The sequence below is a fragment of the Aegilops tauschii genome, chromosome 5 (genome assembly GCF_002575655.3).
Source record: "Aegilops tauschii subsp. strangulata cultivar AL8/78 chromosome 5, Aet v6.0, whole genome shotgun sequence".
Classification (NCBI taxonomy): domain Eukaryota; kingdom Viridiplantae; phylum Streptophyta; class Magnoliopsida; order Poales; family Poaceae; genus Aegilops; species Aegilops tauschii.
In genome coordinates, this window is record NC_053039.3 from 51,175,940 (window position 1) to 51,246,307 (window position 70,368).

Below are 70,368 nucleotides of genomic sequence, written 5' to 3' on the forward strand. Positions count from 1 at the left end.
CATTACTTCTGGGTGGTCGGCTCTGCTCCAGCTGATGGGCTTCTCAGACCAATGCATGAATTCAGGTGTCTCTGATGCTACTGCATTTACTTCTTGTTGCTGCTGCCGTCTGCTGCGCCTGTCGTCGGCCACGCTGGTGAACACGACATAAGCCCCATGCTCTTCAGGGTACTCATCTTGTATCGCGCCGATTGGCCGAACCGCCGGCTGCTGAGGAGGAGGAGGCGGCGGGCCGGCAGGCGGAGGGAGCTGGAGTCCGTCACCCTTGGCGATCCTGGTGAGCCAGTGGCACTTCCGAGTGGTGTGGTTGGACGGCTTTGCGCCGCTGTGGAACTTGCAGGGTGCATCAAGGGTCTGCTCGTATGAGAAGGCGGGCAACCAGTTGGGCTTGCCGCCCTTCTGGCGCTTGGGGGAGGCTGCCCTTCCGGCTGCTGATCTTCGACTGTTCCCACCTGCCGGCTCGTGGAAGCCGGCTGCATGGCCTTGCGCTTGTTGTCGTTTGGTTGCTGTCGCCGACTGGTGTCACCAGCCGGGGTCCGAGGAGCTTGAGGGGCCACCTTGCCCGACGCGTTAACTTGGATCTCCGCCTTCATGGAGGAGTCGGCCGTGGCGTACTTGTCTGCTATGATCAGTAGTTCGTCGAGGGTTGCCGGCTCGTCGCAGAGGAGCTTGTGCTTGAGGAGGGTGCCCTCTCGGCACCCGGCAGTGAAGTACTCGATGGCCTGCACCTCGTGCACGCCCTCGCAAGAGTTGCGCAGCTCGGCCCAGCGCGTGAGGTAGTCGCGAGTCGACTCGTTGGGGCCTTGGGCGCACAAGGAGAGCTGGCGAGGTTTGGGCGGCTGCTTGTATGTGCTGGTGAAGTTGCAGATGAACGCTTCAGTGAAATCAACCCATCTGTTGATGCTGCGGGGCTTCAGGCTGTTCAGCCATGTCCGGGCCGTGCCCTGGAGCATGAGCGGAACGTACTTGACGGCGAAGCGCTTGTTGCCGTTCGCTATGTTGACTGCTGTGGAGTAGTCGACCAGCCAGTCCTCCGGCTTCACGGAGCCGGTGTACTTGGGTGTATCTCTCGGGAGCGTGAACCCTTTGGGGAAAGGTTCGTCTCGGATGCGGGGGCCGAAGCAAGGCGGACCCAGCTCATCTTCTTCTTCTAGCGCCAGGGATCGGTTGAGGCGATCGATCCGGTGGCGGGCGTCATTTTCTCCGATTCCTTATCGACGGCCAAGGCGGTCGCCGAGTGATGGGTGATCAACAGGCGGCGGGGAAATGCGCCTCTCCCTGCGGGGAGGAGGAGGCGGACGGTCGTCTCGTCGCTGCACTGCTCTTGGGCGGCCGTCTTGGTCGCGCTCGATGGTGATGCGAGTCCGGCTGCGGCTAGCAGCCAGCTCCTTGTCTCTTCTATCGCGGGCGCCACCAGTCGGTGTCCGGGATGTCGCGCCTTGGTCTCGGCGAGGAGGCGGGTCGTTGTTTCGCCGGTTGGGCGCTTCGGTGCGGCACCCGGCGTCTTGCTGCTCAGCAGCCGCGTTGAGGAGCTGCTGGACTCGCTCCGTCATGTGGCCACGCTCGTCGCCCTCGAGCTTTTCTAGCTCGTCGGCTGCCGCCTGGGCAGCACGGATCTTCTCTGCAGGCGTGGTGTAGACGGGACGATCTATCCAAACATGCTGGTGATGGTCACGCCACGCTGCCAGATCTGGCCAATGCGGCTAGGCCCACCAGGACCCGGCGTGCCTCCGACGGCACGGTCCATCTCCCGCTGGTAGGCCTCCGAAAGGCGTCTCATGCTAGCCAGCCGGTTGGCGCTTTCGACGAGCTGGACGCGGCGTGCTTCCAGCGTCTCGGTGTCGGCGTCTTCCGGGATGGGCACAATCAGGTCTTGCATTGCTGCCTGCAACGGATCCTGACCACCCCCGCCAGAGTGCTCGCCGTGGCTGATGACGAGCACTTCCGTGACGATGCTGCCGCCGCTGTCCGCGCGAGGAAGCGGCTCGTCATAGAACACCACGTTGGTGGAGAACGCATCAAGCGACGCGGTGTCGGAGTCAACCAACATCGGATCGGTGGAGCCAACCGACTCCAAGTCAATAGCAGGCTCGCTGGTGACATGGAGCTGATCGAGGAGGCTCACGAGGCGGCTCTCGGGGCCACCGGTGCCCGCATCAGACGCGGCCTCGTCGGAGAGGTGAATCTCTCCGACAAGATCAGCGAGGCAGCTCGCCGTGCAAGCGACCTCCGCGCCGTGCAGGCGACCTCCGCGCCGTGCAGCGCGTCGGCGCAGACGCTGTCTGGCGTGCCGGGCTGGCTGCGCTCGCCTGGAAGGAACAGGGTTCCCGTCCAGAACAGGTCTCCGGGAGACGGTGCACCTCGCCCCACGGTGGGCGCCAAATGTCAGGGGTTGGGTGCGACATATGCCAATGGATGGCTTATCATGGTGGGAGCGAGTAGAACGTCGACGTTGCCTGGAAGCGGGATGAGGCGTAGACACGAACGCCGGCGCACTTTACCTAGGTTCGGGGCTCTCCTAGGAGATAACACCCCTAGTCCTGCTCTGCGGGGTCTCCGCATGATCACTAAGGCACTAGTGAGTACAATGGTGCTCCTCGAGCTGTATGCTAGAGGTGGAAGAAGGCAAGGCTTGCTCTCCCCCTCCCCTAGGTGTGTGTCTAACTCTAACAGGTTTGAACCCTTTGCATGGGTGCCCTGGGGGCTTTATATAGGCCTACCCCCCAGGGGTACAATGGTAATCTGGCCGGGTGTAGGACCCGGCTGTCAGTCTGTCTGGTCGTCGGCTTCTCCGCCGACTGCCGGGGCCCGCCGCCTGGTGGGCCCCGCCTGCTGGTCTGGTACGGAGCTGACAGGCCGCCTCCGCCGCTCACGGGTCTTGCCGATTGCGGATTACTGTAGCTGTGATGCTAATGACGCTTGCTTGGTCGGGAGAGCGTGGCTACAGTCCCGCCGCCTGGCGGGAGATCACTGTAGCCACTCCGCGTCTTATCTGGTTAATGGTGCGTAGGGCCCAAGGAGGGAACGGCCGACTGCTGGGAGCCGGCCTCCCTCGGGTCCGACTGGTGAGGCCCCCGCCGTCTTCCGGGCTCTCGCTGACCGGCTGGGCCCGCCGTCTTCAGGCCGTACTGACAAGCGGTCATGGGAACAGGGCTTCGCCTGACAGGAGTGATGTCAGGGGCAGAGCGGCAACAGTGTCGCGTCGGGCGGAGATCTCCGCCCGTACGGAGCACTGTGGCCACGCCCGGCCCTGGATACGGGGGTGATGGGCTACACTGTAGCCTCACCCCGTCTTGTCTTCTTAATGGGGGCGCAGACTTTGAGGGCGCCATGGGCCGACTGCTGGGAGCCGACCTCTCTGGAGGCCGCCTGCCAGGAGTCGGCCCGTCTTGGGGCCGCCTTCCCGAGCATGGCCGTCTTCTGGCAGCCGGCCGTCCGGCCAGCCGGCGACTAGAAGGCGGCGTTCTATCTTGACATATTGAGGGGCGCAGCCGGCCCCGATGCCTTGAAAGGTTCTGGGGCTCTAGTTAGGCTACCTGTGGCCCATTACTCCGACACCTGGGGGTGCCCCGAGGGGGGCACAACCCACTAAGGCGCGCCAGGAGGCCCAGGCGCGCCCTGGTGGGTTGTGCCCACCTCGGGACTCCCCCGGACCACCTCTTTGCTCTATAAATACCCCAATATTCCAGAAACCCTAGGGGAGTCGACGAAATATTCATCCAGCCGCCGCAGAGTCCAGAACCACCAGATCCAATCTAAACACCATCACGGAGGGGTTCACCACTTCCATTGGTGCCTCTCGGATGATGCGTGAGTAGTTCTTTGTAGACCTACGGGTCCGTAGTTAGTAGCTAGATAGCTTCCTCTCTTTCTTTGGATTCCCAATACAATGGTCTCTTGAAGATCCATATGATGTAAGTCCTTTTTGCGGTGTGTTTGTTGGGCTCTGATGAACTTCGAGTTTATGATCAGTTATATCTTTTTATATCCATGAAAGTTATTTGAGTTTCTTTGATCTCTTATATACATGATCTCTTATAGCCTCGTATTTCTTCTCCGATATTTGGGTTTTGTTTGGGTGCCCGGTAGTGGGTTCGATCTTACGGTGCTTGATCCCAGTGACAGAAGGGGAACCGACATGTATGTATCGTTGCTACTAAGGATAAAAAGACGAGATCTATACCTACCCCCCTTATATATAAACGGATCTTATCTACATCATGTCGTCGTTCTTATTGCATTACTCTATTTTTCCATGAACTTAATACACTAGATGCATGCTGGATATCGGTCGATGTGTGGAGTAATAGTAGTAGATGCAGGCATGAGTCGGTCTACTAATCTTGGACGTGATGCCTATGTATTGATTATTACCTGGATATCATCAAGATTATTTGAAGTTCTATCAATTGCCCAGCAGTAATTTGTTTACCCACCGTTTGTTATTTTTCTCGAGAGAAGCCACTAGTGAAACCTACGGCCCCTGGGTCTTCTTCCTCATATATTTGCTTTGCGATCTACTTTTCCTTTGCGTTTTTATTCAGATCTATTAAACCAAAAAAATACAAAAATACCTTGCTGCAATTTATTTCTATTTATTTTGTTTAGCGTTCGATCTATCAATCTACTACAATTTCCTCACGTCCGTTTTCCTATCTTGAGGCGTCGTACCCCGAAAGGGATTGACAACCCCTTTAACACGTCGGGTTGCGAGGTGTTGTTATTTGTGTGCAGGTGCTGCTTACGTTGTGTTTGCTTGGTTCTCCTACTGGTTCGATACCTTGGTTTCATAACTGAGGGAAATACCTACCGTTGATGTGCTACATCATCCTCTCCTATTGGGGGAAATACCGACGTAGTCCTAGCGACACCATCGTGAGGAAGCGATGATGAGCCCAGATTCCGCGAAATGGCTTGAGGCCATGAAATCCGAGATGGGATCCATGTATGAGAACAAAGTGTGGACTTTGGTTGACTTGCCCGATGATCGGCAAGCCATAGAGAATAAATGGATCTTCAAGAAGAAGACTGACGCTGACGGTGATGTTACTATCTACAAAGCTTGACTTGTTGCGAAAGGTTTTCGACAAGTTTAAGGAGTTGACTACTATGAGACCTTCTCACCCGTAGCGATGCTTAAGTCTGTCCGAATCATGTTAGCAATTGCCGCATTTTATGATTGTGAAATTTGGCAAATGGATGTCAAAACTGCATTCCTGAATGGATTTCTGGAAGAAGAGTTGTATATGATGCAACCAGAAGGTTTTGTTGATCCAAAGAGTGCTAACAAAGTGTGCAAGCTCCAGCGATCCATTTATGGACTGGTGCAAGCCTCTCGGAGTTGGAATAAACGTTTTGATAGTGTGATCAAAGCATATGGTTTTATACAGACTTTTGGAGAAGCCTGCATTTACAAGAAAGTGAGTGGGAGCTCTGTAGCATTTCTAATATTATATGTGGATGACATATTGTTCATTGGAAATGATATAGAATTTCTGGATAGCATAAAAGGATACTTGAATAAAAGTTTTTCTATGAAAGACCTCGGTGAAACTGCTTACATATTGGGCATCAAGATCTATAGAGAGAGATCAAGACGCTTAATTGGACTTTCACAAAGCACATACCTTGATAAAGTTTTGAAGAAGTTCAAAATGGATCAAGCAAAGAAAGGGTTCTTGCATGTGTTACAAGGTGTGAAGTTGAGTCAGACTCAATGCCTGACCACTACAAAAGATAGAGAGAAAATGAAAGTCATTCCCTATGCTTCAGCCATAGGTTCTATCATGTATGCAATGATGTGTACCAGACCTGATGTGTGCCTTGCTATTAGTTTAGCAGGGTGGTACCAAAGTAATCCAGGAGTGGATCACTGGACAGCGGTCAAGAACATCCTGAAATACCTGAAGAGGACTAAGGATATGTTTCTCGTTTATGGAGGTGAGAAAGAGCTCGTCGTAAATGGTCACGTCGATGCAAGATTTGACACTGATCCGGATGACTCTAAGTCACAAACCGGATACGTATTTATATTGAACGGTGAGCTGTCAGTTGGTGCAGTTCTAAGCAAAGCGTCGTGGCGGGATCTACGTGTGAAGCGGAGTACATAGCTGCTTACAAAGCAGCAAATGAAGGAGTCTGGATGAAGGAGTTCATATCCGATCTAGGTGTCATACCTAGTGCATCGGGTCCAATGAAAATCTTTTGTGACAAAACTGGAGCAATAGCCTTGGTGAAGGAATCCAGATTTCACAAGAGAACCAAACACATCAAGAGACGCTTCAATTCCATCTGTGATCAAGTCAAGGAGGGAGACATAGAGATTTACAAAATACATACGGATATGTACATTGTAGACCCGTTGACTAAGCCTCTCTCACGAGCAAAACATGATCAGCACCAAGACTCCATGGGTGTTAGAATCATTACTATGTAATCTAGATTATTGACTCTAGTGCAAGTGGGAGACTGAAGGAAATATGCCCTAGAGGCAATAATAAAGTTGTTATTTATATTTCCTTATATCATGATAAATGTTTATTATTCATGCTAGAATTGTATTAACCGGAAACTTAGTACATGTGTGAATACATAGACAAAAACAGAGTGTCCCTAGTATGCCTCTACTTGACTAGCTCGTTAATCAAAGATGGTTAAGTTTCCTAGCCATGGACATGTGTTGTCATTTGATGAACGGGATCACATCATTAGAGAATGATGTGATGGACAAGACCCATCCGTTACCTTAGCACTATGATCATTTAGTTTGTTGCTATTGCTTTCTTCATGACTTATACATGTTCCTATGACTATGAGATTATGCAACTCCCGAATACCGGAGGAACACTTAGTGTGCTATCAAACGTCACAACGTAACTAGGTGATTATAAAGATGCTCTACAGGTGTCTCCGATGGTGTTTGTTGAGTTGGCATAGATCGAGACTAGGATTTGTCACTCCGTGTATCGGATAGGTATCTCTGGGCCCTCTCAGTAATGATCATCACTATAAGCCTTGCAAGCAATGTGACTAATGAGTTAGTTGTGGGATGATGCATTACGGAACAAGTAAAGAGACTTGCCGGTAACGAGATTGAACTAGGTATGAGGATACCGACGATCGAATCTCGGGCAAGTAACATACCGATGACAAAGGGAACAACGTATGTTGTTATGCGGTTTAACCGATAAAGATCTTCGTAGAATATGTAGCAGCCAATATGAGCACCCAGGTTCCGCTATTTGTTATTGACCGGAGATGTGTCTCGGTCATGTCTACATAGTTCTTGATCCCGTAGGATCCGCACGCTTAACGTTTGATGACGATTTGTATTATGAGTTATGTGATTTGATGACTGAAGTTTGTTCGGAGTCCCGGATGAGATCACGGACATGACGAGGAGTCTCGAAATGGTCGAGACATAAAGATTCATATATTGGAAGGTTACATTCGGACACCGAAATGGTTCGGGTCGTTTCAGATAAGTTTCGGAGTACCGGGGGTTACCAGAACCCCCCCCCCCCCGGGAAGTTAATGGGCCACCATGGGCCTTAGTGGACAAGAGAGAGGGCTGGCCAGGAGGTGGCGCACGCCCCCCTTGCCCCAATCCGAATTGGACAAGGGGAGGGGGCGGCGGCGCCCTCCTTCCTTCTCTCCTCCTCCTTCTCCCCCCCTTCTCCCACTTGGAATAGGAAAGGGGGGGACGAATCCTACTAGGTTTGGAGTCCTAGTAGGACCCCCCCCCCATGGCGCTCATCCCCCTTGGCCGGCCTCCTCCTCCCCCTCCTTTATTTACGTGGGGAGGAGGGCACCCAAAGACACAACAGACAATCTCTTAGCCGTGTGTGGTGCCCCCCTCCACAGTTACACACCTCGATCATATCGTCGTAGTGCTTAGGTGAAGCCCTGCGCCGGTAACTTCATCATCACCATCGACACGCCGTCGTGCTGACAAAACTCTCTGTCGTCCTCAACTGGATCAAGAGTAAGAGGGTCGTCATCGAGCTGAACGTGTGCTGAACACGTAGGTGCCGTACGTTCGGTGCTAGGATCGGTCGGATCGTGAAGACGTACGACTACATCAACTGCGTTGATAAAACGCTTCCGCTTTCGGTCTACGAGGGTACGTGGACACACTCTCCCCGCTCGTTGCTATGTATCTCCTAGATAGATCTTGCGTGATCGTAGGATTTTTTTTGAAATTACTGCGTTCCCCAATAATGTCTTGACCATATCACATCACAACATGCCGTGCAAAAACAAGTTAGACGTCCTCTACTTTGTTGTTGCAAGTTTTACGTGGCTGCTACGAGCTTCTAGCAAGAACCATTCTTACCTACGTATCAAAACCACAACGGTGATTTATCAAGTTTGTTGTTTTAACCTTCAACAAGGACCGGCCGCAGTCAAATTCGATTCAAATAAAGTTGGAGAAACAGACACCCGACAGCCACCTTTATGTAAAACTAGTTGCATGTCTGTCGGTGGAACCGGTCTCATGAACGTGGTCATGTAAGGTTGGTCCGGGCCGCTTCATCCAACAATACCGCCGAATCAAAATAAGACATTGGTGGTAAGCAGTATAATGATCACCGCCCACAACTCTTTGTGTTCTACTCGTGCATATCATCTACGCATAGACCTGGCTCGGATGCCACTGTTGGGAAACGTAGCATGCAATTTCAAAAAAATTCCTACGCTCACGCAAGATCTATCTAGGAGATGCATAGCAACAAGAGGGGGAGAGAGCATCCACGTACCCTCATAGACCAATGTAACATCCCCAGCATCACACTACAGTAATCTACCCCTAATAAAGGTCAAGTCATCATGATCATCATGCCAAAATGCCACTTGCCCAAAATCTGCTTCAAATTCAAATTCAAATTGCATGTCAAATATTTGCTTCTTCTTTCATGCAATCAAAATAGTTCACAATATGACAAATATTCACTAAGTATTTTTCATGTTAAAACCAAAATCTTTGGAGTTCCCAAATTGCCTCTGGAAATTAATTAGTGTTCCAGCAGCATTTAAATATGCCATTCCCAATTTCCAAAATTCCTAGACAATTCCTCTTGCCTCCAAACTATTTGTGGCAATGCCTAAAAATGTGGAGGAATTAATGGGCCAAGTCCCATATTTTCCCGAAATCCTTTGGATGCTCAAATAAATCATTTCCTCTCTCTATTTTAATTAAAAAAAGAAAAGACAAAAGAGAAAGAGGAAGAAGAGGACCTAATCTATTGGCGCTATGGCCCATCTAGCAAAAGGGAAGGCCCAGCCCACCTCCCTTGACTCATCTCCCTCCTGTGTACAGGAGGCAGGGGTCGTGGCAGGCATCCCCCGGCCATGGCCGTGCCTTGCCACGCGTCGGCCATCCGCCGGCTCCTCCCCCTACATCTACCCCGACACCCCCTCCCAGGAAACCCTAGTTCTCATCCCCTCATTGCGCCGTTCTCTCGCGGACACACACACACACACGCACGCACCGCCGACACCATGGTCGATCTCGTCCTCATGGCCACCATGCTCCCCGGCGCTTGGGAGGATGACCAGGAGCTTCACCGCCATCATCTGCTTCGTCTACGTGCGTCGTATCGAGCGGGCGTCCTCGTACGCTCGTCACAGCCATCTTCTTCCCCGCCACGGTCGACGACCGCCGTCGTCACTCCGGCCGCACCAGAGCCTCCCCGAGCCCGGTAAACCTCCCTACGGCTCGATGTGAGCACCCCTCGGCTTTCCCCTCTGTTTCCTCGTCGAATTCGTGCCATAGCACCGTTACCCGCGAGCTTCGACTCCGTAGTCCACCATGGCCGGAGCCTTGCTCCGCGTGCGCTCGCCTGCGTCCATGTCGCACCCCGTCCCGCCCGCTGTCGTTCCTCACTGCCCGCTGCGGCCGTCCACACACGCACTCCCCTGCAGCCACCCACGTCCCTGCGCCGCCGCTGCTCTATTCGTTGCTGCTGCTTGCGTCGTGCCCCGCGCCGAGTCGTGCTTGCATCGTGTACTGCCGCCCCTTGCGCTGTTGTCATCCCCTCCTTGCGCCGTTCTCTCACGGACACACACACACACGCACTGCCGACGCCATGGTCGATCTCGTCCTCATGGCCACCATGCTCCCTGGTGCTTGGGAGGATGACCAGGAGCTTCACCGCCGTCATCTGCTTCGTCTACGTGCGTCGTATCGAGCGGGGCATCCTCGTACACTTGTCACAGCCGTCTTCTTCCCCGCCATGGTCGACGACCGCCGTCATCACTCCGGCCGCACCAGAGCCTCCCCGAGCCCGCTAAACCTCCCTACGGCGTCGATCTGAGCATCCCTCGGCTTTCCCCTCTGTTTCCTCATTGAATTCGTGCCATAGCACCGTTACCCGCGAGCTTCGACTCCGTAGTCCGCCATGGCCGGAGCCTTGCTCCGTGTGCGCTCGCCTGCGTCCATGTCGCACCCCGTCCCGCCCGCTGTCGTTCCTCACTGCCCGCTGCGGCCGTCCACACACGCACTCCCCTGCAGCCACCCCCGTCCCTGCGCCGCCGCTGCTCTCTTCGTTGCTGCTGCTTGAGCCATGCCCTGCGCCGAGTCGCGCTTGCATCGTGTACTGCCGCCCCTTGCGCTGCCTGCTACCACTGTCGGCCACCGCGCCTGCCACTCCCGCTCTCACAGCCCCCTGCTGCTGCTCGTGACCTGCTGCCACCGGCGACCTCCTGCCGTTGTCGCTGCTGCCGTCGCTTCGCCGCATCTCGCCCCACCGAGCCTGCCTCCAGCCGCCCTACCTGCGTCGCTAGCCTGGCCGCGCCCGGCCGCGCCGAAGGCCGCGCCTGGCCGAGCTTGGGCCGCACCGGTGGCCGCTTCCCGTGCCTGCATCCACCTGCCGGCGCCCCCGCCGCCGCTCGTCGCCGGCCAGGCTGGGCTCCTCCACCCGCGCGCGTGCGTGCGTGGTTCCTCGCTGGCCGGCTGGCCATTGCCTACTCGGGTCGGCCCCGCTTAATTTGGGGGTGCTAACTCCCCCATTAGCATAACCCCTCCCACTAATTAGGGCAATTAACTTAATTTGTCAACATCAGTTAGACTACTAACTCAATAACAGATGGGCCCCGCTATTAATTAAACAAAATTACCTAACCTACTAGAGTGAGAGACAATGACATGCGGGTCCCACTAGACCCTCCTTTGACTAGTCAAACTGACCAGTCAACTACTAACTGGGCAGTTGACTAGCCCCGCTGTCAGCCACTAGCGCAACTCTGGGTGCACTGCACCGGGTGCACCCAGCCTATTCTGCCTTTTACTTAATTCGAGTTTAATTATTAAAATAATTTCAAAATTGTTTAAAACTTTGAAAAATCATATAAAATAAACCGTAAGTCAGATGAAAATGTTTTCTACATGAAAGTTGCTCAAAATAATCCAACGAATCGGAATGCGCGGTCCGTTCATCTGTCACATGCCCCTAGCATGTTGAACATGGAACTTTCCCCTCTCTTTCATCTGTCCGGAAAATGCTTAACACCAGGAAAACCCCTCCGGATGTTTTCCCTCTCCGTGTGCAACATGTAGTACCGCGTTAGATCACCCCTAACACCGTGTATTACCATGTTATGCTTTATGATGCTATGTTTGCTTTATATTTACTGTTTCTTCCCCCTCTTCTCTTCGGTAGACCCCGAGACCGATGCTGCCCCTATGATCGACTACGTCGACGACGACCCCTTCTTTCCAGAGCAACCAGGCAAGCCCCCTTTTGATCATCCCGATATCGCCCATTCCATTCTCTCATGCTTGCATTAGATTTTGCTACTGTTATTGTTTGATCTTATTCTGATGCATAGCCTGCTTTTGTAACCTGCTCATTGTACCTTCCCTGCTTATCCTAAACTAATTAGTATAGGTTGATTAGTGATCCATCAATGACCCCCACCTTGTCCTTGTTGCCCCTGCTTCATCATTGAAGACCCGATCAACGGGATCGAAGACCAGGCCCCGGCACTACACATCACTTTCCCCTTAGTAGCTCGACACTACTCGGTTACTATCGAGTGCCGAGGGTGAGACCTCTACAACACTTCTGATGTTAACCCTGTAGTGTAGCTATTCGGTCGTGGTCATCAAGGGTGATTCCGCCTTAACCACTTCCGATACGACTCTGTCGTGCAACCCCTCAAGTGTGAACCTTGGGGGTTGTTCCTCTTACGTTCACCTTGATGATTACATCGAGTGGAATTCACTGGGGGTGATTCCTCGGGTTTTCCCCTTGATGTTTGAACACACGGATCATTGGACTTTGCAACTGTTACTTGGAAGGGCGGGTCGACCCTGAGGGGTACCCGCGAGTGATGTGGAGACGGGTTGACCTGGAGGGTGCCCGCGAGATAATTACGAGGCGTGGTCGGGCATTCCTAGCCCTTGCCGCAAGTCCTCGAGACGGGGCGACGGGGTCACATCTTTCGTGAGTCTCTGCTTGTTACCGCGCATTCCTAATCCACTACGATTTGGATATTTGATCCGAGGGGCCTCTGGCCTGATAGCACTAACCATCACGTGGGCATAGTATGGGCGTTCTGCGTCGTATACATCAGCTGAAGCTTAATAGATGTCAGAGACTGAGCGGCGCGCGCCGGGTTGGACTGGTAAGCACCTGCCTTTTTTAAGGAGGTAGCTAGGTCTGCTCATCGGCCGCGTTCGCAACATGCAGGAGTTCCCGGGGCGATGGCCCATGACCCCTGGGGGCATAGGTTTAGTCCGGCGTGCTTGACCTCTCTATTAAGCCTAGGTCGGGTTGCGGCGTATTGTTTGGCCGAGGCCGGGCATGACCCAGGAAAGTGTGTCCGGCCGGAGTTAATCGAGCGTGGTGGGTAAGTTGGTGCACCCCTGCAGGGAAGAAAACATCTATCGATAGCCTGTCCTACGGTAACGGACACTTGGAGTTGTATCCCGATCGGTACAACTAGAACTGGATACTTGTGATGAGAAATGGATTGTGATGATAAATGGATAGTATGGCTCTGGGATTGCTTTCTCGCAGGGAGTCGAGAAAGGATCTGTGGCCAAGGTTGATAACACTTCTACTACTTTACTTTATGCTACTCTACTCCCTCCTGTTGCTGCAAGATGGTGGTTTCCAGAAGATGCTAGTCTTCGATAGGCTAGGCTTTCCCCTTCTCTTCTGGCATTCTGTAGTCCAGTCCACAGATACAACTCCTTTCATTGATACCGATGCATATGTAGTGTAGATTCTTGCTTGCGAGTACTTTGGATGAGTTCTCACGGTTGCTTTGCTCCCCCTTTTCCCCCTTTCTTCTTATTTTCGATTGATGCAACCAGATGGTGGAGCCCAGGATTCAGACGCCACCTTCGATGACGATTGCTACTACACTGAGGGTGCCTACTACTACGTGGAGGCCGCCGACGACCAGGAGTAGTTAGGAGGCTCCTAGGCAGGAGGCCTTGCCTTTTCGATCGATATTGCTTTTGCGCTAGCCTACTTAAGGCAAACTTGTCTAACTTATGTCTGTACTCAGATATTGTTGCTTCCACTAACTCTTGTGTTTTCGAGCTGATGTACTCGAGCCCTCGAGGCCCTTGGCTTGTAATATAAGGCTTGTATTATTTTAATTTGTGTCTAGAGTTGTGTTGTGATATCTTCCCATGAGTCCTTGATCTTGATCGTACACATTTGCGTGTATGATTAGTGTACGATTGAATCAGGGGCGTCATAACCGAAAGCGGAAGCGTTTGACAACGCGGTTGATGTAGTCGAACTTCTTCTCGTTCCGACCGATCAAGCACCGAACGTATAGCACCTCTGAGTTCTACACACGTTCGGCTCGATGACGTCCCTCGAACTCTTGATCCAGCAAAATGTCGAGGGAGAGTTCCGTCAGCACAACGGTGTGGTGACGGTGATGGTGAAGTGATGCACGCAGGGCTTCGCCCAAGCACTACGAAGATATGACCAGAGGCGTAAACTGTGGAGGGGGCACCGCACACGGCTAGGAATCAATGTTGTGTGTTCTAGCGGTGCCCCCCTCATATATATATAGGTTGGAGGGGAGGGGAGGCAGCCAAGGGGGCTCCCCAAGTAGGAGGAATCCTACTTGGGCGCCTCCCAATTCGCCCTCCCCCCTTCCATATTCATCCGAAGGGGGAAGGAAGGAGGAGGGAGGAGAGATGGAAGGGGGAGGCCGAATCCCTCCCCTTCCTTTCCCTCTTCTCCTATCTCCTTCCCCCTATTTCGGCCTACATGGGGCGCACCAGCGGCTGGTCTGTCCTCTTCTTGGCCCATTAGGCCCATGTAGTTGCCGGGGGGGATGCCCGGAACCCCTTCCGGTGACCCGATACGTACCCGGTACCCCCGGAACACTTCCGGTGTCCAAATACTATCGTCCTATATATGAATCTTTACCTCTCGACCATTTCGAGACTCCTCGCCATGTCCGTGATCTCATACGGGACTCCGAACAACATTCGGTCACCAAATCACATAACTCATATAATACAAAATCGCCATCGAACGTTAAGCGTGCGGACCCTACGGGTTCGAGAACTATGTAGACATGACCGAGACACCTCTCCGGTCAATAACCAACAGCGGAACCTGGATGCTCATATTGGTCCCTACATATTCTACGGAGATCTTTATCGGCCGTACCGCAATGACAACATACGTAATTCCCTTTGTCATCGGTATGTTACTTGCCCAAGATTCGACCGTCGGTATCTTCATACCTAGTTCAATCTCGTTACCGGCAAGTCTCTTCACTCGTTCCATAATACATCATCCCGCAACTAACTCATTAGTCACATTGCTTGCAAGGCTTATTATGATCTGCATTACCGAGAGGGCCCAGAGATACCTCTCCGATACTCGGAGTGACAAATCCTAATCTCGATCTATGCCAACCCAACAAACACCTTCGGAGATACCTGTAGAGAATCTTTATAATCACCCAGTTACGTTGTGACGTTTGATAGCACACAAGGTATTCCTTCGGTATCCGGGAGTTGCATAATCTCATAGTCAAAGGAATATGTATATGACATGAAGAGAGCTATAGCAATAAAACTGAACGATCAATATGCTAAGCTAACAGATGGGTCATGTCCATCACATTATTCTCCTAATGATGTGATCCCGTTCATCAAATGATAACACATGTCTATGGTTAGGAAACTTAACCATGTTTGATTAACGAGCTAGTCTAGTAGAGGCTTACTAGGGACACAGTGTTTTGTCTATGTATCCACACATGTATCAAGTTTCCGGTTAATACAATTCTAGCATGAATAATAAACATTTATCATGATATAAGGAAATATAAAATAACAATTTTATTATTGCCTCTAGGGCATATTTCCTTCAGTATGCAAACACCATAGATGTAAGACTACATTTCTATTTGCAGATACAGAGCAGGTAGCTGACACTGGATCCTGCACGGGCTGGTGCTGATTCGGTGCGGGGTGACGCTGCTATTCGGCGGCGCGCGGCAAGATCGTTGGGTTAGCGCTAGGGAAGGAGCACAGGTACTTGCGTGCTGCTGCCGGGGTCTGGGCGGCCGACGCTGCTCCCGTGGACTCCGTCGGGAACCTGCCCCAAGCCGGCTCTCGGCCGGATTGTAAGCGCTAGCGGCACCACCTAGGCCAGCACCTGCCGGCATGGCAGCGGCAAATTCCTTGACGACGACCGGCTAGGAATCTCATGGCGAACTTTTAGGGGCGAGATGGGGGGGCGGCGAGGACGAGCGAGCTGGGGACTCACCGGTAATGCCCGCGAGTGGCCAGCCTCATGCGACGGCTACGCGCCGCGAATCCAGCGTGAAACAGTGGCAAAATTGCGGTGCCCCTACTCGTCGTTATCTCCCGACGTGAATAGAATTGGGAATTTCGGGGAGCGAGTGAGAAAGACCAGCACCCTGGTCGACGAACGTGTGTACGGTGGGGCCCAGCACCGCTGTCTCTTCAGGATGTTTGTTCAATGCGACGGTTCGCTCCGACAGAGAACACCTGGCGACACATGATGACTCGCTATTAAGAGCTTCTCCAGCCGCGCCCCCAACAGGCCCTCCCCAGGTGATTTTTTCGCGCCGGCGCCTAAAAATCGGTCCAGTCGCCCCCCAGGAGCCTGTTTTTGCCGGTTTGGGCCGAAACTGGCGCCGGCGGACTCAGGCCGAACCCGGCACGCTGGGGGGCCCCGGGAGCCTGTTTTTAGCCGGTTTGGGCCGAAACTAGCGCCGGTGGACCCAGGTCGAACCTGGCACGCTGGGGGCGCACAGGGGCGCCGGGGCAAGCGATTTTGGCGCGAACGAACTGCGGGCCTGCCGAGTCAGTGACACTCGCCTCATCATCCTCACAACGCCTCGGTTTCCCGCAGGGAATCAATGCCAAGGTTGTCGCCGGTCAGCCTTCCATTGATTCCTCACGGGCGGCGTGGTGATGCCCCCCCTCCCGCCACGCGTACACACGACGCCCGGCCGCTATAAAAGCAACACCTCCCCCTCGCCTCTGGCCACACCCGCCCACACACCGCCGTGCTCTGCCTCTCCGACGAGCTCTGCCTCTCTCTCCCCGTGCGCAGCCACCGCCGACGTTCCTCCCCTCTCTCCCCCAGCCCAGCCATGACGATGTGCGAGCGATTCCCCGGCGATGGGGCGGCGGCCAACGGCTTCGGCCGCCGCTCACTGCATGAGTGGGAAGCGCACTTGCTGTTCGAGGCCAACATCCCGGTGCCTCCCGACATGCGCGCAGGGCTGGGGGTGGAGGCTCAGCGCCGGTGGCGTCCCCACCCTCCTGCTGCCCGACGTCAACGCGCGCGCCGACTACTTCGTCGACAAGGTCGACCGCGTGCGGGCGTCGCTGACGGAGGAGCAGCAGGCCCTCTCGCAGTACGCCGCCGACAACCATGAGGCGTGGGCGACGTACTTCCAGCACCGGCAGGTGCAGCGGTTGGCCTCCACCAACAGGGCGCCGGTGGTGCGGGGCACCAAGAACAGCGAGGGGCGCCGCCTGTGGTGGGGCGCCCCCGGCTGCTCGCTTCACGCCGTTCTCCAGCACCTCGAGGGCGGCAACGACCCGCCGTTGACGTACCCTGTCGCCCCGGCCCGGAGCGACGACCAATGGATGCCGAGGAGGACGGCGTCCTCTTCTTCCTCCTCCTCCCGCTCCTCCTCCTCCGGGTCGCCGACGTTGTTCAGCGTCAAGGCCGAGCCCGCGGAGACTCCGCTCGGCCGGCGCACCCGCAGTGCCAACATCGTAATCAACGAGGGCGGACGCGCCTCTTCTTCGACTCCTCCCCGCTTCGTCAAGCCGAAGACAGAGCCAGGGCTCGCCGCCGCCATGAAGACGGAGCCCGGGCTCGCCTCCATGAAGAAGGAGGCAGGCCTCACCGCCGTGAAGGCGGAGCCGGGGCTCTCCGACGAGGAGGCCTTGAAGTGGGCGCGTGAAGACTGGGCGCGGACGGAGCTAGAGCACCAGTGTCGCGCCCTAGAGCAGTTCGCCGCTCGGCGCCGTGGCCGCGACGAGGGAGGCGTCGTCGTTCTCGATGACGACAGCGATGACGACGCGCCGCCACCGGTCCGCCAGGACGACCCCGGGCTGGGGTCCAGCAGGGCGGCCGCGTGAAGGAGGAGAAGGACGACGAGGACAACGGCGATGGCGACGACTTCGCCGCGCTCAGCTCGTTCTTCGGCCTGTAGTTGCGGCCCTTTTTTAAGTATTTCACTTTGCTATGTAGAAAACTATTTAGGTAGCCTAAGTAATGTTATGTTCACCGAATTTTAGCTTAATCTTTGTTCCGTTTGTCAAATTTTAGCCGATTTCCTTTTTTAAAAAAAACACCTTCTGGGGGCGACCCTGGAGCCGGCGGTTGGGAATCCGAAAACCCCCACACTAATTTTTAGCGCTGGTTCGCCCCCAGGCGGCGATCTTACGCGCCCTGTGCCAAAGGCTGGAGATGCTCTAAGATCCAACGGTCATCGCAGGTGTATGCTCCGGATGTCTAAAAAAAGTTCAGCTGCACTTTTTATAATTTAGGTTTTTCTTTTGCCTTTATTTGTCAGGCAGAGCTGCAGACTGCAGTCCACAGTACCCGCTGCCCATGTGCCAGGACAGAAGTCTACAGTAGCCAACAGCCCAACACATCCATCCATCCACCGGCCGTCATGCCGCTCCGGCGCCTCCTGGACCTCTCCGCCACCGTCTCCGACCTGCTCCGCCGCTCCCTCTCCACCGCCGCCGCCCCCTCGCACCCACCATGGGCGATCGTCGACTACACGTCCATGGTGGACCGCTCCTCGTCGGCCCCGGGCGCGTGCTTCCACCCCGTCGCGCCCCCGGGCATCTCCCACGTCACGGCCCCGGCGCACCTCGTCAGCCCCAGGGCGCGCCCCGCCCCCGACACCAACGTCGTCCAGGTCCTCTTCGGCAACGTCGGCGCCGCCAGCGGCGACGGCCACCTCCTCCTCAGCTACCACGACCTCCGGGCGGAGGGCCCCTGCACCACCTGGGACCTGTCCGCGCCCCCGGAAATCCAGCGCTTCGTCTGCAACCCCCTCACCGGCCAGATGCTCCGCCTGCCGGACATTGGCGGCTCCCGGAGGACCCTCGTCTTCCACCACATGGGCCTCCTCACCCAGGCCGACGGCTGGCTCGGGCGCGGGCCGCCCCACAGATTCGCCGTCGCCGAGCTTGCCTTCCATGGCGCCGGCCTCGAGCGGTTTCTCTCGGAGAAAGGGGAGTGGGAGACGGTGATGGGCGTGCCGTGCGGGCCGCCGCCCCCGCGCGGGATGGAGGTCAACCAGGAGACGGTTGCCTTCGGCGGCCGCCTGTGGTGGGTCGACCTCACCTTGGGCGCCGTCTCCGTCGACCCCTTCGCCGACCGGCCGGAGATCCGCTTCGTCGAGCTGCCCAGCGGCAGCGTGCTGCCTGCGCGTGCTCGTACGGAAGAGGATGGAGATCTCAGGAAGGTCGATGACCGGGGGCTCTTCTTGCGGGAGGTGGCCAAGCACCGGCGCATTGGCGTGAGCAAGGGGCGGCTGCGCTACGCCGAGGTCTCTCCTCACGACCCGTTCCTGCTCAGCTCCTTTGCGCTCGACGGCGACGAGGGCGGCGGCTGGACGCTGGAGCACCAGGTGGAGCTCAGGCAGGTGTTGGCGGACGGAGGCTACCCGTGGCAGGAGAACTCGGCGCAGGCGGCGCCGCAGATCGTCGTCCTTGACCCGCTGAACGCCAACGCCATCTACCTCAAGGTCGGCGAGCACGTCGTCGTGGTGGACATGCACAACGGCAAGGTGATAGGGGCCTCTCCGCTTCAGGACGAGTACTCTCTTGTGCCGTGCGTGCTCCCGCCATGGCTTGCATCGAGCACGATCCCTACGGCAGGTAATCTAAATCAGTCACCTTCTTGTTCCAAGTTCTAATTAACTGCCAGAAATTCTTCAAAAAGAGCTCTTTAAGATTGGAAACAAACAAACAAACAAATCACTTGCTGGTGCATTGCTTGAACTGAATTTTGTGGGAACAAACAAATGGATGAATTTTGTGACTGGAAACAATTTTGCGGCGCGTATCATATATACATGGTGGTGACGCATTGATTGTTGCTAGAACTGATCATTGCCGTGAAAAAAGAGAGAATTGGATCTCTGCTACTAAGATTTCAGACATAAATACAATCAAAGACTAGGACTGGTGCTATTGATCTGGTCAGACACTCAGACCACCTTGCTGTAGTGTACTTCGCAGTTTGTTAGTGTACAAGCGTGATGTATGTTTGCTAGTCAGACACTCGGACCACCTTGCTGGAAGAAGATGTAGCATTCATGCAAGCTCTGTATGTTTGTTAGTGTATAAGTGTGTTCTGTGTTAGACAGTGGCATTCATGCAAGCGCGTTCACGTCATGTTCTGTTCTGCAATGCATGCTCTTTTATTTCTCCAATCGTGTCTATTCGCACAAGTACTTTGTTCACAGCAACACATATTTTATACCGCTACAAATTGTTCCGGGTTAGCTTTGTGTCTGATATTCAAGTTACTGTAACCTGACCGAGGAAACAATTCTTTCAGGCAAGAAGGATGGCATGGAACCGACAGATGATCCGGTTAATTTGTCTTAGATATGGTCAATGGGTATGCATTAATCTACCAGCCAGCTTATGTATCTCTGGGTACTTCTCTTATGCAATGCTTCTATGTAGATCATCCACTATTAGTCATTCATGTGCATTGTCAGGACTCATGATGTTTTATTTTTTTTCCTTGTCATAGTGATGATCACTCTTGTTCTTTTTCATGAAATTTAATAAATTTTGATGAAGTCTAAAACTGAAGCTTGTTATTTCCATTTCCGAACAAATGTTAATGATGTAATTTGGTGCTAAAGTAAACATTTTGTCCGGATGATAAGTTACTTTCCTTTTAGCTTTTGTAGATCATCTAGTATTGGTCATCCATTCACATTGTCGGGGCTCATGACGCTTTATTTTTTTCCTTGTCACAATGATGACCGCTCTTTCCATACTTTGTACTTGTAAATATGATTTATTATGAAGATTACCGTAGAACAATTGTTCTACAGTTTGCGGTTTAAAAAAAAAGGCCGCTCTTTCCTTTTTCGTGAAATATAATTGCAATAACCTAATACTGAAGTTCGTTATTTCTATTTCCCAACAAATGATAATGATGTAATTTTGTGCTATAAAGTAAACTTGTTGTCCAGATGATAACTCACTTTCTTTTTCACTTTTGGAGGTGAGATAGATGGACTATAATATTAGCACCTTTGTTTACTCGTTTTTTCATATGAGTCTTTCTTTTCGATGTTGAGTCAATTGTTCCTAATATTATTTAGCAAAAAAAAAGTTCCTGATAGTATTATTATTATTACTTTTCAGGTTTCATGGAACTAATACTAGATGGAGGGTTGAACAAATACTAGGAAGGAAGCTGGCGGTAGTTTGTCAAACTCTCATTTTGGTGGGAATCTGAAGAAGTATGGGTTTATCGTAGGTTACTGATTAATTACTACTTCCTCCATCCGGAATTAGTTGATTCTCAAACGGGTGTATCTAGCATTAAAATACGTCTAGATACATCCGTTTGAACGTCTACTAATTCCAAACGGAGGGAGTATCTTGTTTCGAGGGAAATCTGGTAGCTGTTCCGGCCGCCAAACTAGGACATTCCAGTAGAACTAAATTAAATCTGGCAGTTGTTTCGTTCACGAAAATGACTCTCAAGTCCTTGCCAAGTTTGCGGAATGAAGGTAATTTTCACTGTTGTGAAGCTGCATACTGCCATCTTATCTGACATCAAAGAGCTGCTTATGATGTTTAGCAATTTTTCTTTCACCTTTTCTTTTTGGCAGAATAGGCAAAGTTGCCGCTCATATGTGTGCTAAACTTCTACTCCCTCCGTCCGGAAATACTTGTCATTGAAATGGATGTATCTAGATGTATTTTAGTTGTAGATACATCCATTTTCATTCATTTTGATGACAAGTAATTCCGGACGGAGGGAGTATTACTGAGATTAGGCAAAGATGCGAGTGGATCACCTCTGCTCCTGATTTCTTGTATGGTTGCCTTTATCTGGACTGCAATCCCTCTACTATTATGGAATGAATAGCTGCTCGAACCACGAAAAATAAAACATATCACATGTCAGACTTCTCATCCACATGGCTGTCAGCCACATCGCACAAAATAATTTGCTAGGTATGCATCACCAAGTTGGTGTATCATGTACTGTATGTATTGTTCAGGGATCAGGACTATTTCAAAAGCATCAGATGGTGAGCCTGTAATGCCATTATCCGTTTACATGTTATCAGTATACCACATTCCACACTTCAGAAAAGAAAAACTGTCTCTGTTCCCGATTGGCAGATCTGAGTTGTTGATTTCACCTGGTAAAGATAGTACATGAAGACAAGCTGCCGGAAGTACATAATAGAAACTAAACACACCTGTGTCTTATCCATGGCACTTCTATTGTCGTGGTGAGATGGAAGGTGATGATGATGTCTTACCACATTAATGCCGTGAAGCCAAGCGGGCAGTAGAAGATGAAAGTTCATGAACATGCTTGAATTTTAAAAATATCTTAGCATAGCAGTGTATGGGTATTTAGCTAGTTTATTCAAGTAGGAAAAGCAGGGAAAGCGCTATATATTTATTTTCCGTGTTTATATTATATTGGAGATCAAAACTTTCACAATAATGGATGCATATAGCAAAAATGACAAGCCGCTTGTGATGTTGCCATGTGGTTTGTCTTGTTGATTCTTAGATGAGTGTATTATACGTAACTTGTACTGAAATTTTTATTTTTTGAGGAAGAAGTTGTACAGAAGTACTCCCTCCGTTTCACAATACTTGCCTTCCCTTTGTCAAAATATAGATGTATCTAGACATATTTTAGTATATAGGTACATTTATTTTTGGACAAATGAAAGTCAAGTATTTCTCCGTCCCAAAATTTTTGTTTTAGATTTGTCTAAATATGGATGTATCTAGTCATGTTTTAATGTTAGATGCATCCGTATCTAGACAAATATTAGACCTTGTCTTTATTGGCATTCTTGCCAATCACGATAGGTGGTGCTCATCTGTATTGGGACACCTCTGAATTGGCATTCTTGCCAATCACGATAGGTGGTGCCAGTTTTTATCACCGGAAACAACTCTGCTGCCTCTGTGTAAACAAACTTTCTGCATATATAGTCCTTGTCTTTTATGTAACTTCCACTCCCAACTCACATGGATGCACATGCGTGCTTCCCGGTTGAAGCGTTTTTCAGTTTTCATGCTCTCAAATGTGGAAGAAGATAAACAGCAGATTATGCCTCGACCTCGATGTCTATATGGAATAGTAACGATAAACTCCCTCTGCTAGTGTCGAAATTAGTCTTACATTTTGAGACAGAGGAAGTACATTAGTTTTTGACCTTTTGGTTCTTTCTTGCATGTTCCACGAACATCAAGAAGGTGATGCATTAATATGCGCTGTAAATCATTCAGAACTTACGCGGATGCATTTGTTTGTTAGTACCAAACATGAAACGTGCATTTGTTTCTTGAGAAACCAGGCGTGGAGAAAACTGAAACATAAATCCTTAGAACAAATGAAGTCGATGTGTGTCATCGTTAACACAAACTCAACAAAAGCACAAAACATTAATTCTGCAAATACTTGATTGATCCTTGAGAGGATTACACATCCGTGAAGAGAAGAGTAGATTTGGGACTGGTCTGGTCCTCATCATCCCAAACTCTACAGCTAAACTTATTTTATCATACGGACGGAAATCCATGTGGATCGAGATGCATGGAATTTCTTGTAGCAAGCTAAGCTAGCAGTCTAGCAGTGAGGCACGAGGAAGGCAGGCTTGAGCTCGATCTCCTCGTACCAGGTATAGAAGAAAGCGGTGGACGGGCAGCTAAAATCTTGAGTTTGCGCCTTCCCATCGACCGGGCCGGCGGCAGAGGGCGGAGAGGGTGGGAAACGCGGGCAGCTCGCCGCTGGCAGGAGCGGGCCGGCGTTGTGGATGAGGTAGAGGTGCTCCCGCACCTTGGAGAAGATCCTCTCGTCGGTCCCGTTGGCGTAGATGGTGGAGAAGCCGTGGGGCGCGTAGATCACCACGTTGTCCACCATGCACGGGCAGTGGTTGTACACCCACACCGCCATGATCATCGGCATCTGCTTCAGCTTGCGCCCGCCGCCGCCGCCGGAGTTCATGTGCTGCTGCTCTTGCTCGTGCGTGCGGCCGCCGTCCTGCTTGTAGCTGTCCACTCGGATATGCCGTATCTCCAGGTCCGCCACGGTGCATGTCCTGTTGCCGTTGCTCCCTGGAACGGAACTGAACTGATTCACGAGCTACTCAAGAAATTATACATATGCTCGCATGACTCTGGATTGGAGATGCTCTGTTACCTTTCGCCAAGGTGAGGAGCAGGACGACTGCCACGAGAAGCTTGATGCGCCTCTCCCGCCCCATAGCCATTGTTCTGTGTTGCGCTCTGCTTCTTGGTATTGATAGGTGTACAGAGTGCCATGAGAACTTGTGGTCTCGACGTATTTATAGGAGGAGCACGGAGACACTCCAACAAATTGACATTTCTAGCCCTTGGCAATAATTCAACACTCCATTCCAGATACTCCTCTAGTAGTTTTTTTTGCTCCTCCAGTAGTTGATCAACCAGTTCAGTCACTAACATGATCGCATTCTATAAGGTATACTAGTAGAATGTCCATGCATTGCTACGGGCTACAATGCAAATAAATAAATGAAATAAATAATTAAAGTTGTTCAAGGTCAAAGTTCATTTATCTTTCTGGATGGGTTTGGACATCAAAGAGGGGCCCATGGGCTCCCCAAAATTCAAAACTTCATTCCATATATGAGGGAGAATTGTGGTTATCCGAACTATCCGCCATGCTATTTCTAACATGCGGTGCCAACACAAAAGCCCCACCCCACGATGCATCTTACCATTTTCCCAAAGGACCCTCCCTTTCCGCCGTAGCGGAACATTTTTTGTTGGAGCCATCTCCTTTCAAATCGGTTGACGTCCATCTCACCTTTGCCATGGAGCCCTTTCTCCTTCATATTGCACTTCCACACGGACACCAAGGAGGAGCCCTCGCCAACCACCCTACTCCCCGACCTGATCCCCCCCCCCCCCAATATTCATGCCAATCTGCCATCGCCAGCGAAGGAGGGAGGACATGTGCACCGTCCGTGATGCCCCTCAAGCTAAGAAGGCAGATCCGATGTCTCCTAAGCCATTGCCACGTTGTAACATACCTTTGAATCCCGTGCATTACCACGAAACAAAAATATGATGTCCGTTGTTGGGCATGCAACTGATACACCACCATGACCATTATTAACTCTTGAAGTAACCACCATTTACCCTTCTATCCTAACAAAAAAGTGTAGGGCTTGATTAAAGAAAATATGAACCACTTGCTCATGCAATTTGATGCAAAGCCATCTCTAATGAAATGAAATATGCCACATTTTCTAAAGTACGCAAAATATTCCACTCAGACAACCATAACTTCACATACCAACCCCAACACCATCCCGCTCACACTTAACCCTCACTCCTATCACAAAATCCAGTAACTCATTGTTGTTGCGGCCACTAGCAAACCAAGAAAAAAGAAGACTAGGGAAATAAATAGGCCAGAAACTAACGCTAGACTATTAAGGCGATTGCACAGATTACTTTTATTGGGCATCAAAGTTCGCCACCGGTGCAAATATAGGGAACACCCTACACTATACAAAAATGGCTTGCTGTTTTCTTCAGCCGGCCGCTACACGTTAAAAACAAATTTTGTATCGCAACAAAACAAATTACAACCATAAAACAAAAGGAAGGTTGGCATCAAAGTTAACAGTCTTGCGGATAAATGCACCACCAGAAGTTCAGAAGCTCAGTTCATTTGACCTGACTGTTACGTTTTCATGTTGTACAGTCCGATGGAGCACCATAACCTTCGCCTTCGTTTCTCCTAGGCTCCTGGATAACATAGGAAATGTCTGATAGTCTGGTTTTAAAACCATGCATATCTTAACGACATCGAACAATGGTTGTCCTTGTTTCACAAAGGGTCTCTGTTAGGGATTGGACTTGTGTCTGGAGCGCAGATATAACATTGTTTTGAACTTGCATATCTTGATCATGAGGCAGTTTGGACGAGATTTCCTTAACAACCAACCCAGTATTACGCAGGAACATGCTTTTGGCACTGTTAGTGGACAGGTACTAACCCACTGCAGCAAGAGGTGACATTGCGGTTATAGTTGTCTCGTCACCTTCAGAAGGTGGCGGTTTCACCATATGTTCCATAGCTTGCTGAAAAGTTGAGTTTGTACATTAGTAGTATTAGAATAGAAGATATTAAGGAGGTATCAAAACCAAACAGAATAGCTTTGGTCTATATACATAACTTATTTTGGAGAACCCGTGTAAAATATTAGTTGTATTTTACTGCAAAGTACATAATAAAACCAGGTTCCAAACAGATGACCATGTACCATGGCTAATGTATTGTCTATTTCTTCACATTGTATTGACAGCTAAGGATAAAGAGACAAAGTTTATAATACGGTAAGCATAGTATGACATCATTTATATCACAAAACAACTGAGAACAAACAAACATGCAATTGTAACGCAGTGTGGGCAAGTCCAGCACGGAACTAGATTATAGATCAAGATCAAAGCAACATCGCTCCTCTTTTTTAAATCTTGTAAGGTGCAATGATACGTTAAGACAATTGTGTATAAAATTGAAAAGAGTAATAGACATTGGCTAAAAACCGTGCAGTTCAATGCACAAGTAAGAGTAAGTAGTAGTTAAATGGCACGAGGATTAAGGACTTACAATAGCGGCCTTGACTGATGTATTCATGCCCTTCGTCTTGCTGGTGTGGCAATTCTTGAAGATTTTCACAACATTTGGTTCAGGTACTTTTTGGTCCTTGCGGGTTTTTATCTGCATTTGGAACAAGTCAATATAGATCTGATAATATGGCACAGCGAAAAGAGTGAAACAGCAGCTAATTACAAGATACAATGTTTTGAATAAACGGATGTACGAAAAAAGGGAAAACTCCCAGGTTTGCGACAAGTGACATGCATGCAGTGCATCACTTATCCCAACCTGAGAAGATGAAAGTGATCTTTGAAAAAAGTACTCCTCAATTAGTGATTTCGGACAAAACAATTGTACAAACGCAGCCAAAAAACACAAAAGATACACAACCAAAAAAGCAACAAAAGCCCACGACTTACGCCCATGACGGGAAAATATAAAACAAGCAAATAGTAACGCTTCGTTTGGAAGTCTCCATTGGAGAGCTCCGTATTGAATTGGTCTGAATTCCAACTCAGTGAGGAAGCTGAAATGGGACGAATACGAATTCACCTGTTTGGTTGTCCGGCGATTTGGCCCTTGAAATGCCTCTGAGATTTCAATACAGAATCTGGTTTGGATGACAAACTTTGAAATTGCATAGCTACATTACCAGGTTGTACCTTGTTCTACATCACTAAAAAATGAAATCTGACTATGATTGAATATATAGCAATAAAATAATTAAATATTCTAGAAATGCATCAGGAAACACAAATGGTGATACAACGACAACAATATTTTTTTACGATAACATAACACAAAATTTGAAACAATAACAAATAGCATTTATCCACTGCAATTGATCATAGCATGCCACTGCAGATCCATCATACATGCATTTAAGCAAATATTTCCTATTCCTAATCTTGTCCTCATCATCATTAAAAGTTCCTATGTCCCTTGGTCCCCTATTCCGTTGTGTAGTGACAAAGGCTAAAGCAAGAGCACATGTTTCAACAAACAATTTAGTCAGAACAATTCTTTTCCTCTTCCGTCTTTTATTTTCTTCATTTATCCACTCAACCAACTCCAATTGATCCGACATTGAGCTGTACAATTTGATTATCTAGGATGAAAAACATTGTAGCAAGACATCACATGCACAAATGCATAGAAAACATAGGGGATTTCTGCCATATACCTTCACTTGGCCTGCAGATTGACGCACAGTTCACAGATCTGCACAATATATAAACAAAAAAATTAGTTAAAACAGAGAAGAGAAAGGGAATGAACCAAGTTACATGTACAAGACTGGACAAAGTAAATCCTTTTGCTGCCTGAGTGACTGTGTCCAGAGGGAGAAGGTAGAGCACAAGGCTGACTGGCGAGAGGGAGAAGGAAGAGCACCAGGCGGATTGGCCAGAGGAGACCTGCGCCTCCGTGACCGAAGCCCTAGTGCTGGCTGTCGTGGTTCTGCTATGCCCGCTGTGGTGCTGGTGGTTGGGGACGTGGATAACGGGAGGAGGGAACGAGAAAGAGGTGGACTGGAGAACCGGCGCCTCCGCCGCCGCGTTCTGCTGTGGCCGCCGCCGAGGTCCTCGTGGTGGCCCCCGAGATGCGGACGGGGATGGGAACGAGACGAAGGAGCGGGGAAGGAGATGGGAAGAGGAGGAGGGAGTGGGGCCGAATCGGACCTCGGTGCGGCCGCGGAGATCCGTGGGACTCGCCGCCGAGCTCCCTGGTGGTGGCGGCCGAGCTCCCTGGTGGCCGCCGCTGTTCCTCCCCTTCTTTTCTTTTTGCCCGAGGAGGGAGGGGATAAGGCAGCGAGGGGGTATGTTTTGCGGGAAAGGCCAATTTGGACCAAATCGGAGCGCCAAGGCTCCATATCGTGGAACGACGGTTTGGTGGGAGCGAATACATCACTGAATTTGGGTCTCGTTTCCAAGCGACAATTCAGACTGCAGCCAAACAGCTGAATTGCAATTTGGAGAATACCAATTCTATTTCAGGCATCTCAATTGGGACATCCAAACGCAGTGTAAGAGTAAACGGGCTGAATCAGTCGCGGGTTATGTCAGCCGAGTGAGACTTCACGATTGAGAGTTCGATTGAGACTTCACTCAGTCTCTGTCAGATGGAAAACCCTATTTGACGCTCCTTGCGTCAAACAGTCGACAGATCCCACAGGGGCGCGATCAGCTGGGCCGGCCCATCTCCCACTTTAGGCAGTTCTGATTTTTGGAACTTTCTAGAAGTTTGCCAGCCGGTTTCTATCGGTTTTAAAACCTTATAGAAGGTTCCTTAAGCTGGTTTTTTATTTTCCTTTTTTTACTGTTTCTATTTATATTTTACGTTTTCTTTTCCCATTTATCTGTTTCATTTTTGTTGTATTTTCTCTTTTTCCTTTTTCCTTTTTATTTCAAAACAAGTTCGAGAATTTCAAATATTAGTTTGAAATTAAAAAATTTTGGTTTTCAAAATTGTTCAAACTTTCAAAAAACTGTTCATATTCAGAAATTGTTCTCATTTTTAAAAATTATTTACAAAATCAAAAAATAGTCTTGTCAAACAAAAAATGTACCCATTTTGAAACATTTGGTCACAATTTATAAATGTTCCACTTTTTTATTTTTTTATTTTTCAAAATTATTTCTGCTTTTCAACAAATGCTCGGGAATTTAGAAATGTTCAAATTTTTCAAAATTTGTTCACATTTAAGAAAATGTTTCTGTTTTCAAATTTTGTTCTTAAATTCCAAAAAATAAAAAAAGTTGGTTCTTGTCAGAAAATGTTCAAAAATTCAAAAAAATAGAATTTCAAAAAATGTCATCATTTTAAAATTTTGTTCACAAACTAAAAGGTTCAAGTATTTCAAAAAATTGTTCCCATTTTTCAAAAAAATTACACGCATTCATAAAATGTTTTTGTTCTAAAATTTGTTCACAAATTCAAAAAATGTTCGTATTTTTAAAGAATTCACAAATCAGAAAATTTTCCCATTTTTAAAATTTGTCCAAAAATGTAATAAATGCTACGTTTTCGAATTTTCCTTCACAAAATTTGAAAATTGTTAATGTTTTCTTAATTTGTTTGCCAATTCAAAAAAATGTACAGGGGGAATTTCGAAAAAAATTTAGTTTCATAAAAATTGTCGTAATTTTGAAAAAACGTTCATGTTTTCACTTTTGTTCTTTGTTTTTCCAAAAAAAATGTGTGCAAAAGTTTTTCTGGAAATTTTGCGAACTTGTTTTAAAGTTTTGTCGCCGCTGTTAGTTTTTTAAGTTTCGCGTTGTATTTCTTTAACTTGGGCGTGGCAGTCGCAGTGGCTAGCGTGGCGTGTGCATCTACATGAGGTGGGGGATCGATCCCTATCTCAAATTGTTTTTGTTTTTTGCGATTTTTACCTCACAAAGCGAAGCCACCGCAAATAGGTCGGCCCACAGCGGGCTGCGCGCCTGTGCGAAGCCACAACTCCTTGCCGCGATAAGCGGCATATAGGAGGTCCCCAGTCAGATGACATCATCCAACAGTAGCCCAGCCAATTTTAATTTCTGATTCAGTCTAGTACTTTTCTAGTGTTGTTGGGCCGTAATGCCTTTGTCATTTTCTCTTCTCAGTTGCTATGTGTTTTGGGGACAGCAAATTTTTTTACTCCGTTAGAAGTTTTTGGAGATGCTGCTCGTTCTGGCACATTGACCGGGCCAGTAATAACGTTAGCCGTTCACACGACTTTCCTACCATCCAGTTTTTTGTTTGAATTTTCTTTTTCCCCCTTTTTTTAAAAAAACTAGCAAAGTGGCCTGCACATACGTGCGGGCTAGTATGTAACAAAGTTTGCTTAAAAGAAGTTAATATTGAGTTCTTTTATTGGTTGATCGTGAAGTGGTGATTTTCAGTATTATAGGAACTCCACTTTCGTGTTTCGAAAAATATCTAGAGGGGCGCGTTTGCGTCGAATTGTTCGGGAGTGACGTCTGGTTGGGTGATCATGTTTTTAGCGTGGTTATGTCTCATCATAAAATGTCAGCTTATTTGGACCAACGAACACATTAGACTGTAATAACTTTGTTCATGTTGAATATATGTATGATATTTTTGCCAAGAGTTGCATATGCTTAAATTTGAGTCCAAATATGAATCATTGGTATATGTGAGGGATTTTTAGTCATATGAATAATGTACTGAATGTTTGTACGGAAGATTTATGTAATTTAGGCTAAACATATTTTTTTTTAGAAAAGGAGGATGACCCCCGGCCTTTGCATCTGGGAGATGCATACGGCCACTTTATTGATTATTCTCGAGGACCTTTCAAAGTATTACAACAATGTGCCTGAATCCACCATCTTGGCAACATATGCCGCTACTCCTATCCAAAATGATGAAGGGGTGCTAGCTGGGCCCCTACCCAAACCACTCACCTAAGCCTAACATCAAAAGCCGGAAGCCAAAACACATTCGGAAGCCCCAGCCGAGCCACATACCGGGTCTGGGGCACAATCCGGTCAGACGCACTCGTGTGTCGTTGCCGCCATCTTCCACATATCCGTCTTCAGATCATATTGAGACTTCTACCTTGTCTGGCCACTGTTGTTGGGGATCGTAGCAGAATTTTAAAATTTCCTATGTATCACCAAGATCCATCTTTGGAGTATACTAGCAACGAGGGGAAAGGAGTGCATCTACATACCCTTGTAGATCGCGAGCGGAAGCGTTCTAATGAACGGGGTTGATGGAGTCGTACTCGTCGTGATCCAAATCACCGATGACCGAGTGCCGAACGGACGGCACCTCCGCGTTCAACACACGTACGGAGCAGCGACGTCTCCTCCTTCTTGATCCAGCAAGGGGGAAGGAGAGGTTGATGGAGATCCAGCAGCACGACGGCGTGGTGGTGGATGTAGCGGGGATCTCGGCAGGGCTTCGCCAAGCTTCTGCGAGAGGGAGAGGTGTTGCAGGGGGAGAGGGAGGCGCCAGGGGCTGTGTTCTGCTGCCCTCCCTCCCACCACTATATATAGGACCCCTGGGGGGGCGCCGGCCCTGGGAGATCAGATCTCCAAGGGGGGCGGCGGCCAAGGGGGAAGGGGGGTGGCTTCCCCCCCAAGCCAAGTGGGGCGCCCCCCACCCCTAGGGTTTCCAACCCTAGGCGCAGGGGGAGGCCCAAGGGGGGGCGCCCCAGCCCACTAAGGGCTGGTTCCCTTCCCACTTCAGCCCATGGGGCCCTCCGGGATAGGTGGCCCCACCCAATGGACCCCCGGGACCCTTCCGGTGGTCCCGGTACAATATCAATAACCCCCGAAACTTTCCCGGTGGCCGAAACTGGACTTCCTATATATAATTCTTCACCTCCGGACCATTCCGGAACTCCTCATGACGTCCGGGATCTCATCCGGGACTCCGAACAACTTTCGGGTTTCCGCATACTAATATCTCTACAACCCTAGCGTCACTGAACCTTAAGTGTGTAGACCCTACGGGTTCGGGAGACATGCAGACATGATCGAGACGCCTCTCCGGTCAATAACCAACAGCGGGATCTGGATACCCATGTTGGCTCCCACATGTTCCACGATGATCTCATCGGATGAACCACGATGTCGAGGATTCAATCAATCCCGTATACAATTCCCTTTGTCAATCGGTATGTTACTTGCCCGAGATTCGATCATCGGTATCCCAATACCTTGTTCAATCTCGTTACCGGCAAGTCTCTTTACTCGTACCGCAATGCATGATCCCGTGTCTAACTCCTTAGTCACATTGAGCTCATTATGATGATGCATTACCGAGTGGGCCCAGAGATACCTCTCCGTCATACGGAGTGACAAATCCCAGTCTCGATCCGTGTCAACCCAACAGACACTTTCAGAGATACCCGTAGTGTACCTTTATAGTCACCCAGTTACGTTGTGACGTTTGGTACACCCAAAGCACTCCTACGGCATCCGGGAGTTACACGATCTCATGGTCTAAGGAAAAGATACTTGACATTGGAAAAGCTCTAGCAAACGAACTACACGATCTTTGCGCTATGCTTAGGATTGGGTCTTGTCCATCACATCATTCTCTTAATGATGTGATCCCGTTATCAATGACATCCAATGTCCATAGTCAGGAAACCATGACTATCTGTTGATCAACGAGCTAGTCAACTAGAGGCTTACTAGGGACACGTTGTGATCTATGTATTCACACATGTATTACGATTTCCGGATAACACAATTATAGAATGAACAATAGAAAATTATCATGAACAAAGAAATATAATAATAACCATTTATTATTGCCACTAGGGCATATTTCCAACAACTATGCCATCGACGTCACCATGACGCCAGACAGCAACCTCCTCCTGCGCGAGCCCATCTCCGTGCATCGGACGCCGAGCCTCCACAGCGCCATGCCGCCGATATCCGCCGCCATCAATGTGTGAGATGAAGCACCGCTCCACCATCCCCCCAGCCAGCACTTACTTCAAAACGATGCCCCCAGGAGGGAAAGCGATAAAACGCCATCATCGTCCGATCCGGAAGACCCAAATCTAGGGTTTCCCTCGGAGCATCCCGAGCCTGATGAGGCAGACTGCAACGACGATGCCTCGACAAGGAAACGACATCTAAGACGCCGCCATCATCCGCCATGACCGTAGTCGGCGCAATTTTCATCGACAGTTGCTCCACCAGACGTGCGCCGCCGACGTCGTTGGTCCCTTCAACCGGAGCAAACTCCAAAACAATGCCCTAAAGAGGGACTACGACGCAAAAGCGCCGCCATCGCTCGATCCCAAGGAGATCTAGGGTTTCCCCCAGAGTTGCCCGCGCTGTCAACGACCAGACAAGGGTAGAATCCCGGCGGATCTGCCCAGCTGCCGACGAGTCGCACCCGCCACCGTGCCGACGGCAAACCAGTGATCAAGGCCCATGCTTGGGCATAGATCCGGCCGCGCCGCCGCGAACCGATCCGGTCACACCACCGCCGTCCCTGGCGGCCGCGACGCACCAGATCGCGAGGCCTCCTACCGCGGGGAAGCGACGTCGCCGAGGCGCCGCCAACACCCGCCGTGGCGACCGGCCCGCCGCCACACTTTGGCCCGGCGGCGCCGGCCTGCGCCAGCCCCACCCGAGCGAGAGGGCCCGAGTCCCCGCCGCCGCCGGCGACGGCAAGGCTTCGCCTGGCCGCGCCCTTTGGGCGGCGGCGAGGGAGGAGGAGGAGGAGTGGGGGAGGTCCGGCCGATGGGATCTGGGGCCTCCCGGTCGCCCACACGGGGGGCGGCTCGGGAGGGGGAGGGGGTAGTGCCTTTTCTTTTGGTGATTCAGTCAGGCTAAACATACGTATATGCACTATATGCTTAAAGTTGAATTTTTGTGTGTTGGTACGATATGAAAGCCCAACACGCTTAAGCAGATGCACACCAGTGCTCACACATCTTCTCTCACACTCTCCCCTAAAAAATATCTCTCCTCAAAAATAAAATAAAATCTTCTCTCCTCTACGCTTAAAAAAAGAATCTTTATCTCACTCACACACACCTTCACACGCTCACATGTTTCTCTTGCCCGATGCCCTTCTCCTTTCCTTATTCCATCCGCGCACTCCATAATTGCTGCCACCGGATTAGCCGTCTCAATAGTTTGCCCTCTTGATTTGTTGCCTCGAGCCTGCTCCTCCTCAGCTGCCGGCATCCCCGTAGCTCAACTCGTTGTTGCGGCCACAGGGGTGGCTGTCTACGGCGGCTTGTCTCCTGGGCCAGAAAACAGCGACGGATGTATAGCAGGGTCCGAGGAGCATCTACGCAAGGGAGGAGGCAAGATCATCGATCTGGACGGTGTCGTTGCCCTTGGCGTCCGTGCAGGTGATGTAGGTGTGGATCTCGTCTCCAGCAGCCAGCATGGATCCAGCTTGAGTATGAGAATGCTGGCGACGTTGTCTTCCCCAAGTGCGCGAGCCATTTGCATCGTCGTTGTTCCCACTCGAGGCAGCCCAACACATCATCACCATCCTCCACAGCGGCAGTATTCTTCGACCTACAGGTCCCTCTTTTTTCCATTTCCTGTCATACTTTTTGCTTAACCTTTCCTCACTGTGTATGATTGTATACCAATATAATGTAATTGAGGTACTGTCTGTTAGTGAATAATCTTAATTTTCTGATGTCCCTCCACTTTTTTCTGGCTTTGCGACTGGCGTAGGTAGTGGCTGCCCTACCCCAATTCATATTCAACAAATTTAAGTCGTAATCACTATATTTGTAAGTTGGTATAGTTTAGGACTATTTTCCAAAGGCAAATTAATTTTTAATAATTGAGTAGTCAAATAGGTCTGACTGCATTGTACATATACAAAATATAATGATAGAAGAATGCCCTGACTATTGGGTTGTACTATATTAAGCCAGAAATATCAGAAAACATAGAATGTTGACGCTTGGTATTTATTAACTATTTTCACCATATGGATCTTGATGCACATTTCCAGTACTTCTGCAGAGTCGTAGGCCATATCTGTCCTGCCAAATCATGTTTACATCTCTGATTGTGTCAGTCCTCTCTCAAATCTTCACTTGGGTCTTTTTTACTTGTCTTCTTGTTGCTCTTCTCTTCCTACGCAATATCATAAATTAAACTATTATTTATGAATTTCGTATCTTCAAATGTATCAGTGATCCATAATAGTGAAAATCATTGAATAATGTAGATGAAAGTATTTTAATGTTCACTAAAATTTGCAAGCACATAACATACAAGTACCGGTACGCTAGTTTTGTTAGTAAATTAATTGGCTTAAGAGGTGCATATAAACTTGCAAGCAGAGAACATACACGCACATGTATGCTAGATTTCCTAGTAAATTAATTGTTTTCAGAAGTGCATCTGAGACATAGTACTACCAGACTACCTGTGCGTCCCCAATTGATAAATAATACAAAGTTAGTTCTTAAATGATAATACCTCACCATTAGTATCTTCGATGGTTGAGTCGTGATCGTGAATCATCACTTGAATCAGTGATACATCATTTTCTGTGCGGGCATATCCTATATGGCGCTTATGCGCCGGTTCGCCAACGGGCACCTGCAGGCGTTCGTAATTGGGCTGGCCCGTTCCGAGTATTCGAACACGCGCCCCCTTTGTTGCAAGCGCACGGCTATGGCCACCAGGGCACCCGCCCGCGAGTGAATAGTTAGCTTGTTCTTTTCTTTTTTACTTCGTTCTTCAGTTTAGTTTCTTTTTTATTCCTTTTTCTCCTCTTCCTTTGTTTTCTTTAGTGCGTGTTTTTTTAAATCGATGAACTTTTTTGAGGACCGATGAACTTTTTCAGAATCGATGAACTTATTTTCAAATTGGATGAACTTTTTTTGAAATTCGTTGAACTTTTTTCAAATTCGATGTACTTTTTTTTCCAAATCAAAGAACTTTTCAAAATCCAAAAAAAAAAAATCAAAATCGATGGACTTTTTCAAAATTCGATGAACTTCTTTCAAATCAAATGATCTTTTTTTCAAATTCGATGAACTTTTTTTAAAATTGATGAACTTTCTTTCAATATGATGATCTTTTTTAAAACATTGATGAAATTGTTTTCAAATTTGTGAACCTTTTTCTCAAATGAGTGAACTTTATTCAATTTTCTTGAACTTTTTTTGTTTCACGTGAACTTTTTCAAATATGTGAACTTTTTTCAAACTCACTAAATGTTTTAAATTTGTGATATTTTTGAAATTTTGTGAAAAATTTTCATTATTTGTGAACTGTTTTGAATACGTGAGCCTTTTCTTTTTTGAAAAAAATTCGCGAACTTTTTTTCCATCTGTGAACTTTCATTTTTTGGAACCGCGCAGGCCATATCGTCGTTAATAACTATCGAGGTACAACGGAACACAATAAGCAGTTAGCTCTAGTGGTTAGCCGAGCGGTTTTAGAAGCAAACGGCGTGAGTTCTAATCCTGGTCTTGTAACTTCTTTTAGGATTTTTTGTCCGCTGACAGTACACGTTCGTGGGCCGGCCCAGCAAGGCGCTGCGACGAGCGCCAGTTCATTAGATGGCGCTGAAGGCGGGGAGTAGGAGCTCCCCGCTGCGCGATGGCACATGACTGTCCAGCACACAAGAAAAGAAAAAAAAAACAAGACAATGGGCCTGTGGCATCACTCAAAGAGGCATATATACAACACAAGAAAAGCAGCTATTCACAGATCTCAAAACTGAATATAATCCAATGGTCAAAGACATCGACTGAGACTTCCTAAAAACTCAGTCGACTGAGTTTTAGCAGCACCTTCAAAGTAATCTAGAAGCTGGCTCGTACCTTCCAAACTACTCCCTCCGTCCGGAATTACTTGTCATCAAAATGGATGAAAATGAACGTATCTAGAACTAAAATACATCTAGATACATCCATTTCAATGACAAGTATTTCCGGACGGAGGGAGTATTTCTATGTGTCGACAGCAGGATTAAGAGCACAGATAGCAAAATCCGTGTGCACGATCATAGCACAGATCATAGCCTCGTAGGTGTCAAACAGTTAGCAAACCCACTTAGCGCACACAGTACTCCTATAAAGCATCCATACTACTAGCTCTAAAAAGTGCTACCTTCTCTTCTATACTCTATCTATTTTCGTCGCAAGTCATGCTACCTGTGCTGGGCTGGGGCTCATGACCCCGGGGCCACTGGTGCTCCGCTGTGGCTCATGTCCCCAGCATCCTCCTGCGCCTGGGCACGCAGGTACTCAGCACGCTTTAGCTTCATACATTGGCCTGCTTGGATCATATTCTGAGCTTGCAAGCCATCCAATTCAAGCCGCTCAAAGCACTCGTTCGCCATGGTGAAGGGCATGTCTTGACTCACGTCAATAGATAGCGCTGTGATCGATGCCTTCCACTCACTCAATACTTCCTCCAGCTGCAAAACAAACCAGTTAGGATGACACACAGATCGTCATACATATATAATATTTTGCATTGCTCAGCACGAAACAAACCTCTTCAAGTGAGCTGACGACCACTAGCCTCGGAACAGAAGATGGGTTTTCTACATCTCCTTGCGGCCCAGCGCCCATCCCCGGCTCTTGCCTCTCCATGATGCGCTGGATGGCGCCTCCAACCAGTAAGCATAAACCTGACGCCCCTTTCACCATGTTTGCAATGTGGCCCAAGGCCTTGCCCAAGCCACCACAAGCCCCAGCTATCCAAGCCACTAATGTCGGAGACTGACTCTCAGGCACGAAATCTGCTAATTGGCACAAGAATTCACTGCGGCCCCTCAGATATGCTTCCCAAGTTCCTAAATACGTGCCACACTGCTCAATCCTTGCCCCAGTTTGTGCAAGGCTGAGTGCCCAGTTGCTCCCTGCATTCAGTGAAACTGAATCAAATTAGTTACATTTTTTATGAGCTTCAGTCATCAATGCTAAATATGAGGAACATTAACTAATGCATTTCCTGAACTCTTCAAGAAGAGCCATGGAGTTACAAATCAAAACTCAAGAACCCTTTACACAAAATTAATCAACAAATGAACAGAGTGGCATCAACTATAATAAAAAACCAACACATCGATCGCTAGCAAGATTAGAGCACAAATATACCTGACACTCCATCTGTTATTTGTAATCATCGATCATTAAATCAGAAATCGATCAGGTTCACATCCTTGGCGACAAATAAAACTAAACAGTCTCAAAAGTTATAGTAATCAACTATATAATGTGATTTTGATACAACCCTGGAATTTAACATATATATGCCGCTAAACTCTCATCTCTCCTAATTCACAGCTCATCTAACAAACTAGATCTACCAACAGAATTACAGCAAAAGGACATAATCTCTATACAGCCAATCAGTAACATATCATCCAGTTATGATGGATGCCACTTTGTTGGCCCCAATAAGCTGTTACATTAGTATGCCTGCAAATTACCTTTTTCTAGATTACGCACAAGCATGTGTATCATATATACTGTATTAAAAAAGATCCATGCACATGGAGGTGTTAAAAAATTTCACCTCAACCGCTCAACTTATGCCTACCAAAACCTAGAACTACTACTCACTAGGATCCAACCGGATATTTCCCCCAAGAAAACATCCCAATCTGCCCGAAGGATACCCGCCTGCCTCCATTCGCGAGCTTCACAACCTATGGAGTACAGCCCCGAGCGAGTGAGGAACACGATCGAATACTACCGCATTCCTGTGTTTCCATACTCCCGACATTACCAGGGCTAGGATCGCCCAAACGTTCTTCAAATGCCGGATCTCTGCAGTCTTATCCCTACACCAATCCAGCAAGTTTGTTATCTGATTTTGGAGTAGGTCCTCGACCACACTGTCCTTGCGAAGACACTGCAAGAGGATACGCTTGATGGTTTTCTAGTAGTGTGCAAGATCTCCGTCCAGCTATTCAATCGGAAGTCTAACAGCGGTTTCTAACCTGCACTGCATCTGAGCTAACGATCTCCAGGAGATGTCCCTAAAATACTCAATCCCTAAACATGAATATCTACTTATCTCCTATTGAAACAGAATAAAAACGCTAAAAGATCCGCAAGAAAGAAAGAAAGAACCCACAGGCACAAAGGATTTGTGATTCGTACCCTGAAAGGGGGCGGGCCTGGTCGGCCGTCTCTGGGGGCGTCCTGGCGGGGGCCGGCGTCTCCGGGAAGGCCGCGGAGGTCGTGGAGCTGTCGGGCGTCTCCGCGAAGGTCCTGGCGGGGGTCGCCGTCTCCCGGGAGGTCGTGGAGCTGTCGGGCGTCTCCGCGAAGGTCCTGGCGGGGGCCGCCGTCTCCGGGGAGGTCGTGGAGCTGTCGGGCGTCTGCGCGAAGGTCCTGGCGGGGGCCGCCGTCTCCCGGGAAGCCGTGGGGGCGGTGGAACTCTCGGGAGGTCCTCGCGGGGCCCGGCATTTTGGGGGGGCTGGTCGACGCGGCGGAGGTAGCCGCGAAGGCGGTGGCGGCAGCGCCGGCGTTCAGCGCGGACCCGTCGATCCCTCTCGCTCGAGAGCGCGGTCCGGTGGCTGGCGTCGTCCTAGGGAGCGACTCGGAGGTCACCGTGGCGGCGCAATCCGGCGCAGTTTTTCTCTGATTTTCTTCCGGCAGTGAAGTCTGTTTTAAACCTTGAGATTGTAGAGCTCATCCAGAATAAACCCTCATCTCAAATTCTTTGAAGACTGTACCCTATACTCATGATCCTGGTCTGATCCTGACCCTGAACCTGTTTGGCAAACCGGGAAAAGTTCCATCCCGCCCAGGATCAGAGTCTACTCTCACTTACATCCCTACCACACGTGTCATATCATTGTCTATTCCTAGTGCCTTTCTCTTTCTCTATTGAAATCAACGTAGCCGTGCATGTGCCGCGCTGCTCCGCTTTGCCCACGTTATGCACCCCATGCGCCGTCGGGCCGCCTGTTGCCAACAACGTCGTGCGCTGCAGTCCATTCCAGGACCCGGGCCGTGCGCCGGTAGTGGTCTGGTCGTGAGTGGTGGAGAGCAAGATGATGAAGTGCTACACGCACATCGGTGCGCCCCTCGCCATGAAGACGTGAAGTTCGTGGGGTAGCATCGCATCGAGCTGCGTGTGCGACCACGGCTTCTGCTTCGTATGTGTTGAGACAGTTTGTTCTGCATGCAACGTTCAGGAACGTCTCCTAATCTTTCCCAGCCGATTAGCTTGATTATAAGAGTTAGTTGAACTAGTGTGCTGTGTACACCCCATGTATATGTATCCGGTTGATGTGAATACTGAATGAGTTGCATCCCAAAGCTTTTCAGCCTTCTACAGTATGCACCGAGCAGTTCAGAGTTGCCTGCCGCTACAAGGTCTACTGGCTTTGCCTCGATAACTAGAGTGCATACATGGGTTGCAACCCATAGCGATACACCGCTGGAGACACTAACGCCCTGGGCTGCGCATGATGAGTGCTTCATCTAGAGTCCTCCATAGAGCACTAGAGCACCGTGGCATCGTGCGCAACGGCATCCAATTGGGAGTGCACTCACACCAGAGTTGCCCAATCCAGACAAAGACACTGGCGGCAAGCTGAGAGTCGCGTCACCGGGCGTGTGTGTGGCCGAGATGTCCAGCGAAGAGTTGCTCTCCGGGCCGCCGTTGTGCACGAGCATGGAGTGCATGTGAACGATGCAGGTCTTGCCAATGCGAGGAATGGAATTCACCGCAGTGCGCGCATGCTAGTCTTGTCGGTGCAGCACGCGAACGGCGTCGGTTGCCGCAGCGGCCAGTACGACGAGACACAAATAATACACGAGCCAATTACCTTTCCGAGGCAATTCATGCACAAATACGAACACACACGTACAACGCAGCATGTTGATCGACCGATTCTGGCCGCCAGCTAGACGCGTACATGTACGCATGCAACTTCTGATTCATTTCTGAGCGCGAAGATGGATATGATGTTGCGTGGGCCACTTAATCAGTGAGAGTAGAAAGTTTTTCCAATGGGATTGTCTTTTTTTCGATGTGTCAAATTGTTGTAAAGTGAAAGGGTCGGGATCATGAGTACAGAGTACAAACTTCAGGGATTTGAAGGTGAAGGTCTATTTCCAACTAGTTCTATAATCTCAAGGTTTAAAACAGACTTCACTCTCTTCCAGGAAACCAACCTACCAACTGTCTGTTGCTTTCTTTTTTCTTTTGGTGCGATCTCGGTTTTATATGAGATATACTACCAATTTTGTTCCGGCCAGATGCAAAAACAAATCGGTTTTTGCTATATCTCAGCTAGCTGAGAAATACTAGAAAACTCGTCAATTCAATTCCTAGACCGTCCGATCAGAAAACTCGTCACGATTCGTGTAGGAGCGCCTCACTTAGCATTTTTTTTAGTGGCAGCGCTTCACTTAGGCTTGTGCAGCGATGGCTGGTCCGGCCCGTTTCTCATTTCTTTTCACGGTTGTCTAGTTATGGGCCTGTGTCACGTGTTATGTCCTTTTGTTGTGGATCACTAGCGCTAATGTTGGACCAGCCCAATGGGAGGGAACAACTAGGAAGAAAGTTTCGGTTCGTTGTAGCTAGGAAGCTTCTCATTCTTGTTTTAAGAAGCTTCTGAAACCCTCCTGCCTGTTTAATTTTACTTTTCATCAGTTTTTATTATCTTTTCCTTTTTATTTTTTGTTTGATTTTTATTTTTCAATTTGTGAACTTTTTTCAATTTATTAGTATTTTTTTCAAATTCTATAGCAGTTTTAAAAGTGTCAATTACACCGGTGTTGCTAGAACTTAGCGTGAACGATCACATTTGTGCTAGAACTTGTGGCATACATCAAACTAGTGTAAAAACTTGACCCAGGTGTACAAATACAATGCAAACTGAGTTTGTATATGAAAGCAGTGCTGAGGCGTGGGTCCCGCTATCAGTGACTGGAAGGCAGGAAGGAGGGCGTGTGGCCTGTTTTTCATAAAAAAACACCCTCCAATTTTTATTATTTCTCACACAAAAGCCTTGTTGTCATTGTCATTTCCTCCTTTTTGCCTCTATGACTAGTAGGTCCCGCCTGTGTAGTGGACCTGTTAGTACAATACGAAAGTTAGAACAAAAAAGATAAACCGCTGATCTGGACACGCAAACCATTGCCAGCAAACAAACCGTTTATAACCACTCCACTGATCATGTCTTCACGTTCACATTACATAACTCCTTTTTTTACGGATACATTACATAACTCCTGTGTAATGTACAAGAACAAAGTCGCTCCTGGAGCTCAAATGGGCTGCCGTCAATGCAGGTTATTTGCACCTGTTATGTTTCTAGAAATTTGTAAAGGGTTTGTAAATTCTAATATCAGTATTAAAAATGCTTAATCATTCTTGCAGTAGAAATATTATACATACCAACAAAAAAATTACTTTCAAAATTGTTCCGTATTATTTTAAAAATATGCATTAAAGAAATAGTAAAATGCCTTTATACTTTAAAACAATATAAATATGCCCATTTTGCACTGTTTTTTTAGAAATTTTTAGAATTTATATATGTAAATTATATCATGTATTATAAGTAATATACATATAAATAAAATAAATTGCATTCTGAAATAATCATGTATTAATTTAAATTTATGCATATGTTTAAATTAAAAATTACAAAAATATTCATGTAATAATATGAATATTCAATAAAACTATGAAATTAATTTTATATTTTTTGTATTCATTAAATGCTTATATAATTTTTAAAATGTTCAGAGTTTTAAGAAATATTGATTGATGCAGTATATATTCATGCTTTAAGATTTTTGTAGTTGTTTTAGAAAGTGTTCACATGTTTTCATAGATTTGTGTATTTTATTAAATTTAAATAAATACACCCTTGAGTTACGAATGTAGGTGGTACATTTTATATCCTTTACATCTTACTAGGACATATGCCCGTGCGTTGCAACAGAAAAAAAAAATTAGCGTGCATGTTGTAGCACGATAACCCGCCTGTCATCCGCGGTTCATCCTATCCTCGTCCTCTCCGAGCCCCTCAAACTCCAGCGGCAATACTGAAGTCATGGTTTTCCACAGCTGCAGGCGGAGACGGTGGCGGCGGCAGTTCATCGACGCGTGGATCTCGGTGCCGCCACCCCCTGCTCTCTGGACCATAGACATCCATGATGGCCGTCTCGCTTCCCCACTCCGGCGGTTTAGGTCTCTAGTTAATCCTTGACGCACGGCTCGCACACACGATCCTTCGTGCTCTTTGCAGCCCTAGAATTCTTCCTTTCTTTAACTTTAAATACCCGAAGTGTCTTGTCCATTGTCACCTTCCCTTTTTCTTGGTGGGAATTATCTTAAAGGAGCAAGGTGGGATTAGTTCACAGGAAATATGGATGCTTTGCAGCCTATTGGACTGGAGATTATGCTTTTCTCATGTGGCTAGCGGCCCAGAAACGCCTTACTTGATGCTTAAATAGGCCCAGCGATTTGATTAAAAAAAGGGCATGCAAGCAGCCCTTAGTAGCACTTAGGTAGGCATCAAGTCTAATCTGGACCACTTGCTAGCTCGCTTGGTTAACTCGGTTGAATTTGAAATGAGAGGTCATGTATTCGATTTTCCTCTCTAACATCTATTTTTTTTCCATGATTTTGGGTGTGATTTTTCCACAATTTTAGGGCGCAACCGCGGTGGGCCTGTGCCCTGAGTATGAGAAGCAAAAAACAAAAATACGGGCCGACTGCTTGGTTTCGTTTTGACGTCTGGTCTCCATCCTTGGGTCGCATATATATTTTCTCTCTCTATATATATCTATAACTAGAAGAACGCCCGTGCGTTACAACAGGGCCACATTTAATATTTCCATACATATCAAATGACATTGGCGACCTTTTTTACCATCAAATCCTCACACACACTCCCTTCCTCTTCCTCACTCTCTCTCCCCCTCTTCCTCTCTCTCGCTAACACACACACATATATCCATCTTATTGGGTACGGGACCATAATCCATCTATTTCACACACACACGCTAGTGCATAACAATATGGATTATGTGTATTATATTTGCCACCACAACTGAGGGAATTAATTTCATGTAATTAATTTTATGCGTATTATATGCGCCTATTTTGTTTCCTTTGTTTGGAGATTGATTACCATCCGTGAGTTAAGCTGGGTACTAAAGAAGAATCTGATTGTGATACATGAATTGACTAGTAAAACGCCCGTGCGTTGCTACGGGCTATAAATGGATATAAATAAATTGAACAAATGATTAAGGTCGTTTTCAAGGGTGAAGCTCATTTCTTCCTCGTACGTTTGTGTCTGGATATCAAATCCAATCGGCTCCCCAAAATTCAATTGTTTCAACGGTACGAGCTCCCCCAAATCTAACCCATATGTGGGGAGAAATATGATTGTCCAGACTATCCGTCAATATTATCTACGACGCGCGGTCCGAACACAAAAAGCCAACCTCATGACGCACCCTTCCATTTTCCTGCCGGACCGTCGCCTTCCAGCTTGGTTTCTCAACGTAGTGGGCCATTTCTCACTGGAGCCCTCTCCTTTAAAATTCAATGACGCCCACCTCAGCTTCGCCATGGCACACTCTCTCTTTCACGCCGTACTTCCCAATGAATCGCCAAGCAGGAGTCCTCCGCCAACAACCCTAATCCCCTCTCCACGTGTTCATATCGATCCACCACCTCTATCAAGGGAGGGTGGGTGAGCCTGCGCCACCCATGACACTCCCAAGCTAAGAAGGCAGATCCAATGTCTTCTTAGCCATTGACACATTGTAACATACAATTGAATGTCGCGTATTACCAAAAAACAAAAATATGATGTCCGTTGTTGGGCATGCAACTGATATGTCACCTCGTCGGTTATTAACTCTTGAAGTAGCAAAATGCATTTACTCTTCTATCCCAACCAATAAATTGCACAACTTGATGAAAAAATATGAACCGTTCGCTCATGCAATTTGCTGCAAAACCATCTCTAATGCAATTTACCACTTTTTTAAAGTAAGAAAATTATTCCACTAAGACGGCCATAACGTAACAGACCAATCCCATCCCCCAGTCTGTTCATTCTCAACCCTCACTCTTATAAAAATAATCAGCTAACTCGTGTTCAAAATGAGCCAATGGTCAACGCCATCGTGGTAGGCCAGTAGCAAGGGACAAGTGCGACAACCACCTTCAGTTGTTATTCATTGCAAGCCTATATAAAATTTTCTAGATAAAAGGATAATGCTACCTAAACATGCATTCAATAAAAAATGAATTACATATCACAAAGTAAAATATTTGACGACTTAAAGCAAATAAATACTATTCTTTGTTGTATTCTTTTCTATTTTAGCAAGCAACAAAAGTGAGTACATGAGTCATCTCCATCAAATGCTTCAATAAAGTAGGCAGTAGCAACAAAAATAAAGCAAACTTTTTACTGGGCTGCCAATTCATCCAAATATGTTTACATGGACCATCGTAATGCAAGATAGATAAACTCAACATAAAAACAACAATGGTCGAAGATATTATGTACATGACCAAATGTATAACCCAGGATTAGTGTTGCTCGAAGACCACTTTCCTTCTCATCTTGATCAAGAACTTCAGCTTTGTTTTCACATGATCTCTTTATATAGTACGTCAAGGCATTTGGTTCTCTACAAACATACAATTTGAATTAGATATCACCATGCATGTAAAAAGGTAATGGGAGATAACTATTCCATTATTTAAAACAAATAAAGGTCAACAACTATGCTGCTAGAACAACTCTCGCAGCTAGCATGAATAGTTAGAAGAATGGAATGGTTATAGGCTCTATGTAAATCCACCCATGGGAACAAGACAGAAAAACAAACCATGGAGAGCTAAGAATGACATGTACATCAAATAACATCTATAAAGTTGTGGAGTATAGTATGTTTTGTGGCTCTGTTCTATAGAACTAAGCAGTATGGCATTTCACACAATTCATTCTGAAAATTTAAAAATTATCAAAACCTGAATTAAATCATGCTATTCATATTACTACTGTACTTAACAATTAAGCATTCTGACAAATGTAAAAATAAAATAGATCATGATTCAAACAACCAGGGTGCTGAGAACTTCTAAATGAATTTATAGCTCCGATTTTGTATCATAAGTTTAAGAGAAATGATAGAACTTAGGAAATGCTAGAGAGTTTAAACATCAGCAGTGATATGTTCTTGTTTGAATACCAAGAAGAGAAACGACACTTACATTACTACTAATCCTTACATCTAAGGGGAAAAGGCACATCAAAAAAAATATAGTTTATATATGGTATTCAGAGCTAAAATTAGTAAATCATCTTGGAACATCAGAAAAAATATAGTTTATCTACTCCAGGAATCATCTTGAACCAAATCAACAGATGGATGTAGGATATGCCACAGTTAGGAGCAATAAACAACTGTCGAAGCAACATGACATCAAGCAGGATAAGCCGTAGTTGCAAGATAGTATAACAGTAGATGGAGAAAGTACATGAAAGAAGCAGATCATGCATGGAGACTTGGTAGAGAGGTCGTCAAACTGGAACCCACCTTTGACATCAGTGGCCATGCATAGCAAGATGTTGCGTGTGGTGCAATTTGTGCCTTGCAAGTAAGATGGCGACGCCCTTGACATCAGTGGCCACATTGCCCAACTTCAGAGGTGGTCGGAAGGGGTTGTTGCAGCAACACACACCAATAGCAAGCCGAGGCAACCTGGGAGGCGGAGACTGCGACAATGACTTGCTAACCACAGGGCAGCCTACTAAGCATAAATCCCCTTCTCGTCATAAGTTGTAGCCATGACCGAAGACGACCTCGCAACGTGCCCCTCGCTCCCATGCCTCAAATTGCGTACCAGCAAGAGAGCGTAACGGTGCAGAGAAGCCGTTGCGAAAATACTTTTTAGTTAGAAGGCTGGATGCTGATGAACATTGATTTTAGAACTGTAAACATATCCAATTAAGACACTACTACAGCAAGATGTCAGATAATCTTGGCATCAATGCCGATGTTCGTCCACCTAGCTCCATTATCTTACTGTCAGAGCATGGGACTAATTCATTTATGACCAAGCAAAAATATCTACCGTAGAAGAGCCTTGCGAGAAATATAGAAAAAAGATTGAGATTCCTGCAATTTGATGCTCACTTTGGCAACAAACACTTAAAAGTGGATCATTAACATAAAGGTGAAGCAATATTATGAATTACTAACCATTACTTGATGACCTGTCTACACAATTGAGAGATTTTGTACGTAGTATTATGCTTATTCAAATGAGAATACCACAAAGATGGACATGTACTTTCCTGCTCCTAGACCATGAACCTAAAGGTTATGATTTGCTTCTCTTCCTACCTTTGTCCTGCTGGGAACCCAACATTACTTATAATCCTTTTTCACGCCGTTAAAATAAAGAATCAAAGGAAAGTCTCAAAGACTTCACACAAATAAAATGGCATATGTAATGAAACACATCCCGTGAAAAAATTGTTCTCGTTGGAAGCACATCAATATAAAATGAAAAGTATCAATCAAATTATAAGTTGTAAGTGGACTAAGGTGCAGAACTTAATCGTTTGTCATCCTTTGTCGTCTACTTTGATGCCCAATCTGTATGACAAAAAAACCTAAATCAGTTTTCACTCCATATATACAAAAAGTGTTGGGGAACGTAGTAATTTCAAAAAAAATCCTACACACACGCAAGATCATGGTGATGCATAGCAACGAGAGGGGAGAGTGTTGTCCACGTATGCTCATAGACCGTAAGCGGAACCGTTATGACAACGTGGTTGATGTAGTCGTACGTCTTCACGATCGACCGATCCTAGCACCAAAAGTACGGCACCTCCGCGATCTGCACACGTCCGGCTCAGTGACGTCCCACGAACTCACGATCCAGCAGAGTGTCGAGGGAGAGCTTCGTCAGCACGACAGCGTGATGACGGTGATGATGAAGCTACCGATGCAGGGCTTCGCCTAAGCGCTGCAACGATATGACCAAGGTGGATTATGGTGGAGGGGGCATCGCACGCGGCTAAGAGATCAATGATCAACTTGTGTGTCTATGGGGTGCCCCCTGGCCACGTATATAAAGGATGGAGGGAGGAGGAGGCCAGCCCTCATAGGGCGCGCCCAAAGTGTGGAGTCCTACTAGGACTCCCTAGTCCTAGTAGGATTCCACCTCCCACATGGAATAGGAAAAAGGGAAGGGAGAAGGAGAAGGAAGGAAGGGGGCGCCCCCTTTCCCTAGTCCAATTTGGACCAGTCCATGGGGAAGGGGCGCGGCCCCCTTGAGGCCTTTCTCTCCTTTCCCGTATGGCCCGGTAAGGCCCAATACGAATTCCTGTAACTCTCCGGTACTCCGAAAAATACCCGAATCACTCGGAACCTTTCTGATGTCCGAATATAGCCTTCCAATATATCGATCTTTGCGTCTCGACCATTTCGAGACTCCTCGTCATGTCCCCGATCTCATCCGGGACTCTGAACAAACTTCGGTCATCAAATCACATAACTCATAATACAAATCGTCACAGAACGTTAAGCGTGCGGACCCTACGAGTTTGAGAACTATGTAGACATGACCGAGACTCATCTCCGGTCAATAACCAATAGCGGAACCTGGATGCTCATATTGGTTCCTACATATTCTACGAAGATCTTTATCGGTCAAACCGCATAACAACATACGTTGTTCCCTTTGTCATCGATATGTTACTTGCCCGAGATTCGATCGTCGGTATCTCGATACCTAGTTCAATATCGTTACCGGCAAGTCTCTTTACTCGTTTCGTAATGTATCATCCCGCAACTAACTCATTAGTCACAATGCTTGCAAGGCTTATAGTGATGTGCATTACCGAGAGGGCCCAGAGATACCTTTCCGATACATGGAGTGAGAAATCCTAATCTCGATCTATGCCAACTCAACAAACACCATCGGAGACACCTGTAGAGCATCTTTATAATCACCCAGTTACGTTGTGACGTTTGACAGCACACAAGGTGTTCCTCCGGTATTTGGGAGTTGCATAATCTCATAGTCTGAGGAACATGTATAAGTCATGAAGAAAGAAGTAGCAATGAAACTGTAACGATCATATGTTGGGGAACGTAGTAATTTCAAAAAAAAAATCCTACGCACACGCAAGATCATGGTGATGCATAGCAACGAGAGGTGAGAGTGTTGTCCACGTACCCTCATAGACCGAAAGCGGAAGCGTTAGCACAACGCGGTTGATGTAGTCGTACGTCTTCACGATCCGACCGATCCAAGTACAGAACGTACGGCACCTCCGAGTTCAGCACACGTTCAGCTCGATGACGTCCCGCGAACTTCGATCCAGCAGAGCTTCACGAGAGAGTTCCGTCAGCACGACGGCGTGATGACGGTGATGATGTTGCTACCGACGCAGGGCTTCGCCTAAGCACCGCTACGATATGACCGAGGTGGAATATGGTGGAGGGGGCACCGCACACGGCTGGGAGAGATCAACAGATCAACTTGTGTGTAGAGGTGCCCCCTGCCCTCGTATATAAAGGAGCAAGGGGGAGGCCGGCCGGCCCTTGGGGCGCGCCAAGGAGGGGGGAGTCCTCCTCCTAGTAGGAGTAGGACTCCCCTTTCCTAGTCCAACTAGGAAGAGGGAAGGGGGAAGGAAAGGGAGGGAGAGGGAGAGGGAAAGAGGGGCCGCGCCCCCCTCCCCTAGTCCAATTCGGACTCCTCATGGGAGGGGGTGCGCCACCTCCTGGGCTGCTGCCCTCTCTCTCCCCTCGGGCCCACTAAGGCCCAATACTTCCCCGGGGGGTTCCGGTAACCCCTCCGGCACTCCGGTTTTCTCCGAAACCACCCGGAACACTTCCGGTGTCCGAATATAGTCGTCCAATATATCGATCTTCACGTCTCGACCATTTCGAGACTCCTCGTCATGTCCGTGATCATATCCGGGACTCCGAACTACCTTCGGTACATCAAAACACAAAAACTCATAATACCGATCGTCACCGAACTTTGAGCGTGCGGACCCTACGGGTTCGAGAACTATGTAGACATGACCGAGACACGTCTCCGGTCAATAACCAATAGCGGAACCTGGATGCTCATATTGGCTCCCACATATTCTACGAAGATCTTTATTGGTCAAACCGCACAACAACATACGTTGTTCCCATTGTCATCGGTATGTTACTTGCCCGAGATTCGATCGTCGGTATCTCAATACCTAGTTCAATCTCGTTACCGGCAAGTCTCTTTACTCGTTTCGTAATACATCATCCCGCAACTAACTCATTAGTTACAATGCTTGCAAGGCTTATAGTGATGTGTATTACCGAGTGGGCCCAGAGATACCTCTCCGACAATCGGAGTGACAAATCCTAAGCTCGATATACGCCAACTCAACAAGTACCTTCGGAGACACCTGTAAAGCACCTTTATAATCACCCAGTTACGTTGTGACATTTGGTAGCACACAAAGTGTTCCTCCGGTATTCGGGAGTTGCATAATCTCATAGTCATAGGAACATGTATAAGTCATGAAGAAAGCAATAGCAACAAACTAAACGATCATCGTGCTAAGCTAACAGATGGGTCATGTCAATCACATCATTCTCTAATGATGTGATCTCGTTAATCAAATGACAACTCATGTCTATGGCTAGGAAACTTAACCATCTTTGATTCAACGAGCTAGTCAAGTAGAGGCATACTAGTGACACTCTGTTTGTCTATGTATTCACACATGTACTAAGTTTCCGGTTAAGACAATTCTAGCATGAATAATAAACACTTATCAAGAAATAAGGAAATAAATAATAACTTTATTATTGCCTCTAGGGCATATTTCCTTCAGTCTCCCACTTGCACTAGAGTCAATAATCTAGTTCACATTGCCATGTGATTTAACATCAATAGTTCACATCACCATGTGATTAACACCCATAGTTCACATCGTCATGTGACCAACACTCAAAGGATTTACTAGAGTCAGTAATCTAGTTCACATCGCCATGTGATTAACACCGAAAGAGTACTAAAGTGTGATCGTGTTTTGCTTTGTGAGAGAAGTTTAGTCAACGGTTCTGCAACATTCAGATCCGTATGTATTTTGCAAATGTCTATGTCAACAATGCTCTGCATGGAGCTACTCTAGCTAATTGCTCCCACTTTCAATATGTATCCAGATTGAGACTTAGAGTCATCTGGATCAGTGTCAAAACTTGCATCGACGTAACACTTTACGATGAACCTTTTGTCACCTCCATAATCGAGAAACATATCCTTATTCCATTAAGGATAATTTTAACCGTTGTCCAGTGATCTACTCCTAGATCACTATTGTACTCCCTTGCCAAACTCAGTGTAGGGTATACAATAGATCTGGTACACAGCATGGCATACTTTATAGAACCTATGGCTGAGGCATAGGGAATGACTTTCATTCTCTCTCTATCTTCTGCCATGGTCGGGCTTTGAGTCTACTCAATTTCACACCTTGTAACACAGTCAAGAACTCTTTCTTTGACTGTTCCATTTTGAACTACTTCAAAATCATGTCAAGGTATGTACTCATTGAAAAAACTTATCAAGCGTCTTGATCTATCTCTATAGATCTTGATACTCAATATGTAAGCAGCTTCACCGAGGTCTTTCTTTGAAAAACTTCTTTCAAATACTCCTTTATGCTTTCCAGAAAATTATACATTATTTTCGATCAACAATATGTCATTAACATATACTTATCAGAAATGTTGTAGTGCTCCCACTCACTTTCTTGTAAATACAAGCTTCATCGCAAGTCTGTATAAAACTATCTGCTTTGATCAACTCATCAAAGCGTATATTCCAACTCCGAGATGCTTGCACCAGTCCATAGATGGATCGCTGGAGCTTGCACATTTTGTTAGCACCTTTAGGATCGACAAAACCTTCTGGTTGCATCATATACAACTCTTCTTTAAGAAATCCATTAACGAATGTAGTTTTGACATCCATTTGCCAGATTTCATAAAATGTGGCAATTTGCTAACATGACCCGGACAGACTTAAGCATCGCTATGAGTGAGAAAATCTCGTCGTAGTCAACACCTTGAACTTTGTCAAAACCTTTTTCAACAAGTCTAGCTTTGTAGATAGTAACACTACTATCAGCGTCCTTATTCCTCTTGAAGATCCTTTTATTTTCCATGGCTTGCCGATCATCGGGCAAGTCAACCAAAGTCCACACTTTGTTCTCATACATGGATCCCATCTCAGATTTCATGGCCTCAAGCCATTTCGCGGAATTTGGGCTCATCATCGCTTTCATAGTTCGTAGGTTCGTCATGGTCAAGTAACATGACCTCCAGAACAGGATTACCATACCACTCTGGTGCGGATCTCACTCTGGTTGACCTACGAGGTTCGGTAGTAACTTGATCTGAAGTGACATGATCATCATCATTAGCTTCCTCACTAATTGGTGTAGGAATCAAAGGAACAGATTTCTTTGATGAACTACTTTCCAATAAGGAAGCAGGTACAGTTACCTCATCAAGTTCTACTTTCCTCCCACTCACTTCTTTCGAGAGAAACTCCTTCTCTAGAAAGGATCCATTCTTAGCAACAAATGTCTTGCCTTAATTGTAGTACCCAGACAATCTGAGCACATGCTCACTGGTTGAGCTATTCTCCTCCATCTTTTAGGCAAAGTACTGTCAGAGGTCTCGTACCTTTCGACACGGGCATGAGTATGAAATACCAATTTGAACTCTTGGAACATCTTATATGCTCCATGGTGTTCAAAACATTTTTGAAGTCCCAGTTCTAAGCCGTCAAGCATGGTGCACTAAACTATCAAGTAGTCATCATACCGAGCTTGTCAAACGTTCATAACGTGTGTATCTACTCCAGCAATAGGTCTGTCACCTAATGGTGCATCAAGGACATAATTCTTCTGTGCAGCAATGAGGATAATCCTCAGATCACGGACCTAGTCCACATCATTGCTACTATCATCTTTCAACTTAGTTTTCTCTAGGAACATATCAAAAATAAAACAGGGGAGCTAAACGCGAGCTCTTGATCTACAACATAGATATGCTAATACTACCAGGACTAAGTTCATGATAAATTTAAAGTTCAATTAATCATATTACTTAAGAACTCCCACTTAGACAGACATCCCTCTAATCATCTAAGTGATCACGTGATCCAAATCAACTAAACCATAACCGATCATCACGTGAAATGGAGTAGTTTTCAATGGTGAACGTCATTATGTTGATCATATCTACTATATGATTCACGCTCGACCTTTCGGTCTCAGTGTTCCGAGGCCATATCTGCATATGCTAGGCTCGTCAAGTTTAACCCGAGTATTCTGCGTGTGCAAAACTGGCTTGCACCCGTTGTAGATGAACGTTGAGCTTATCACACCCGATCATCACGTGGTGTCTCGGCACGACGAACTTTGGCAACGGTGCATACTCAGGGAGAACACTTTTACCTTGAAATTTAGTGAGAGATCGTCTTATAATGCTACCGTCAATCAAAGCAAGATAAGATGCATAAAAGATAAACATCACATGCAATCAATATAAGTGATATGATATGGCCATCATCATCTTGTGCTTGTGATCTCCATCTCCGAAGCACCGTCATGATCCCCATCGTCACCGGCGCGACACCTTGATCTCCATCGTAGCATCGTTGTCGTCTCGCCAACTATTGCTTCTACGACTATCGCTACCGCTTAGTGATAAAGTAAAGCAATTACATGGCGATTGCATTGCATACAATAAAGCGACAACCATATGGCTCCTGCCAGTTGCCGATAACTCGGTTACAAAACATGATCATCTCATACAATAAAATATAGCATCATGCCTTGACCATATCACATCACAACATGCCCTGCAAAAACAAGTTAGACGTCCTCTACTTTGTTGTTGCAAGTTTTACGTGGCTGCTACGGGCTGAGCAAGAACCATTCTTACCTACGCATCAAAACCACAACGGTAGTTTGTCAAGTTGGTGTTGTTTTAACCTTCGCAAGGACCGGGTATAGCCACACTCGGTTCAACTAAAGTTGGAGAAACTGACACCCGCCAGCCACCTCTGTGCAAAGCACGTCGGAAGAACCAGTCTCGCGTAAGCGTACGCGTAATGTCGGTCCGGGCCGCTTCATCCAACAATACCGCCAAACCAAAGTATGACATGCCGGTAAGCAGTATGACTTATATCGCCCACAACTCACTTGTGTTCTACTCGTGCATATAACATCAACGCATAAAACCAGGCTCTGATACCATTGTTGGGGAACGTAGTAATTTCAAAAAAATTCCTACGCACATGCAAGATCATGGTGATGCATAGCAACGAGAGGGGAGAGTGTTGTCCACGTACCCTCATAGACCGAAAGTGGAAGTGTTAGCACAACACGGTTGATGTAGTCGTACGTCTTCACGATCCGACCGATCCAAGTACCGAACGTACGACACCTCCGAGTTCAGCACACGTTCAGCTCGATGACGTCCCGCGAACTTCGATCCAGCAGAGCTTCACGGGAGAGTTCCGTCAGCACGACGGCGTGATGACGGTGATGATGTTGCTACCGACGCAGGGCTTTGCCTAAGCACCGCTACGATATGACCGATGTGGAATATGGTGGAGGGGGGCACCGCACACGGCTGGGAGAGATCAACAGATCAACTTGTGTGTAGAGGTGCCCCCTGCCCCCGTATATAAAGGAGCAAGGGGGAGGCCGGCCGGCGCTTGGGGCGCGCCAAGGAGGGGGGAGTCCTCCTCCTAGTAGGAGTAGGACTCCCCTTTCCTAGTCCAACTAGGAAGAGGGAAGGGGGAAGGAAAAAGAGGGAGAGGGTTAGGGAAAGAGGGGTCGCGCCCCCCTCCCCTAGTCCAATTCGGACTCCTCATGGGAGGGGGTGTGCCACCTCCTGGCTGCTGCCCTGTCTCTCCTCTCAGGCCCACTAAGGCCCAATACATGAAGCAGGATAAGCCGTAGTTGCAAGATAGTATAACAGTAGATGGAGAAAGTACATGAAAGAAGCAGATCATGCATGGAGACTTGGTAGAAAGGTCGTCAAACTGGAACCCACCTTTGACATCAGTGGCCATGCATAGCAAGATGTTGCGTGCGGTGCAATTTGTGCCTTGCACGTAAGATGGAGACGCCCTTGACATCAGTCGCCACATTGCCCAACCTCAGAGGTGGCCGAAAGGGGTTGTTGCAGCAACACACACCAATAGGAAGCCGAGGCAACCTGGGAGGCGGAGACTGCGACAATGACTTGCTAACCACGTCGCAGCCTACTAAGCATAAATCCCCTTCTCGTCATAAGTTGTAGCCATGACCGAAGACGACCTCACAACGTGCCCCTCGCTCCCATGCCTCAAATTGTGTACCAGCGAGAGAGCGTACCGGTGCAGAGAAGCCCTTGCGAAAATACTTTTTAGTTAGAAGGCTGGATGACTTTTTAGTTAGAAGGCTAGATGCTGATGAACATTGATTTTAGAACTGTAAACATATCCAATTAAGACACTACTACAACAAGATGTCAGATAATCTTGGCATCAATGCCGATGTTCGTCCACCTAGCTCCATTATCTTACTGTCAGAGCATGGGACTAATTCATTTATGACCAAGCAAAAATATCTACCGTACAAGAGCCTTGCGAGAAATATAGAAAAAAAGATTGAGATTCCTACAATTTGATGCTCACTTTGGCAACAAACACTTAAAAGCGGATCATTAACATAAAGGTGAAGCAGTATTATGAATTACTAACCATTACTTGATGACCTGTCTACACAATTGAGAGATTCTGTACGTAGTATTATGCTTATTCATATGAGAATACCACAAAGATGGACATGTACTTTCCTGCTCCTAGACCATGAACCTAAAGGTTATGATTTGCTTCTCTTCCTACCTTTGTCCTGCCGGGAACCCAACATTACTTATAATCCTTTTTCACGCCGTTAAAATAAAGAATCAAAGGAAAGTCTCAAAGACTTCACACAAATAAAATGGCATATGTAATGAAACACATCCGGTGAAAAATTTGTTCTCGTTGGAAGCACATCAATATAAAATGAAAAGTATCAATCAACTTATAAGTTGTAAGTGGACTAAGGTGCAGAACTTAATCGTTTGTCATCCTTTGTCGTCTACTTTGATGCCCAATCTGTATGACAGAAAAACCTAAATCAATTTTCAGTCCATATATATAAAGTGTTGGGGAACGTAGTAATTTCAAAAAAAATCCTACACACACGCAAGATCATGATGATGCATAGCAACGAGAGGGAAGAGTGTTTGTTTACGTACCCTCATAGACCGTAAGCGGAAGCGTTATGACAACATGGTTGATGTAGTCGTACGTCTTCACGATCGACCGATCCTAGCATCAAAAGTACGGCACCTCCGCGATCTGCACACGTTCGGCTCAGTGACGTCCCACGAACTCACGATCCAGCAGAGTGTCGAGGGAGAGCTTCGTCAGCACAGCGGCATGATGACGGTGATGATGAAGCTACCGATGCAGGGCTTCGCCTAAGTGCTGTAACGATATGACCAAGGTGGATTATGGTAGAGGGGGGCACCGCACGCGGCTAAGAGATCAATGATCAACTTGTGTGTCTATGGGGTGCCCCCTGGCCACGTATATAAAGGATGGAGGGTAGTCCTAGTAGGATTCCACCTCCCACATGGAATAGGAAAAAGGGAAGGGAAAAGGAAGGGGGCGCCCCCTTTCCCTAGTCCAATTTGGACCAGTCCATGGGGAAGGGACGCGGCCACCCTTGAGGCCTTTCTCTCCTTTCCCGTATGGCCCATTAAGGCCCAATACGAATTCCCGTAACTCTCCGGTACTCCGAAAAATATACCCGAATCACTCGGAACCTTTCTGATGTCCGAATATAGCCTTTTCCAATATATCGATCTCTCGACCATTTCGAGACTCCTCGTCATGTCGCCGATCTCATTCGGGACTCCAAACAAATTTCGGTCATCAAATCACATAACTCATAATACAAATCGTCACAGAACGTTAAGTGTGCGGACCCTACGGGTTCAAGAATTATGTAGAGATGACCGAGACTCATCTCCGGTCAATAACCAATAGCGGAACCTGGATGCTCATATTGGTTTCTACATATTCTACGAAGATCTTTGTCGGTCAAACCGCATAACAACATACGTTGTTCCCTTTGTCATCAGTATGTTACTTGCCCGAGATTTGATCGTCGGTATCTCAATACCTAGTTTAATCTCGTTACCGGAAAGTTTCTTTACTCGTTCCGTAATGCATCATCCCGCAACTAACTCATTAGTCACAATGCTTGCAAGGCTTATAGTGATGTGCATTACCGAGAGGGCCCAGAGATACCTCTCCGATACACAGAGTGACAAATCCTAATCTCGATCTATGCCAACTCAACAAACACCATCGAAGACGTCTATAGAGCATATTTATAATCACACAGTTACGTTGTGACGTTTGATAGCACACAAGGTGTTCCTCCGGTATTTGGGAGTTGCATAATCTCATAGTCCGAGGAACATGTATAAGTCATGAAAAAAGCAGTAGCAATGAAACTGTAACTATCATAATGCTAAGCTAACGAATGGGTATTGTCCATCACATCATTCTCCTAATGATGTGATCCCGTTCATCAAATGACAACACATGTTTATAGTTAGGAAACATAATCATCTTAGATGAACGAACTAGTCAAGTAGAGACATACTAAGGACACTTTGTTTTGTCTATGTATTCACACATATACTAAGTTTCCGGTTAATACAATTTCTTGCATGAATAATAAACATTTATCATGAAATAAGAAAATAAATAATAACTTTATTATTGCCTCTAAGGCATATTTCCTTCAAAAATAACTCCTGAGGTGTATCATATTTGTCAATCGTAGTTCCACAATGCGGCAGAACACTTGTACGAAAGCAAAAAAATGCAGAGTAGAATTATCAGAAATCTCCCTAATGACAGAGTATTTATTGTTACCATTGCACACACACAGTGGATCTTGTTATCCCACCTACAGTTAGACAAACAAATACTTGCTTGCGAAGATTGCGGAAAAACTTGTTATGTGGGCACGTTCTATTGTAGCATGGATTAATAATCGGACATCACTAAAAAATACATATGCATGTGATATTGGCATAGTTTATCAGAAAATTTTAATGTGCAAATTAGCAAACACCTTCTGTGTATAGTAGCATCAAGAGGTGAAAAACAAGTGAACTGTAGCATCATGTAACCACTGAATCAAAGAGGATACTTAGAATGCAAACATTTTGGAGATGAGAACTCAATTAACCTTCTATCTGGCACCAGCTTCGCATGATCAACTTCATGGAGAAAAATAACTTCTACGTAGCATTGTGCTACCCTCTCAAGTTCTCACGCTCTTGTAGATGCATGTAATCCAAAATTCAGAGGACGATAGTGGAGGCCTGATTACATACTGTGGCAGCTGGTGCGGACAGGAACCAAGGCAGCAGCTCACGTCCTCCCTCCTCCATTTTTGAAGCATGTCTTATCAGTACTGCAAGCATGGCCATGCCAAGAAATTGAGAGAATGGGAGTTCACTCCCTCAAGTCGCAACTTCCCTCCAAGACATGTAGCTTTCATAAATAATAATAGACATGAACAACGATGCTTAGAGGCCATCAAAATTATTAGGAAATAACAACTTGTACTACACATACGTGTAATTAAATACTCCTCCAAGTAAATCAGATACACTAAGAAAGTAATGCTCACATAAAGTAGAATTCTGAAGCAAACCGTGGTCAAGTAAAATATGTCAGAGAGACCTCAGATTTTATGCAAACCAATTACGAAGTTCAGTAACAAAAAAGTTCCCATTAGAGACCAGGACGTTTAATTCATGGTTGAAGCCCAGATCAATTTGCTGGGAAGGACCGGGAGGATGGGAGGCTGACCTTGCAGGTGGGCATCGAGTACGACATCGTGGACACGGAGGTTGAAGGCGTGGAAACACTCTTCCTGCCCAGCGGCGGGGACGCCGTCGCCAAAGCGGCGACGAACGGAGTCCAGGAGGCGCCACGCCTCGATTCTCCTCTGCGGGTTCTTGGAGGCGCTCGAGCACGGCCATGGCGGCGCCGTACGCCTCGTCGCCAGCGGTTGGCGGACGGATCTGAGCATGCCTCGCGGGGATCCGGCGGCAAAGGGAGGTAGCGCACGGATCTGGGTTGACGTCGGCGATCTTGAGGGCCGGCTCCATGGCGCCGACGTTGGGCTTGCATATGACGGGGATCCTGGGCGGGTCCTTGGCGCTGCCTGACCCAGCGAAGTGGCCGGCGATGTCGAAGATCTCGGGCGCCTGGTCGCACGGCAGCAGCAGGCACGACGGGTTCAGAGTCTCGAAGCAGATCATCCTCTTGAAGCAGTCCTCCAGGGCCAGCTTTTTGAGGGCTCTCACGGCCGCGATGTGGCGAGGAGGGGCAGTCGAGTGGGCGCTGGGAAGGGAGGTGGCGGGGAGGGCTCCGAAGGATGCGCCGGTGCGCGGGGAGAGGGAGGAGGCACCGCCGCCGAGATCCAGATTTGATCGATCGGGGCGGCTTTGCATGTCGAGCAAAGACGGGAGGTGGGACGGAAAGGAACCAGAGGAAAAAATCCATCGGAAGGGGTGGTCGGAGGGGGACGAAATAAAACCAGCAAAAAAAATCGTGACGAAAAAAACCCGATGAAGGTGAGACGAAAAAAACCCTGGAAGCGAGACTACCAACTGCTCCATTAGGAGTAGAGATTGTTGCCTTGTACGTTTGGTTTTGGTATTTGAAGATTGATTACCATCCGTTAGTTGGGTTACCAAAGAAGAAATCAATCACCATATGTGAATTCATTATGTTACCAAATAAACGTTGGGTTTGTCCGGCCAGTGGGAGGGGGGCGAATAAAAAACCGACGAAAAAAAACCTACGAAACTGGGAGGTGGGATCGTTACTGCGGGGGAGTTGGGAGGTGGGAGGGAGGAGAAAAAAACCAGGAAAGGTGGGACGAAAATTAACCACGGAGACTACCAACTGAGACATTAGGAGTAGAGATACACAAACAGCGGATTGGTGAGGTTGCTAGCACATGTTCGCCTCATGGCGATGGTTTTGTGTTCGAATCCTGACTTGTACAATTTAAAAAAAAATCCCGGATGGACCAGAAGAATAACCATAAAAAGGAAGATGATGGTGAACCCGGCGGATGCAATGTGTGCTTTATTATCTTTCCCTAATAATAATAAAGCACGGATTGACTCCGTGGGTTCATCGTCACAATACGCTTCTTTTCGTAAGTTTATGTTTTACTTTAAATTTAAAACATATACGCGAGGTGGTACTATTTGTGCCCTGGCGCTGGACAAAAAAGCTGATATGTGCGCCCGAAGCCACAGCCCGTAGCAAGTCCCAATAAAATGGACGTGGCTACCTGGCGCCCGAGCGCCCGCTCGCGGGATCGAGCGCTCTTCCCAAAAGGAAGGCGGGCTGTCACTTTCTAAAAAAAGCAAATCAGTTTCTCACCCCACGTCCACATGATTCCGAAACCAACTGACATCTCAAAAGAAAACACTTGACGTATTCACGCTACTCAGGAAATTACTTACGATCTTGTCCCGCGTGCATTTTTTTGGGTTTCAAAAAAATTCAAAAAGTTATAACTTTTGATTCGTGCATCGGAATTCAGATCCGTTTTCACCATTGGGTTTCTCACGACGAGTACTTCGAAACTAGATCCCATATGGGTACATTTTGATAAACTTGTTTCGTGGGCAACTTTGGGTTGTATTGATGCAACTGTAGTGCTATAAGAAAGCAACTTCTTTTTTGTACTAGTATGACTACTTATCAACGAAAAATCCTTCTAAATTGGTTATTGCAACTACCAAATTGACTAGCTTCATCTCTAAGTTGTCTACCATAACTAGCAAGTATCCTAACTCTATGCCACCCCAAACTTTTTATCGAGGCAACTTTGGGTGCAACAGAGGCAACTTTAGTGCAATAGGGAAGCAACTTCATTTTTCCCTAGTAGGACTACGTATTAGGTTGGTTTATGGAAAAAAAGATGAGAAAACCACAATAAGGATGAGGCACCTTTAGTGCTACAACATATAAGCAATTTCATTGCAATATGTGTATCAATGAATTTTGCTAACATTATCACACTTGCCTACCATGGTTAATCAGTTGCCTACAGTGGATGGTCAGTTGCCTAGCATTGATGCCTAGTTGCCTACAAAATATTATGAAGTTGATTATTATTGCTTTTCTATGTTGCGTACAAAACACTATGAAGTTGCCTATTAGTGATGTTTAGTTGACTGCCATTACTATTTCATTTGCCTACAATACACTAAAAAGATGACTATTGATGGGGCTATTGGAGGCAAAACAAGGAACTCTGAGATTGTTATGCACTCGAGTATCACAAAAAAAAGTTAGAACCTTTTGGGGTGTTCTGTGTAACTACAGTGCATTCAACAAGCAACTCATGTGTGTTTTCATCATTATATCTGGAGATTTCAATGATTTTCGATGAGAACTCGTGCGAAAATTATGAACAACTTGCGCAGTTTTGTGGGCAACTGTCTGATCCAGACCCCTATGAAGCTTGTTATCACCCCCTATGCAACTTCTCATCTGCCCCCACTTATGAAACTAGTCAACACTCGCGATCTGGATACTCAACACTCGCGTGCTCAGTAGCGTTGGTTGTAAGACTCCCCAGAAAAGAAAGAACAAGGCTCTTATACCGTCCATCCCCACATAGTTTTCAAATTTCGAATCATGGTAGACAACTTAGCTCCAACAAAAACTTTTTGGCAGTGTAGGAAACTTAGGTGCCTTGATGGACAACTTTCATAGTATTTTGGCAATTGGGGATCACCCGTAGGCAACTTCATAGTGTTGTAGGTAACTTGGTTTCTGAGGCAGACAACTTAAAAGCCATGTTAGACAACATTCCAATGTACAGTAAGAAACTTTCACAGTATGGCAGACAACTAAACTATCTACAACTTAGTTTCCAATGTATGCAACTTACCAACCTTGGTAACCACCTATTACACTACTGCACACAGCTAGTTAGGAGGCTACTAGGCAAATTCACTAATAGACACGGTTCAATTCGTCTAGAGTTGCTCCTACTTAGCACTAAAGTTGCCTCATTTAGCATCGAAGTTGCTTTTGAAAAAAATCATCGGAACATATTCATATGTGATCTAGTTTTGAAGAGCTCGTCACGAGGAAGCCAACAGTGAAGACAGATCATAATTTCGATAAGCGGTTTGAAAGTTATAGGTTTTGAATTTTCTTGTACCAAAATTAATGCATGTTACGTTATCATTGGCTTCTCATGGTTAGCCAGACGATGTGGAGAAAAATTAACATACTTTATTTTAGAATCTTTCCATATATAGAATTAGTGGGTGTGCAGCTTTTCAAATCTGGGATCAATCTCTCTCATCAAGCGGTCCATGAGCGTGCGCCCAACTGAGCCAAATAGCGCAGCTGCACGATTGAGTATTTAGGCAATAAAATACGTTGCCACAACTTGCCGTGAACGACACAAGTACATCCAGCCACGGTCGTCCCTCCTGCAATAAATACAGGCACAACCAAGCCTCCTCCTCTACTTCTTCGAAGCACGTAGGCCTATGGTCTCGCTCTGGGTGCGATTGGCCTTCAACGAGCCATGACACGTCGTGTCGTGCTGCCGGACGGCGAGCACTCGGCACCCTAGGCACTACGGCGTACCGCCTCAATGACATGACATAGATAGATGGGCACCTGAGAACATATCGTGCAGCCCCACGATGATTCGCCGCGGCACCCGGAAGTAGGGGTTTAGGAGCGCCACGGCGCTGACCTTGTCGCTGTAGCCGTCGATGCGCTCCTTCCCAATCCGTATCGTCGTGGCGTGCGCCATGTTCGCACCGGCGCTGTCGCCCTTGAGGACGACGTGTGAGGCTTCGCCGTGCGCGCGAGCCAGGGCTCGGCGCCGTCGTATGCGGCTGGGATGGGGTACTCCGCGGCGAGACACGGTAGTCGACTGAGATGACGACGGTGGGGACGGCTGCGACGAGTTAGGCGCAGTAGCTGTGGTAGAGCGGGGACGCGGCGGTGTGGACGAAGAACGCGTCGCCGTGGAAGAAGATGACGACGGGGAACTTCGGGCTCCGCAGCGACGGCGGTGGGGAGGTAGAGGCGGGCCTGGATGTTGGCCGCGGGGTCAAGGACGACGTCCTTGGAAGAGACGCCATTGGCGCTCGACGCGGCCGCTCTTATGCACGCGCAGGACGCCCGGCATATCATACTCCAGCTCCAGCTTTAGCAGGGCTAGGTGTCGGGACGAGGTACGGTGGGGTGTCTCCGCTAGCTCCTCGGCCGGCCGCCGCCGATCATATACGCGAGAGGCTCGGGCCAAGAGCATACATGCAGATCAGCATTGGGAGCATCCAGATCGAGAGTCTGACTACGTTTCCAACCACCGTGGGCAAGCAGACAAGCAGCTGGATGGATATGTCATATGTGCCTTCCGGCCGGAAGGAATCAATTGATGCAGAGCTTGTGATCCGGCGGAACCAATCAGAAAGTGTGCACCTCTCCTCTCCAATAATGTGGTTGGTGGAGTAGAATATTAGTTCACCGATGCAGAAACTCTCCGTGATATGTTTCATCTGAAGCCACGGTACATCAGAAGTGCAGTGTGCGTGCATTCACATTTCACACTGCGTGTTTATGCTCATATATCAGCATGTGTAGACAATACACGGCCGTGTAAAAGAAAATTGTGAGTTTGCCATGGAAGAGTGATTTCATGCTGCTAAGGTAAATTCAAATTAGACTTAGATGGAAACTAGGTATATGGATTAGAGACATTCATGCAAGTTTATCTAGAGCTTGGGTGTCTGATTCACTAACTTAATTGTAAAATTGGGATTAAACTTACTATTTCTGCACTCATTATCTATACCTATCTACTAATAAAGTACGTAGTGTTTTGGCCCAACTTCGGTCCAGTATTAAGTCCCCCTGGTATTTTTTCAAATAATTTATATTTATATATGTAATTTGACCAGAAATATGTTTAATTTCAGGAGGGCCTGTGTTGCACCCTTTTTTCTGCAGACTAGGGAGTAGCAAAAAATATTTGTGCTTTGCGGGATTGCAACTCATGACCCCAAAGGCCTCAACCAACTGACCTAGCATACTTGTGCTAAAAAATAGGTTCATTATTTAATTAAAAAGTCCCACCTCGACTCTTTGCATGAGAATACATCAATTTATATACATTTATAAATTGCGTGGAAATTGGGAGCCAATTCAAGAACAAGGAACATAGGGAGCGAAGGAATTAAATGGATTTGGGCTAGCATGGCTGGCTGGCACTAAATAAATAAAATTGTTTGATTTGCATGGATGGTTAAGTCAATATAAATTAAGCGAGTTTGTAAGAAAGACCTGATTTCGTGATTGTTGCTATGAGGAGGAGACCCTATATTAATAAATTAATCCTTCCGAAGTCCATCAATCTTGCGTTAATAATTATTTTCAAGACTTTCGTGACATAACCACAACAAAGGAGGGAATGGATTTTAACCTCGGCATGCGTATCCCTGCTATCGTGAGGTGGCACCATCCAGATGTTGTTGTGTCCATTGATATACGTTTTAATTACTTCTCCCGTTGCAACGCACGGGCATATATGCTTACCTACTAATAAAAAAATAGGTATTCTTAGTCCGTCATACTATTTTATAGAAACCCCCTGGTGTTTTTAACATTAAACCCGCAATACATATCAAATGTTTTTTTAAAATACTCATATCTTCTAAACCGTAACTTCAAATTTAACATGTTATATATGGAATTTGATTAAAAAAATATATAGAATCTGAACATGATGTTATTTTACCTGTTAACCATTTAAAAAAAATACTATCGAGGGTGCAATCTTAATCAACAGTGCATTATCCGTCTTTCTTTCATATCGATACTGATCCGGATTGTGGATGAACATCTCAGCAAAATCAGGATTGGAGACGAAATTGAAGATCACTTGCCCTTTTCTTGTACGTATTAAATCTACATGCAAGCCGTGTTTAAATAGAAGACATGTGAAATCTTGAACTTGCGCTTTTGTTGTCAAAGACCATTTTTGTTTGGGCCGTAGCTGCAAATACTCAGATTATAGACCGTTTTTTGCAAATTAAGAGCGTGTGGTATTCTTTTCTCCCGTTGCAACGCACGGGCCCGTTTGCTAGTTAGTAGGTAAAAAAGATAAAGATAATGAAATGCACTCCGTGCGTCCCATTTTGCACTATTACTTTATAGAAGTGTATAAAATGTATGTAATAATCATATGTTATAAATAATATATACATAAATAATCCATGCGGCTTATTTTGCACTAGTACTTTATAGAAGTGTATAAAATATATGTAAATTATAATCATATGTCATAAAAAATATACATAAATAAAAAATTACATTATAAATTATTCACTTATTAATTTAAAAATTATCCATATAATTAAATCATAAATTACAAAATTATTCATGTAATAGTTCTCATAATTCACAGAAACATAGTAAAATGTAAATTTATATTTTTTATATATTTAGCTCATACTCCCTCCGTTCCTAAATATAAGACTTTTTGGATATTTTGATATGGACTAAATACGGATGTACATAGACACACTTTAGAGTATAGATTCACTCATTTTGCTCCGTATGTAGTCCATGTTAAAATCTCTACAAAGACTTACATTTAGGAACGGAGGGAGTATATGTTAACGGTTTTATATTAAAATATTCACATTTTATAAAACTGTTCATTTTTACAATGCAATTTATTTTATTAATATGTATATTATTTGAAACACATGATTATAATATAAATATATTTAAAAAATTAATAATTTACATATATTCAACATCCATACCAAGATAACATGACAACATTGGTACATATTCAACATCCATACCAAGATAACATGACAACATTGGTACATATTCAACATCCATACCAAGATAACATGACAACATTGGTACATAACTCCAGTCTTCATATTACTTGATCAGTTATCCATTACAACCATGGCAGCTTGCAACCATTACAACCATCAAAGCATGCATCCAAACCCAAAACAAGTACTTAATCTACTTAGTGTGTTCACTGATTTCACTACATCTCACTTCTTCATAACTACTATGAAACACAGCACACAAAGCACCATAACATCAGCCATCACCAGTTTTAGCAGCACTAGGATTTCTCTACCTAATCCAAGCAGCATACCAACTTGCTGCTTGATAGCAAAGTTCTTCTCACTAGGGGAGCCAAAAGACCCAAAATCAACTTTTATTGCTTTAGTCCTCTTCCTCTCAAGCTCCTCCCTTTTATCCTCAGCTGCTCCTATTGCATCCACAGCAGCATCACCAACAAGAACCCTATGTTCAACAAGATGATGCACATATTCAAGCTCCCAACGCCAGAAATCACAAGTCACCTATAAAACAGAGGAAACACAGCATATTCAGTTAACTGAAAAAGTTCAGTTAACTATAAAGTTCAGCTAACTATTAGGGCATATTCAGTCAACTCTAAAACAGAGTAAACACAGCATATTCAGTATCATCCACCATAAATCACAGATCACCAACCAATTGCAGTAACCTAATCTGACCCAAAACCCTAATGCAGTCTTATAGATCAATCTGATGCAGAACCAGTGAAGCAATATGGAGCATGTACAGATTACCAACCAATAGAAGGCAGAGGAACTTGACCTGGTGTTTGGTGCACCTGTAGAAGACCCACCCCTCGTGCTCGTCGATGCCAGAGCGGTAGAACTTGATCTGCTCGCCACAATCCGGGCACGGGATCAACGAAACTACAACGGAGCGGCCACGTAGCCCAGATCGAACAGAGCTTGAAGATGACATGAGGAGAGAGGGCGGCGGCAATGGCTGCGGCGACGGAGAGAGGGCGGCGGCGGCGACGCGGCGGAGGGCATCTAGGGTTGGGAGAGCAGAGAGCGAGGGAGAGGGCATCGGCTGGGCTCGGTCGGAGCGGGTGCGGCTCGGTCCAACCAGGTGTGCGACCAGGTTGGGGGGCAAATCTTTTATTCTGGCAGTTTTGCAAAAAAGAAACCGTGTGCATGCGTATTCGAGCGAGCTGGGCACATGTGGCGGTCAATGCACACTTGGCAACGGTTGACTCGCGCCAGCTCAGCACATATGTACACAAAACCGTATAATGGATCGTAGATGACCCCCAAGTGCAAGTTTGATGTTTGTATTTAGTGAATTTTTCTGAACGAGTAATGAACATGTGCTGCCGAACCATGCCTCTTTACAATCTAATCCCTCCATTTCTAAATATAATTCTTTTTAGAGATTTCAATATAGACTACATACGGATGTATATAGTCATATTTTAGAGTGTAGATTCACTTATTTTACTCCGTGTGTAATCCATATTGAAATCGACTTATACTCCTATTTAGAAACAGAGGAAGTATATACGTATCTACAAATCTGTTTGCTCCTCACACTATTAAGCTATACAGACAAGCCCCATGGCCTCCTACGAATGTGCTGCTGGACAATAAATCATCAATTGATGTCTGAGAGATGTCAGACTAATAATAAATTAACTTATGTAGTACTCCCTCCGTCCCAAAATAAGTGACTCATCATGAATGTAGATGTTCTGCAAGGCGCACCCCAGCCTCTAGTATATACAACAAATGGAAGTCTGCCTTAAATAAGTGAAAGTTTTGCATTCGGTGGGAGCCTCTTCAGGAGAGGGCCTCTAACCATATCAAGAGCAGCACTATCTACTCTAGGGGTTGGTTCCCCTGGATCCAAAGCATCGGTTAGCCTTTGAGCTGTGTCTACAGTTACGACCTGTATTGCAGGAGCATTTTCAACCACGTGCATGATGAATTCAGCTTGGCCTCTTGCCCCTTTGAATCCTGTAACATGCATGTCCTTCAGATTCACATATTTATCTTCCAACAGCGGTATTTCTTGTCTCGAAGGTCCATCGGTTGCAAACCACATAGTATAAAGGCCACGGAACTGTTTAAGTCATCAAGATTAGTAGGGTTTCTTGCTACCCCGTACATGCAGGTTGAAAATAGTACTACCTCTGTAACTTGATATAAGACGTTTTTTGACACTATGGCAGTGTCAAAAAATGTCTTATATTAAGTTACAGAGGGAGTAGCTTACAAACAAAAAGGGGAAATGATTGAGAATATTACTCACATGTACTTCCAACTTCTCAATGAACGGAGAAACCCTTAGAAAAGAAACTAAGTAGAGGATTTTGTCACTGTCTTCATGATGTATAACCAACAGTATCTGCACATGCCTGAGGTGAGAAAACACACGAGGGCTATTTAATGTCCACCGGCTCTGAAAGATAAAACAGCAAAGGTTATTGCAAGATTACATGCTAAACCATAACTCGAATATTGTCCCAATATAAAATACCTCTAGGCGTTGCATTCCAAGTTGCAATGTCAGGTTTTGTACATCTGGTAGCCCATTGAGGAGTGACGTGGCAGCACGCTGAAAAACCGCACCGCGGAACCAAAATTTTGCATTCTCCAGTTTCGTAGCATGATGGAGGGTAATAGGTATGTATGGTCCATCATAAACAAAGGTGGATAGATTTGCAGCATCGAACTCTATCTTGGTTACCTCACAGTGCATGATTTTCAAGTACTGCAGTTGGGACAATGGCTGCAGAACCACCTTCATTTCATCCTTGAGATGGCATCTGACTATGCTTAGCCACTCAAGAGTAATGCAACTGCACAAGATACTCTCGAGATCCTGCCTAGTGGTCTTCACCACATGGAGATCAAGCTTTCTTAGGTTTGGGAAACCTATGAAATCGGCAGGAGGTGGTTTGAAACACACAAAGCTAAGTTGAAGACACGCTAGACAGGATATACTTTTGTTGTCTAAAAGCTCAAATGGGAATCTGTAATGATCCCCATATTTCAGAAGATTGGACGGTGGCGCCAAATCAAAAGCTAGATTCTTTGCGTGGGTCGACATAGCAAATCTAATCCAGTTATTGAGGTGATCAACAAGCTTGCTCTCGAATATAAATTTAATTTCAAGTTGGTCAACAACCCTGCCACAGTGCTTCCCCAAAACCGCATTAACACGGTCAATGAACATCTGGGTGTGCTGATGTTTCATTTTCACATTCTTACATACATCATTGACACCGAAGCTTAGCCTGGGGCAAGCTGTCCATGTACATCTCCAGTCAGTCGACAAAACACTGGTCCGAACAGCCTCTTTCACAGGTAATTTCGATAAAATTGCACACAGTACATCCTTCAGCAAAAGGAGAAGACAAATTTAAGTATAGAAATCTAATTACCCTGAGGGTCAAGTCGAAAGGCATAATTAACATACCTCTGGAAGGTCATGAAATTTAACGTCAGGCCTTCCCTTGCTATTCTTCAGTGTCTTGACATGGACATGCTTCTCTGCCGTTATTCTACTCGTCAGATAGTTCCCCATTCAAGCGCTGTAAAGAAGATTGAGGAACATCAGACAAACAAGAGGTTAGGGAGCATGGGGTTAATAAGGATTTGACATAATAATGCAAGTCTGCGTAAACTGAATTTTGTCTGAAACCAGAATCAGTAAGTCATCTGGTGTGCATCACAAAAATTGGATCTTTACTTAGCTCTGCAGCCCGTAACTTAAAGAAAAAGTGGGAGCGCGGCGGGGGAAAGAGGGAAATAATAGGATTAGATTAGAGAACAGAGGCAACCTGCGGAGCGGAGGTGCCGGCCGGCGGCGGCGGCTCCTCTTATTCCCCACTCGCGGCAGAGGCAGAGATCTGGGACGAGCAACCTATGGTCTATCTGATTTCCTTTGGGGATTAGGGTGGGGTTCTGACGCCACCCTCCGACCAAAAGTACTGAGGCGGAGGGTAGGCCGGAGCGGCGACAAGCGACGGCAGCCCGAGATGGGTTTATTTTGGTGTAATAAGGTCCAAACTCAGGAACGGAGAAGAAACACCGGAGGGGTCTCTGCTTCCCCTCCCAGCGCTTTTTTTCTTTTTTAGATTCACCCTCCTAGCGCTTTTTTTCTTTTTTGAGAAATACCCTCCCAGCGCTTTTGTGTGTGCAGCAGGCGCCAGGCCCAGAACTGGCGAAATCACTAATTAAGGAGTACTCGTTGCAAAGAACACTCCACCTTCCCGGGTCATGATAAGTGGCGCCCATGCAGCGCGCCACTTGTCGCAACCTGGGAGTTTTTCCTTTTTTCGTAGATCCGTTTATTCAAAACGTTTTATCTCTTAAATCGTGCGTCCAAATCTCAAACCGTTTTCACCATTGGATTCCTCGCGTCGAGATCTTCAAAACTAGATCCCATGTTAATAGGTTTTGACGAACTTTTTTTCATTAAAAAAATCAGAC

The 70,368-nt window shown here is 46.8% G+C and overlaps 5 protein-coding genes and 1 long non-coding RNA gene across 9 annotated transcripts; 1 reads left to right on the forward strand and 5 right to left on the reverse strand.

Moving 5' to 3' along the window:
• Window positions 1–18,059: 18,059 nt before the first annotated feature.
• On the forward strand, window positions 18,060–21,284 carry LOC109746040 (uncharacterized). 2 transcript variants are annotated; one of them, XR_002228684.4, is made up of 3 exons: window positions 18,060–19,375; window positions 20,061–20,161; window positions 20,888–21,284. XR_002228684.4 is itself a non-coding variant. In XM_020305155.4 (3 exons), the coding sequence occupies exons 1-2, from the start codon at window positions 18,157–18,159 to the stop codon at window positions 20,108–20,110; spliced, it is 1,269 nt and encodes a 422-aa protein (XP_020160744.1). In that variant the 5' UTR covers window positions 18,060–18,156; the 3' UTR covers window positions 20,111–20,123; window positions 20,888–21,284. The 2 variants fall into 2 exon arrangements, 1 of the variants encoding a protein (XP_020160744.1); XM_020305155.4 differs by having other exon boundaries at window positions 20,061–20,123.
• A 1,811-nt stretch (window positions 21,285–23,095) lies between these two features.
• Window positions 23,096–24,536, reverse strand: LOC120964303 (uncharacterized). The gene is made up of 2 exons (XM_040388825.3): window positions 23,928–24,536; window positions 23,096–23,842 (listed from the first exon to the last, which is right to left on the reverse strand). Exons 1-2 carry the CDS (start codon window positions 23,995–23,997, stop codon window positions 23,355–23,357), a joined length of 558 nt encoding a protein of 185 aa, XP_040244759.1. The 5' UTR covers window positions 23,998–24,536; the 3' UTR covers window positions 23,096–23,354.
• A 670-nt stretch (window positions 24,537–25,206) lies between these two features.
• Window positions 25,207–28,234, reverse strand: LOC109746045 (uncharacterized). The gene is made up of 4 exons (XR_012184036.1): window positions 28,064–28,234; window positions 27,568–27,605; window positions 26,394–26,504; window positions 25,207–25,861 (listed from the first exon to the last, which is right to left on the reverse strand). It is a non-coding gene; the product is annotated as an uncharacterized lncRNA (long non-coding RNA).
• Window positions 28,235–36,820: 8,586 nt separating this feature from the next.
• On the reverse strand, window positions 36,821–37,741 carry LOC109746041 (uncharacterized). The gene is made up of 2 exons (XM_040388826.3): window positions 37,351–37,741; window positions 36,821–37,271 (listed from the first exon to the last, which is right to left on the reverse strand). Exons 1-2 carry the CDS (start codon window positions 37,504–37,506, stop codon window positions 37,023–37,025), a joined length of 405 nt encoding a protein of 134 aa, XP_040244760.1. The 5' UTR covers window positions 37,507–37,741; the 3' UTR covers window positions 36,821–37,022.
• A 20,324-nt stretch (window positions 37,742–58,065) lies between these two features.
• LOC109746043 (uncharacterized) lies at window positions 58,066–59,525 on the reverse strand. 2 transcript variants are annotated; one of them, XM_020305160.4, is made up of 2 exons: window positions 58,829–59,525; window positions 58,066–58,507 (listed from the first exon to the last, which is right to left on the reverse strand). In XM_020305160.4, exons 1-2 carry the CDS (start codon window positions 59,473–59,475, stop codon window positions 58,477–58,479), a joined length of 678 nt encoding a protein of 225 aa, XP_020160749.1. In that variant the 5' UTR covers window positions 59,476–59,525; the 3' UTR covers window positions 58,066–58,476. The 2 variants fall into 2 exon arrangements, with proteins under 2 accessions (XP_020160749.1, XP_020160747.1); XM_020305158.4 differs by having other exon boundaries at window positions 58,066–58,427; window positions 58,829–59,524.
• A 7,995-nt stretch (window positions 59,526–67,520) lies between these two features.
• On the reverse strand, window positions 67,521–70,010 carry LOC109746042 (F-box/FBD/LRR-repeat protein At1g13570). 2 transcript variants are annotated; one of them, XM_073499773.1, is made up of 6 exons: window positions 69,840–70,010; window positions 69,717–69,784; window positions 69,353–69,467; window positions 68,411–69,271; window positions 68,183–68,332; window positions 67,521–67,993 (listed from the first exon to the last, which is right to left on the reverse strand). In XM_073499773.1, the coding sequence occupies exons 3-6, from the start codon at window positions 69,458–69,460 to the stop codon at window positions 67,673–67,675; spliced, it is 1,440 nt and encodes a 479-aa protein (XP_073355874.1). In that variant the 5' UTR covers window positions 69,461–69,467; window positions 69,717–69,784; window positions 69,840–70,010; the 3' UTR covers window positions 67,521–67,672. The 2 variants fall into 2 exon arrangements, with proteins under 2 accessions (XP_073355874.1, XP_040244761.1); XM_040388827.3 differs by having other exon boundaries at window positions 69,717–69,972.
• Window positions 70,011–70,368: the final 358 nt, after the last annotated feature.

What these genes read in the sequence shown, in the direction of transcription:
- LOC109746043 (XM_020305158.4), bottom strand. Translation starts at nt 59,475, where the DNA reads ATGCAAAGCCGCCCCGATCGATCAAATCTGGATCTCGGCGGCGGTGCC. An exon ending in ACTCGATGCCCACCTGCAAG is followed by an intron (nt 58,428 to 58,828) that starts GTCAGCCTCCCA and finishes CCATGCTTGCAG; the next exon opens with TACTGATAAGACATGCTTCA.
- LOC120964303 (XM_040388825.3), bottom strand. Translation starts at nt 23,997, where the DNA reads ATGGCTATGGGGCGGGAGAGGCGCATCAAGCTTCTCGTGGCAGTCGTC. An exon ending in GCTCCTCACCTTGGCGAAAG is followed by an intron (nt 23,843 to 23,927) that starts GTAACAGAGCAT and finishes GTTCCGTTCCAG; the next exon opens with GGAGCAACGGCAACAGGACA.
- LOC109746042 (XM_073499773.1), bottom strand. Translation starts at nt 69,460, where the DNA reads ATGGGGAACTATCTGACGAGTAGAATAACGGCAGAGAAGCATGTCCAT. An exon ending in AATTTCATGACCTTCCAGAG is followed by an intron (nt 69,272 to 69,352) that starts GTATGTTAATTA and finishes CTTTTGCTGAAG; the next exon opens with GATGTACTGTGTGCAATTTT. An exon ending in TTGGAATGCAACGCCTAGAG is followed by an intron (nt 68,333 to 68,410) that starts GTATTTTATATT and finishes TTTATCTTTCAG; the next exon opens with AGCCGGTGGACATTAAATAG.
- LOC109746040 (XM_020305155.4), top strand. Translation starts at nt 18,157, where the DNA reads ATGCCGCTCCGGCGCCTCCTGGACCTCTCCGCCACCGTCTCCGACCTG. An exon ending in GAGCACGATCCCTACGGCAG is followed by an intron (nt 19,376 to 20,060) that starts GTAATCTAAATC and finishes CAATTCTTTCAG; the next exon opens with GCAAGAAGGATGGCATGGAA.
- LOC109746041 (XM_040388826.3), bottom strand. Translation starts at nt 37,506, where the DNA reads ATGGTGAAAGGGGCGTCAGGTTTATGCTTACTGGTTGGAGGCGCCATC. An exon ending in TCGTCAGCTCACTTGAAGAG is followed by an intron (nt 37,272 to 37,350) that starts GTTTGTTTCGTG and finishes TTTGTTTTGCAG; the next exon opens with CTGGAGGAAGTATTGAGTGA.